The 72,089-nt window shown below is 36.1% G+C and overlaps 1 long non-coding RNA gene across 3 annotated transcripts; it reads right to left on the bottom strand.

The window, feature by feature from the left end:
• Positions 1 to 29,842: 29,842 nt before the first annotated feature.
• On the bottom strand, positions 29,843 to 62,717 carry LOC105733068 (uncharacterized). Of its 3 annotated transcripts, XR_001111174.2 has the most exons (4): positions 62,654 to 62,717; positions 50,017 to 50,172; positions 44,477 to 44,558; positions 29,843 to 30,453 (listed from the first exon to the last, which is right to left on the bottom strand). It is a non-coding gene; the product is annotated as an uncharacterized LOC105733068 (long non-coding RNA). The 3 variants fall into 3 exon arrangements; XR_001111173.2 differs by lacking the exon at positions 62,654 to 62,717 and having other exon boundaries at positions 50,017 to 52,131; XR_010342571.1 differs by lacking the exons at positions 29,843 to 30,453; positions 62,654 to 62,717 and adding an exon at positions 43,845 to 43,993 and having other exon boundaries at positions 50,017 to 52,131.
• Between the last annotated feature and the right edge of the window lie 9,372 nt (positions 62,718 to 72,089).

Raw genomic sequence — 72,089 nt, 5'->3', positions numbered from 1 at the left:
ACTTCTCACTTCTATTTCAAAGTTAATCCATAGTGATAACAGAATAAAGTATCAACTCTGCGTTAAAGCACCTCTAAGTAAAACGCCAGGAGAAAGTACTTTAAATTGTGCAATATCAACACCACGTCCTTATCAGCCTTGTTCATACTTATCCTAAAAATTTGCGAAATCTTTCAGCTTGAAAACTCTTCACCAATTAATCTAAGTAGCTTAACACTACAAAACATTACAAAAGATTAATTCTCTTGCACACATTATCTGATATAGGTGAGGTGATGTGATGGGTCAGTCCTTTTCTATGTATGGAATATCCATATATTGCTTGTGGAAATATATATGATACAGATGTTTAGGAAAACAGTTGACAGTTTCTTATAAAGATACTTTTTTCATGAGTTTAAGAAAGAAAACTCCTAGCAATGACTCAAGAAAATGTGCAACAAAAAGACTCGTCCACAAAAAGACGTTTTTTATATGATGTCCATAGAAGTTCTGTTTACAATGGTCAAATTTGGAGACAAACCAAATATTTATCAACCAATCAATGAATTATCCATACAGTGGAATACAGAACTCCACAATAAAGAGGAATATACTACAGACACGTATATTCCTATTTAGGAATGAATCACAAAAGAATTATGCTAAATAAATAAGAAAAGACAACTGCAAAAGACTTTATGGTTTTTGATTTTATTAAATTAAATTCTAGAAAAGGCAAAAGTGTAGCGACAGCTGATTAGTGCTGCCTGGGGCCCTGGAAAAGGGAAGAGACTGATTGCAAAGCAGAACATGGAAATTCTTTGGGTTGAAGCAAACATTCTATATCTTGACAGTTGTGATGGGTACAAGGGTGTTGATGTCGAATTTTACACTTAAAGTCTTTGAGGCTGAGGTACAGTGTCTCAAACCTGTAATCCCAGCACTTTTGGAGGCCACGGTGGACTAATCGCTTGAGCTTAGGAGCTTGAGATCAATCTGGGTAACACGGCAAAACTTCGTCTCTACAAAAAAATACAAAAATTAGCCAGGCATGGTGGTGCACATCTGTAGTCTAGCTACTCAGGAGGCTGAGGTGGGAGAATGGCCTAAGTTCAGGAGAGAGGTTGCAATGAACTGAAATCGTACCACTGCACTCTAGCCTGAGTGACAGAGCAAGACCCTGACAAGAAAAATAAAAACTAAAAAAAAAATCCTTGAATTTAGGGGTGGAAAGTCTCAAAGGATAGACAGATTTTATTTTATTTTTTTCCTTTCTAAAGGCTACACAACCCTACACATGTAGACTCAGGCAACAGGATGAACATAGAATTGAGTCTAAGCACTTTGTTCCCCAAACTAGCAAACAGATGAGAAATAGTTTCCAACTGTTTGGTGACAACAGCTGGGAAAGAAGTAGTTTATCTTGAGAGCATCTTGCAGTGGGGACACGCAGATACTGTTTCACTGGAGGCTCCTTCAGACCAATTTCTGAGCCTTCGAAAGAAGAGCAGAAAAATAAAAAAATTGAGAAAGTGATGAAGTTCTAGAGTTATAACTGGACAGGTAAAGAAAAGAGTGCTATGTTATTACAGAACCCTTTTCTTCCAGTCTGGTAGAAACAAAAATCTATTAAAGTGCATTCACTGATTTTTTATTTTTGAGATGGAGACGGAGTTTCATTCTGTTGCCCAGGATGGAGTGCAGTGGTACGATCTTGGCTCACTGCAACCTCCGACTCCTGGGTTCAAGCAATTCTTCTACCTCAGCCTCTCAAGTAGCTTGGAGTACAAGCACATGCCACCACATTTAGCTAATTTTTGCAGTTTTAGTCGAGAAGGGGTTTCATCACGTTGGCCAGGCTGGCCTTGAACTCTTGATCTCAGGTGATCCACCCCCATTTGGCTTCCCAGAGTGCTGGGATTACAGGCATGAGCCACCGTGCCCAGTCTAATGATTTTTTAAATTATGAAATGAGGATATTACTTTTAATGTCTTAAACACTAATTATATTAAAGTTTAATTACTGCAGTGACTACAACAGCAGAATGTAGTTATAGGCAAAAATTTTGCCCACTCAGCAGGTGTCGTTTTCCAGGGGAAAAAAAATCTCACACTTCAATTGCTCTGAATAAATACTTCAGGGGTGCTATAGTGTCATCTTTTAGTGATTGATGCAGTCAATGTTTCTTCCTAATGTTTCCAATTAAGGTAAGTTGTCATCCAGATGTCAGAGCTGTCTTTAGGGTACAATTCTGAATATGTTTTTCAAGCAACTTTAAAACCTTTAAGGTTTTTTATAAAGAAAGAAAAATGTGGCAATTATTTTTAAATTATGAAATAATGATATAAATAATTATATTCAGAGATGATATATAGAGAACATTTTTAAAACTTTTTTATTTCAATAGTTTTGGGGGAATAGGTGGTTTTTGGTTACATAAATAAGTCCTTCAGTGGTGATTTGTGAGATTTTGGTGCACCCATCAACTGAGTATTATATACTCTACCCAATGTGTCGTCTGTTATCACTCACCCTCCTCCCACCCTTTCCCTGGAGTCCCCAAAGTCCACCGTATCATTCTTATGCCTTTGTGTCCTTGTAGTTTAGCTCCTACTTATAAGTGAGAACATACGGTATTTGGTTTTCCATTCCTGAGTAACTTCACTTATGATAAGGGTCACCAACTCCATCCAGGTTACTGCGAATGCCATTATTTTGTTTCTTTTTATGGCCGAGTACCATTCCATGCGTATATATATTACATTTTCCTTATCCACTCATTGGCTGATGGCCATTTAGGCTGGTTCCATATTTTTGCAATTGTGAATTGTGCCACTACAAACGTGTGTGCAAGTGTCTTTTTCATATAAATGTCTTAGATAAGATAAATTTTCATTCTGCACATAAAATTACCTAATATTGGCCAGGTGTGGTGGCTCATGCCTGTAATCCAACAATTTGGGAGGCCGAGGCAGGCGGATCACGAGGTCAGGAGTTTGAGACCTGCCTGGCCAGCAGGGTGAAACCCTGTCTCTACTAAAAATATAAAAATCAGCCGAGCATGGTGGTGCACGCCTGTAATCCCAGCTACTCAGGAGGCTGAGATAGGAGAATTGCTTGACCCCAGGGGATAGAGGTTGCAGTGAGCCGAGATCGTGCCACTGCACTCCAGCCTGGGTGACAGAGTGAGACTCCATCTCAAAAAACAAACAAACAAAAAATTACCTAATATTTTCATTAGAATAATAACAAAATAAATCTAACCCTTAAAAGTTATTAATTTTTTCAACAAACTTTTATTTTAGCTTTAGAGGTACATGTGAAGGTTTGTTACATAGGTAAACTCACGTCATGGGGATTTGTTGTACAGATTATTTCATCACCCAGGTATAAAGCCCAGTACCCAGTAACTATTGGGTTATTTTCTGCTCTTCTCTCTCCTCTCACCCTCCACTCTCAAGTAGACCCCAGTGTCTATTGTTCCCTTCTTTGTGTTCATATGTTCTCATCAGTTAGCTCCCACTTATAAGTGAGAAAATACGGTATTTGGTTTTCTGTTCCTGTGTTATTTTGCTAAGGATAATAGCCTCCAGCTCCATTTATGTTCCCAAAAAAGACATAATCTTGTTCTTTTATTGGCTGCATAGTATTCCATGGTGTACATGTACCATATTTTCTTTGATGGGTATTTAGGTTGATTCCATGTCTTTGCTATTATAGTGCTGTAATGAACATTCACATGCATGTGCCTTTATGGTAGAATGACTTATATTCCTCTGTCTATATATCTAGTAATGGGATAGCTGGGTGGAATGGTAGTTCTGCTTTTAGCTTTTTGAGGAATTACCCTATTGCTTTCCACAATGGTTGAACTAACTTACACTCCCAGTAGGGTATAATAGTTTCCTTTTCTCTGCAACCTCACCAGCATCTGTTATTTTTTTACTTTTTAACAGCCATTCTGACTGGTGCGAGATGGTATCTTGCTGTGGTTTTGATTTGCATTTCTCTAATGATCAGTGATATTGAGCTTTTTTTACGTTTGTTGGCTACGTGTATGCCTTTTGAGAAGTGTCTATTCATGTCCTATGCCCACTTTTTAATGGGGTTGTTTTTCTCTTACAAATGTGTTTACGTTCTTTATAGATGCTGGATATTAGACCTTTATCAGATGCATAGTTTGCAAATATTTCCTCTCATTTTGTAGGTTGTCTATTTATTCTGTTGATAGTTTCCTTTGCTGTACAGAAGCTCTTAAGTTTAATTAGATCCCATTTGTCAAGTTTTCCTTTTGTTGTGACTGGTTTTGGTGTCTTTGTCATGAAACCTTTTTCAGTACCTGTGTCCAAAAGTATTAACTATGTAACAGTTTACTAATATGTTGTCCTTGAATCTCCTAAAACAGGTTGGAAAGCTATATATATGAATAGACTTTTCCCAGATGAAAGAATTTGAGCATTGAAGATGATATTTGAGTCTTGAAGGTGTCCATGACCTAAAGGACATCAGCACTTGCTGATAACAAAATGAGAAACTTTTATCTATATCAATCAACATTTTGTGTCTTGATGCTAAAATCATCTGGGACATTACCTAAAATGCAAGTGTGACTTTAAATTTAAACCTATTTATTGGTCCCAATAATAAAATATATAATAATAACAGCAAATATTTTACAGCAACCACCATCTGCCAGACAATGTCCTAAGTATTTCATACATAGACTCTCAGCTACCTGCTGCAGTAACCTTATGGACTAGGTGTATCATCATCACGCTTCACAGATGAGGACATTAGCATTTAAGTGGTTTGCCAAGATGAAGCAGCTAGCAGGTGTCACAGTGGTAGTGTTGGTGCCAGGATTCAAACTCCTGCTCGAGAGGCTGCTTTGAACCAGCACATACAGTTGTCTTTTAAACCATGTATGCTTTCAAAGCATTCCTTTCAAAAATTCACACTATGAAAAACTTACATCTATTTTTTTAATCAATTTGGTCATCAGAATGCAATCTACTTGGGTTAACATCGAAACAGGTATTATCACTTATACTGACAAGCATTCTCAGCTTCAATAATCAACTCTGATGTTGAAAAAACTTTTAAATATATATTTATATTGGTTTTTCAATGTACCTTCTGTTAGGAATAACAGAATGAAGCGATTCTTTATATGACTCTCCCACTGCTTTGCATTGTAGTATAGCCATAGGACAATCTGGAATGATCTTTTCCTTTGGTAGTAAGTTACACATTTGTGAACAAGGTAATCACTATGTAAAGTTCTTCTATAACTTTTTATATGTCTTTGTTAAATTGTTGTTATTTCTCATTTGTTCTGTAAGAGCCACATTATTTAATTTCCCTTAGATTTAGCTTGATAATGACTATATCCTTGAACTGATGATGATATCTTAAGGATAAGGCAGCTATTTCAGAGCTGCAAATGCCATCATGTGCAATGAGAAAAGCTTTGGCCAATATTTATCTTCATAGAGCTGGTATCTTTCTATAGTAGAAGCTGAAGTATCCCTTCCTCTATAAAATTGTTTCATATGTTAAGTATCTTCTTATACAACAGTAATATAGTATATAACTAAGGGATATTTTCTGCTTCCTACATAAAAAGATTTAAAAGATTTTTACTTTACGTTTTCATTGTCTGAAAGATAAGTTATAACATCTTGAGGCTTTCCGTGTGTTTAAGACACTATAGAGATTATTTCTTATCACTGAGCAAGATGCAGTACTTTATAGAGCTTGAATTGATAGAGAATTTAGAATTTTGGTCTCAATTTTTTGTCATCGTCATTTTATTTTATATTTTCAAACATTCCTCTTTTTTTTCTTTTTTTTTAAATTGTACTTTAAGTTCTGGGGCACATGTGCAGATCATGCAGGATTGTTACATAGGTACACACATGCCATGGTGGTTTGCTGCATCCATCCCCCCATCACCTACATTAGGTATTCCTTCTAACATTATCCCTCCCCATATTTCGTCCATAGTTGTTTGCTAAATTGGTTTCACATTTCTTGCCATTAACATGATACTGCACCAACCAAATGTTTTTTACTCTGTTATTTATATGCCAATCTTCCCGTTAGACCTAATTTAAGTTCAGAGACTGAAATGTGTTGTCTATTTCTTCCTGACCACATTCCAGGTTACAGGACGGTGACTGCCACACAGTAAGTGCTCATTAGTTAGACACTGAGTGTCTTAGGAAGACTATAGATAGAATTTTACCAGAATTCATACTATGAAAACATTACTTGGGTGAAGGGGTGAAAGAAGACAGGTTTTAGAAAATGAGAAAAAGCCTCGTTGTAGAAAATAGCATTTGTTTTATGCTTCAAATGGTGAACAGGACATTTGTGGGATAAAATGCTAGAAAATGGACTTGAGAGGAAATGTTGAATACAGATAGATAATCGAGAAAGAGTATGTAAGAAAGAAGAATTACTCCTATCCATCTAGAATAGCAGGAAGAAAGTGAAAGGCAAAAAGGGTCAAGACCATACTTTAAAACAATCTGGCATTTAACAGGTAGGATTTATTTTGTAGGTAATGTAGTAACTGTATTTGCATATTTCATAAGCATAAATGAAAAACCATTAAAGTATTAGTCTACTTTTTTTTTAATTTAAAAGGAGGATAATTAAAACAGCATCTAACAGAATGCCTTGCACACAGCAGGAACACAATGTATTTTTGTTGAACAATGAGTGAATTAATGAGCTGTATGTCAGAAAAATAATTTTTGTAGAATGTGGAGGTCAGAAGGAAAGTTGAGAGAGTATTAACAATAGTTTAAGCTGGATTCTGTCTTCATTCTAAAGGTGGTAATAGCAAAATGGGCTACACATTTTTAGTGATCAGCATGAGTCAAGTCCCATCAACATAAGGTGTTATGAACTAAATATCTGCTTACCCCCAAAATTCATATTGTTGAAGCCCTAACCCCCAAGGTGATTATATTAGAAAGGGGGGCGTTTGGCAGGTAATCAGGTTTAGATGAGGTCTTGAAGGTGTACCCCTCAGGATGTGATGAGAAGAAGAGGAAGAGACACCAGAACGTCTCTTTTAAACCACTTGAGGACACAGTGAGGAAGGGGCTATGCACAAGTCAGCAAGACCTCACCAGACCTCGACCATGCTGGCAGCCTGATCTCAAACTTCACAGCCTCCAGAACTGTCATTTAAGCCACCTTGTCTATTGTATTACAGCATCCTTCTATGGTCTGAATTTTGGTCACCTTCTCCTCAGATTCATATGTTGGAACCTAATACTCGTCGTGATACCATTAAGAGGTGGAGGCTTTGGGGAAGTGACTAAGTCATAAATGTTCCAACCTCATGAATGGGATTACTACCCTTACAAGAGATAAGTAAACAACCCTTTCTTGTGCAGTATGAGGCCTCAACAGCAAGGCACTATTTGTGGAGCACAGAGTGAGCTTTTACCAGACACAAAATCTGCTGCCTTGATCTTGAAATCCTCAGCTTCCAGAACTGTGAGTAATACATTTCTGTTGCTTATAAATTACCCTATCTAAGGCATTTTTTGTGGCAATCCAAATGAACTAAGACATAGCCTAAACTAACTAAGATGCAAGGATTACCCAATAAAAGTGTATGTTACTGAGCTTGCAAAATGATGGAACAGGTATTAACTGTGACCATGCATAAAAATGTTCAGCCCTGTCTGGCCCGTAAAATCTATATCACATATGATGAATGGGAATGTATTTGATTGACTTACTCCCTTTTCATCTTTTCAGACATGTAATGCTTATACATAAGAGGAATATAATTACTACATACTGTTTTTGTCTTTTTTAACTTTACTGAAAACATCTCTTCAATAGAATTTAGATACAATTTCAATATAATAATTGTGTGTGGATAGGATCGATCGGATAGAATAATTAGCCATTCTATCCTATCGATTTACCGGAAATAAGTTGCATTCATATTCTTTGTTATTTATATTTGACAGATTCCCAAGTTAGTTGGATTACGAAAGAATTCACTTATCACTTCTGAGTTAACAAACTGGAGAAACATTTTCCTCTTTATGGTTTAAGTCTTTCTGTCTAATTACTATTTTCTAATAAGTTAATTTTTATATGTGGCAACATAATGATTAGGACAATACCTTTCCGTATCTTTGTCCTTTATTTTTGCACAGAGGTCAATAATTCAGAAATATGATCTCTTTCTCAGAGCTTCGAACTTCTCCCATGATAGGAAGTTTTGCCATTATTATTCATGTTGCATCCATAGTCGGGGGTGAATAAATGAAAAAAGGTTGTATAGAGATTCCATATATCTATTCTACAGTTTCCTAGGACTTAGTTCTCCTCATTCTTTATCTGGATGTGTGTAAGTTTAATAGTCTTCCTCCTTGGCTCCCTGTGCTTATTAGCTTTCATAACTAAGGCACAAGAATCAAGTAGATTACAGAGAGCATTGCTTCTGAAGCCAAATATTCTGGCTACTATTTTGTTTCTGCTATTTTCTACTTCTGGAACCTTAAGCCATTTCTAGACCTCTTAGGATCTCAGTTTCTTTACCTCTAGAAAGTGGATTACAATAGTACCCTTCTCATAAGGTTTTCGTGCAATTAGATGAGTTTATACACATGAAGAGCCAACAACTGTGCTCTGTGCATACCATTAACAGTGACTCTGAGACTTATCTATCATCAATGTTTTATCTCCTTTTTGTTCGTTTTCTCAGATATTTCTTATACTTTCTTTCTTTCAGGTTTCACTTTCATGCTAATAATTCTCAAAGCATTTTTCTAACACCACCTCATAGATTTGCTACAATCCATATTTCTACCTAGAATATCTTGACTGAATTCCAGAATTTAGTATGCTTATAGTTGGCAAATTATTCCTAACCCAAGTTATGAACCTTCCCTATTTCACTGTTTGTGTTTCTACCACTAAGTGTTTGATTGTTGGTTTAGAAACCTCAAGTCATTCCCTCACACATTATATTAAATCTTATATTTATTCTTCCCTCAAAGATCCTATTTTCTATTTTTATATTTGCCTTTAATTAATCTTATCCTTTTCTATCCTTACACCATTTTATGACTAAATTTGTGAAATCGCCTTCTAAAGCTTACCTTGTTTTAAATTCTATTTCTACTTTTTGTTACGTTTCATTACATTATTAGGTAAATTATTCTATAAAATAATTATTTAATAACCTCCTTTGGTTGGCAATGTATAATAACTTATTACCATCTAATCCTAAAACTCAGTTTAGCATTAAAAGGCATTTCCTGATTGACCATGATTTATCTACCAGTTTTATTATCTTCTTTCACTGGTAAGATTGTTCCTTCATTGTTACATATGCTTTATGTTACCCAGAGAGCTTGTTATAATGCAGACCCTTGACCCTTCCTCAAAGATTCTTATCATTATATAGATCTAAGTATTCTTAGATCTTATCATTATATTCATTAGATTCTTATCATTATATAGATCTAAGAATGATAAATGATTCTTATCATTGTATAGATCTAATGATGTTTGCATTTCCAAACATCAAAACAATTCACTCCATAACAGGTTATCTGTGAACCACAATTTGAGAAATACTGTTTGGGATTCTGCTTTAAAGATTTTTTTAAATCCTGAAATATAGTATTGCCAGGGAAATTCCACAAGTTAATAAGAATTTACTCAAGATAACAAAACTCAACATGGAATGATATGTAAGTATTGTGAAATTATAAATAAAAATATGTTAAACATATAAAAACATTTGCCATGCTGAAAAGAGAATTAAAGTTGGAAGTCTTAATTGTGTCTTCATTAACTTTGTAAACATCACGAATCATTGAAACTCTCTAAGTTATAGTCTATTAGTTAACAAATAGTCTGCCTGCAACATATAATTGTTAAGAAGATCATATAAGAAAAAAATATATAAAATGTTATCAAAATCGCAATTCACAATAAAACGAATTGTTTTTATGATACTGGTGTTTTGAACCCCAAAGAATTTTTGAACATATGGAGTTTAGATTACTAAGAAGTTTATGTTGATTTTTATTCAAATACATATCATTATTTAAAAATACATAGTTAATAAGTCTAGCTTCTTGTTTACACACATGGAAACAAACTATAGGGAACATTAGAGCTGCAGGGATTTTCGTATTTCTAGGTATTATGAAGAATTATAAACTAAAGCAATAATTAAATATTCTCTTTTACATTCAGTCTTAGTGTCTATATTGAATTTTCCTTATAAGGATGCCTGTTTATTTAGCAAAAAGGACTATCTGGTAAAAACATCAGAAAATAACTTGGAATGCACAGATTTAATTGTTCTTGGATAATTTGATTTCCAGTACAAATAATTTGAATCAGGCTTCACTGAAAAGTAAGATTATCTTACATTTAGAAGAAAACATTGAAGAAAGCCAAATCTCCTCTCCAACTGGACATTGTTGTGGACTTTAAAAATCTGACTCTGTGCCTGGAAACTTTAATAGCGTCTTAGAGTGTTGTTAAACTGAAACCTGAAATAGTGATTATTTATTATGCAAGAGCCAGTTGTAAAAGCTGCACTCCATTACCAGGTAAGTCAATTACACTTTCAAAGTAAATTTCAGATTTCTCAACTGTTCCTCCTAAAATTAATTTTAAAATATAATCACTTTGTCACTGTGATTTTTAACTTTAATTAGTATGTCATTTTATCCTTAATAAAATAACCTATAAATTATTGATATTTATAATTAATTGCAAATAAAGAACTCCACAATAAGTTAAATTTAATTTCCAGTTATAAAATTAATCGTAAGCATTTTGTTATTTTTCTTATGCAATATTTATTTGTTTATTCAATATATAATGTATGATATATCCTTGGTACCAAGTATCATTTTGGGTAGTAACAAACATGTCCAAGCCTAGAAATTGTTATATTCAAATAGGAAATAATTAATACTAAAAATGCTTATATTCTAGTAAGATATTTAGTTTGAACAATACCAAATGCTATGAATATTTATAGCATTTTACTTACTTTAGCATCCTTGGAATAGTATTCTTAATAAAGTCTTCACTTACCCCCTATTTTTCGTCTTCAAAATATTTTTCTTCATTTGTCTTCCCCCAGCCTCAATACCACATGCAGTTAACAAAAAATCAGAAACGAAATGGTTAACAGTTTATCCCCACACACTGACAGGAATGTGTTTTTTGATGTTACACAGGAATTGTCATGCACTTAGAACATTCTACAAGCAAAATAGCAAGCTAGCCTAAGATTATAATCTATTCTTTCTGTATTATTTAAAAATATATTTATAAACATAAATATCAGCTATTTAAAACATATTTAAATTAAGGTACTTAAAACACTATTTAAAAAATAGTTGCACAGATAAAGAGGCAAGAATCATCAAAATCCAAATATTTATTTCATGAAAAGGAATAATCCATATAAGATCTAAATACTATAGGTTCTCTAGAGATATATATAAAAGTCTTAAATGTAATTCTGAGTGTCAAATATCCATTAAAGATTTGTCCCCAAGCATTTTATGAGATTGTGTAATTGAATGATACTGCGATAGTCCATAGCAATGAAAGAGAAATGAGTTATACTACAATTCACTTGAACTCTTTAGTTAGAAAGCATAACAATGTAAAATAATATTAGAAACTGAAACTAAAACTACAATGATTGAAACCAAACTGTCATCTACTTTAAAAGTTAGAAAACATGATATTTATTATGTAGTTTTCCAATGACCTGTGGTGTCCTATGTTTGATTAACCCTTGGCATTCTCTTCCTCATCGGCAGTACCTTCAAGTAACTACACAGATTTTGTATGCATGAAGAGGCAGATAAAAATTTAGTGTAAAAATCAAGTTTATGACTGTGATATGACCAAAGGAAGGACAAAAGAGAAAAAAAAAACAGGAAATTTTGAATTCCATTATTAATGTAGGACAGTTCTGATAAACATGGATTCTCTATAAATGTTTTCAAGAAACCTAATTTTTCATACTCCTAGTGACAGGAGAGTCTCAAACCATATTCAGGAAAGAGAGACACAGTAAAACTGTAATCCCATGCTTTGGAAATTAAAATGTTTAAATGTGAATTTTTGTCTGATAACTTACCTGTTGTGTGACCTTGAACAGTTTATGCAGCCTCAAAGTACTAAATCTTCTTCATGCAGAAGAAGAAAATGAGATATATTGTATTTTTAGTCACCTTTATATCCAATGCATCTTTAATCACCCTCCCTTTGGAAAAAACTATACATTCCCAGCATGTTGAACTCAGGCATGACCATGTGACCTGTTATGACCAATGAAATGTGTATGGAAATGGCATGTGTATCATTTTTAAATCAGAGGAGCAGTCCAAGGTTCTCAGGGGCTGTGTCCCTCTTCCACAATGTCTGCCCATGTCCTTCAAAAGACATAGAGTGGAACCTCAGTAAGTCCAACTTGGACACACAGCATAAGGGAGAAACCTTTGTTGATAAGCCACTGATATGTACCAGTTGTCTGTTAGCCTGGCTGCAGCTTAACCTAGTTTACCATGGTTGAGATGGTAGTATTCACTGGTGTTGATATCAAACCTTGATGAATGCAATACAGAACTGGAAGGGACAGACTATACAATAGAGATAACAGTGGAAAATAAATTGATGGAAAAATCTTATTTGAATAACAATAATATATTGTTTCCATGCAATCAAGCATTGCATTGGTAAAGTTTGCTTTTTTATCTCGATTTCTCCATATTGTCATTGTTCTTTTCTCATTATATATTTCCATCTTTTATGAGTAAAAGATGCCAAATCATTTTTAGAAAAGAGAGACAAAAATGACAAAACCATTCTAAATGTTCTTCATCCTGTTTTAATTTTTTTTAAGCTATTTTTAAAACATGGGAATGAATGTGATATTTCATATAGCCAAGAAATGCGATAGCCACTGAAGAATCAAAAGCAATTTGTTATTTTAATTAGTCATTAAAATCATAGTTGTTAACTACATTAAATTTTTTATAGATTCTTTATAGGGTTTAATAGGGATAGAGGGACAAATCATTGAATAAATAGTACTTTTGTCAAAGATATAATAGGTACTGAAATCATTTAAATGATAGATATTAATTTTATCTGTTCCTTAAAACTATACTTGTACAAATTTCTGAATTTTTGGATTCCTGTATAACAGTTCTACGAGGAATATATTCATTATCTATATTAACAACCAAGAAGTTTTGGGCAATGACTATCAGCCAGAATATTGGTACCATACAGATTCCAAACACCTCTTAAATAGGATTCAAAATCTTGACAGAAAAGAATAACAAATAGCCACTGACGTCCCAGATATCAGAGAAATTGGCTACAGAACATTTTTTATACCAGTAAGTAGAAAATCATATGTTTAAGAATGGTAAGTGTGAAGTAAAATGCCCGAGGATCTTCATGGATCTTCATGTTCATATTTCTTCCAGCATTTCAGATCAAGTCTTGCTAGCCCAGTGCTTACTTTTGCTCCTACTCATAATGTGTAATCCATTCAATTTCCCAAATACTGCTCCCCTTATATGCATGACTGGAGAGGAAAGGGAATAAATATAAAGCCTGTTAGAGAGACAATCAGAAATTCCAACTGGCTTGGAATAGGGAGGGCAAGTTTCTTACTGGAATTTGAACACAATGTCAAACTGGCAGAGCACAAATTGTAGAGATGAGCAGGGAACTGAAATCAGAATGTCTGAGAACGAAATCTGGATGGTTTGCCAATGGAGGTAATTGCAAATCAGGACCTAAGGTAAATAAACTAAACTTAGGGAATTAGCGTCAAAGGGATAAACACAGAGCACAGTGTGTTAGACTAGTCATGACTGATCAAAACTAGATTTCATCTGCCTACTTTAATATCTGAAACGAAAGAAAACTTCATATTAAAGGAGCCAGAGAGTGAAAATGTTATCATTCCCAGTATAAGCCTTCCCTAGATCCAGCAGAATACCATTTCATCTTATCTATCTGGCCTTTTACTCCTCTTTTTTACTTGCCCCTTTAAATCACATTGTAGATAAACTCAACTATTTCTTTCTCCTGTATTCTTGACCAAACTTAGGTCAGCCTGGAGGAGACAGTAGGCCATTTCCTCCAATGCTCTCCTAAGGAAGATCTGCTGTGTTGTTGGCTGCAGTGGCAGGAAGGTAGGTAGTACCACTACTTCCCAATGATAGCTCCCTCAATGCCGACCAATATGGTTAGATTTTGTGTCCTCACCCAAATTTCATTTTGAATTGTAATCACTAGATGTTGAAGGAGACCTGGAGGAAGTCATTGGATTATGGGGGTGGTTTCCTCTATGCTGTTCTTGTGATAGTGGGTGAATTCTCACAAGATCTGATGGTTTTATAAACGGCAGTTTTTCCTGTGTTCCCATACACTCAGTCTCTCCTGCCACCTTGTGAAGAAGGATGTGTTCGCTGACTCTTCTGCCATAATTATAAGTTTTCTGAGGCCTCCCCAGCCATGCAGAACTGTGTGTCAATTAAAACTCTTTCCTTTATAAATTACCCAGTCTCAGGTATTTCTTTATAGCAGTATGAAAATGGACTAATAAACCATTTGTTTCCTTCTTTTTCTGGTCCCAATCAATTCAAATAAGGCGTGTGTATTGGACATCATAAAAACTGTGATGATTTTGAAAAGAAAATGCAGAATGTTACTGGATCCTTTACCAGATATATTTTTACCCAATCTAGGAGATTTAAAAAGTTGACCCTGAATAGTGTCATGTCAGCTGGGAGATATAGGATGAGGAGGAGTTGGCTATGAGAATAGAAAAAAAAAAAAAAAGAAAGAAGAAAAATTAGAATAGCAGGAACAGCAGTGGTTTCTGATATCTTTGTAGTCTCTCACATTTGAAAATAATTATAAAATGAAGGATTTCCAACTATCTGAGAAAAGCCATTCAATAAATGATAATGCACAAACCTAACAAATGACCTATGAAGAGCCTTTTAACATGAAAGGTAGAGAACAAGACTAATGAGGAGGGTAAGGGACAAAGAGAAAACAGACTGTGCATGGAAAAGAAAAATTAAAAACTACAACAACAGTAAGAGATCACGAATACTCTTAGAGAGACAAGATACTCAAACCATTTTAAAAAGAAAAAGAAAAGCATTCCATGAAAAGGAACATTCAGACAACATGTGGTCACAGCAGTGGAAAAAAAAAAACTGCAGGTTTGGGAGGTATAATAGGAAATATAAAGGCCTCTAAAGATGTCCAAGTCCTAATCCCTGGAACCTAAGAATTTATTAAATTACATGGCAAAGAGGAATTAAAGCTGAAGATAGAATTAAAATTGCTGATCAATTGACCTTAAAGATAGGTAGAGCTGCTAGGATATCCAGGTGTGCCCAATGTAATGATGTTTTTAAACGTGGAAGAGGGAATTCCAACGTGCAATGTGAAAATGAGGCAATGAGTGATTGCTAGCTTTAAAGATGGAAGGAAGTCATAAACCAAGAATACAAGCAGGAAGCCTCTAGAAACTGGAAAAAGCAAAACGATGAATTCTCTTCTGGAACCTGCCCTAGGGCCTCCAGAAAGGAAGGCAGCTCTACTGATGACAGTAGTGGGAGGCAAACTGGTTCCTAGGAGAGGAGGTACAGGTCCCTGGTGAGGTCCAACATTCAAGCCAGGAATGGCTTGAAACTTGTGGGGTGGGCTGCCATTTCCAGGTGGAGTTCACAACCCAGAGTGAGAACTTCCTTGATGCCTCTTAGCCAATTGGATGGTTGTGACAGTTAATACTGAGTGTTAACTTGACTGGATTGAAGGATGCAAAGTATTGATCCTGGGTGTGTCTGTGAGGACTTTGCCAAAGGAGATTAACATTTGAGTTACTGGGCTAGGAAAGGCAGACCCATGCTTAATCTGGTTGGACACCATCTAATCAGCTGTCAGCATGGCCAGAATATAAAGCAGGCAGGAAAACATGAAAAGACTAGACTGGCCTAGCCTCCCAGCCTACATCTTTCTTTTGTGCTGAATTCTTCCTGCCCTCAAATCTTGGACTCCAGGTTCTTCAGTTTTGGGACTTGAACTGGCTTTCCTTGCTCCTCAGACTGCAGATGGCCTATTGTGGGACCTAGTGATTGTGTGAGTTAATACTTAATAAACTCCCCTTTATATATCTATGTGTCTATATGGATATATCTTATCATTTATGTCCCTGTAGAGAACCCTGACTAATACAATGGTGTTATTTTTCCAGGCCCACCCATAGCCACCCATAGATCAGTCAGCACATACTTCCTCCCAACCATGGACCAATCAACCTGCACTTCCTCCATTCTGAGTCCATAAAAACCTTAGACTCAGCGTGACTCAGACACTTATTGGGACTACATGCCTGTGGATAGGAGCTTTCCATTTCACATCTCCTCTTCACTGGGAGCTGTTTTGTTGCCCTATAAATCTCTTCTCCACCTTGCTCACCCTCTATTTGTCTGTGTAACTTCATTCTTCCTAGACTCAGGGCAAAAACTCAGGACCCATCAAGCAGTGAGAACGAAAGGAGCTGTAACTCTTCCCTGGCTGGCTCATCGAGCTGCAGGAGGGAGCTAAAGGGTCTGTAACACTATAGCCAGGCACCTGGCCCATGTGACAGGAAGCAGTGGCAGGTCCAGGCCAGCCCAGGAACCATGGGTTGGAGCTGAGTGGCAGGTGAAAGAGCTGTAGCACAAATGAGCTGAAATACGCTCCCCTCCCCCACTTCAGACATGCCTCCCTACTCACCAAGCTGCAGGCAATTGGGAGAAAAGACCTGCAGCCCTTTCGGGATCCCAGACCTCAGGGCTCCCCAAGTCAGGCCTCTGGCATTCTGTAACACCCTCTTTGGAGCTCTATGGTTTCTTGTATCTCCAACCTTTCAGGCACCGCTGCATTCCCCTCATTCAGATGTTAGTCTCCACAGCAGGAGCCACTTGACTGTGTCTAGTTCAGCTACAGCCTCTCATGGAGCCAGTCTTTGCTGGTACCTGGAGCTACCCACTCTGCTGCAGCAGCCAGCATGCCTGACTGTGTGCATTGCCTGGACCCTGCATTCACTCACTTATACATCCCTCATGGCTCCATGCCTGACTCACCCTCGGCAGGCATGGGATCTGGACAGGTAGTGGAAGCTGAGCACAGCCTGCTGGGCCGAGGTGGCAGAACAAGTCCAGCAGACACAAGCAAAACTCAAGCAGAGGTGCCACCAGCCACAGAGGTTTCTGGCTAGCAAAGCAACACCCTGAGGATCCTGTGACCCTGACAACTTGATTGAGCTCAGTGAGACCCATTTCAGACTTCCAGCCTCCAGAACTATAAGGTAATACATTTCTATTGTTTTCAGCTACAAGTGAGTGATAATTTGTTATAATAGCAATAGGAAACTTATATGGAAGGTAAATTTCAAAAAAGTCTCAGAAATTTGAAAAAAATAAATAAAAATTAATAGAGAAAAGGTAAGAAAATTAGATGATTCCAAGAGGGCCAATATCCAAAGAACAAAAAATGTAATTAGAAAATGAAGAAGAAATAGTCAAAAAAGTTTCAAGAACATTTCTGAGAATTAACAAACATGGGCTTCCATTTATTTCAATAGTGGAAGCCCATGGACGGAGAGGGCTCAACAGTCACAACTCACACATGCAGATGAGTGCACTTGAGAAAGTGCTGGCCAAAGTCATCTGTAAAAGTCAAATGTTGCCAGGAGGAAAGCCGCCCCATGCTGTTTCAGAGCTAGAAATCTAATGTGTCCTGGTCTTTCTTATTTTATATTTATAGACCAAGCAAAGATCCTGAAAAAGAACCCCAGGGAAATGCCCAGCAGAATCATACAGTCACTCATAAACTGATGCATAACAGTGATTTTCTATTACAGTTTGAGTGTCCAGAGCTCCTTCCTGAGACTAATAGTAAAGACAATATGAAAAAAGCACTCTTTACATCATGGTGGTGTCAGAATACAATGGACTGTTATGCTGCCATTAAAAAGATTCATCTCTAATAAGAAACAATTTGCAAAACATTTATGCATATACAATTAGAGAACAAGTTACTTGTTATGGAACAAGATACTGGGTCTTTGTGTAAAAATGAATGGAGGCATTGAGTGGATATGAAAAAAATATATATATATAATAATATATATATTTTTTCATCTGCAAGGATTGATGAGAGACTGCTAAAAGTAGTTTCTTCTTGAAAGCAGACCCAGGGAAACAGAGAGCAGGAGTTACAGAGGTAAACTTTTATTGCTCTGCATATTCTTTTTCATCTATCCATTGCCTTCTCATCAAGAAATAAAAAAATTTAAAGTGTTCTCAAAATTTAAAAACAAAAGGCAAGGAGTAACAAAGAGTCAACACTTATTAAAGAATCAAATAATAAAAGAGTTGAAAATAACACATTGGATTTAGTGACACAAAGGTCAGCAGTCACCACAGAAAAAAAACAGATTTATTGAAGTCTGAGGGAGCAAAGCAGACAGGAGTAGACAGGGTAGTAAGTGGGAGGTGAAGAAGTAAATACAGTAGATATAGAAGATTTTATCTAGATATTTGGTTGTGTAGGATAGATAAATTTGGGACAATGGGGGAGGAGTTAAAGATGTTTTTGGAAAAATAAAAGAGAGTGTTTTAAAATAGAAAGCCATGGGGAAAAGGAAATTGAAAATACAAAAACAGAAGTATAGAATTCATGGCAGAAGCACATACCCCACTCTTTTGAAACTTGGTGAGACTCAGGTAAAGCCTTCAAGGGAAAAAAAGGTGCAAGAGCTGCAATGCCAGGTTGAGTATAACTTACAAGATAAGTAGGGAGAGGAGGATGGCTACAGTAAAGAAAGACATTAGGAGTCAATGTTCAGAGAGAGAGAGAGAGAAAGTGAGAGAGAGAGAGAGAAGGTCAGAATGGCAAAAGAAAAGGATACAGAAGGAAAAGAGAGATAAATCACTAAGAAAATTATAAAGCATGAAATAGGATAAAACAATGCTATTATCTTAATGTAAGTATTCCACTTAAGGCAGAAACTGTCTTGGTTCATGATATGGTTTGACTGTGTCCCTACCTAAAATCTCATCTGGAATTGTAATTTCTATAATCCCCACATGTCAAGAGAGAGACTGAGTAGAGGAAGGCGGTTTCCTCCATGCCGTTTACAGGATCGTGAGTGAGTACTCATGAGACCTGATGGTTTTTGTATTTGGTAGTTCCTCCTGCGTTCATTCTCCTTCCTGTCACCTTGTGAACAAGGTGCCTTGCTTCCCCTTGACCTTCCACCATAATTGTAAGTTTCCTGAGGCCTCACCAGCCATGCTGAACTGCAAATTAATCCAACCTCTTTCCTTTATACATTACCCAATATTGGGCAGTTCTTTATAGCAGTGTGAAACGAACTAATACAGTTTGGGTCAATAATACGGGAACTTATAGAAATAAAAGGTGAGCCCTGAGGAAAGGAGTTAGCAAGCAACAAAAAAGATTAAACTCAACTGCATTGGGAATATAACAGAAATAATGGAATAAAAAGAAAGAGAATTGACCTGTCTAGAGGGAGAAGAGTGACTCAGCAATGTGCTGAAGTAGCTAAAATGAGTTTGAGAGTTAAGAATGCCTCATCTCAAATCAAATCTCGGGAAAGAAAGAAGGAGGTGACTTAAATTAGATGTACATAAAATGCCAAACACAGTGCTTGGCACATGGAAAGCTATCAACAAATGTAGCTATTATTATGGGGATCTAAATGTAATGAAATGATAGGGTTTAATTTCGAGGTTTTTTTTTTCTTTTTGTATTTACAGCTTGGATTTAAGCTAGTAAAGACAAGGAAATTTCTTCAGGTTAATAAAAAACAAGGAACTGTTGAATAACAAATAATAAATATTTCATCTTCAATTTTAAACCTGTTTTGCCATAGGGCTAAGTGCTAATGTCTTTGGTATCATCAAATATCCAGTCTATTGACCATATGATCAATCCTTAGCAATTACTTTCAACCTGTCATTCAAACAAAGTAGCCAAGTCTTATGCTTAGTTCTAGACCTAGCACAAAACAAGAACATCATCATCCAACCTTAAAACAAACCACTTCCATAAAACAGATGCTTAAGAGCCAGAGTTGATCATGAGAAACTAAATTTTCTGGTAATACACTGACATTTTGAGACAATATTAGGCTTTTAACAAGTCATGGGAGAGCATTTTGGAAACAAATTTCTGTATTTTAAGGAGCAGAGAAATCACAGAAGACATAAATGGCATTAATAAATTTAGACATTATTCTGCAGTTAATGATAGTTTGTTAGAACAGAGTAACAATAAATTTTAGTAGTTATTTGTTTGAAGGATGTGTCTTCAATGTTGTAAATAGATTTCTCAGATCCAAGTCTATAGATAAGGAAACTGATTGAGAGACTATAGCAACACAGATGAAAGCAATAATAAACATTTGAAAATGTGAAAGATGGAATCAATAGATGTGGGACTGAATGAGCATAAGAAGTGAGAGTGGGAGAAGAAAAATAGATTTATTACGAGATTTCTAGGCATTGGACTGCATAGCAGGGGCTGCTAATGCCTAGTGTCCCTTCTATGGCACTAGAAACATCTGTTCAGTTGGGTTCAGAGCTGCCTGAAATAATGCTACATTAACCAGCTTCCTCTGAAGCTTGCTTTGGACATGGGACTGAGTTCAGAGCTCTAAGCAGTATTAACATGTGCCACTTAATAGAAGCGTTCTTAAATTGAATCATAGTGGTTTTTTCCTACTATCTTATGTGATGACGATGATGATGTTAGTCGAAGCTCTGCCGGGTATCTGTGACAATGCCAAACAGGAGAGAAGTGTAGGGGTGGCAGAGGAATAATCTAGAAGAAAATGATTTCTAAAAATGCATGGAACTGTCATACAAGCCCAGAACTGCTGACTTCTGGCCTTTTTTACATAACAGAATAAAATCTAGGATGGTTAAGCCAACATCAATTTGGGTTTTCTGTCACATTCATCATCTTAACCAATATAGCTGTCTCTATTTATGTTGATATCACTCAGTGCTAAAAAATACAAAAAGAAGGAGTTTGTCAGGGACGGAAAAGGAGTTCAATTTTGCATACATGGAATTTAAGTTGCTTATGAAACATTCAGATGGAGATGGCAGTGAGATGAGAAGAGGGCCAAAGACAGAGGCCATTGTAAAGTGAAAAATTAAGAATCTGATACAGAAATAAAAGCCAGAAAGTTTCAACATCGCAAGAACCAAGAGTGAAGTTTGTTTCAGGAAGAATCAAGTGGTCAACAAGGACAGACGTTCAAATGTAAGATAAGTAAGCAGGGAAGTGTGTCTCTTGAATTAAAGGATAACAAAGTCACTGGCTTCCTGGGTGAAAGCAGTTTCAGTAGAGAGGAGGCAGGAGAAGGCAGATGGCCAATAAGTTGAGGTCTGAATGACAAATAGAGACAGGCAACGCAGTGACATGGTCCCAGCCTCATCTTGCCCACTCTGAGGCCCAAACCTTCCTCCTACACAGTGAACTTGGTGTCCACCCTGTACAGCCACAGCACAATACGTGTCTTCTTGCTTATTGTTTTGTAATTCAGTTGAATTTTGTCTACTACCTTACTTCTTGAACACACTAAATTTTGTAGCCATACAGATTTTTGGCCAATCTTTGTCCATATCTCACCATCCTGAGCATTTCCACCATTCTGCTGAACAGCTATTCTAAATTCAGTCTATTCTTTTAAAGTTCCTATCTAATCTTCAAATCCCTAATTCTGCAAATAACATCATTTACTACTTCATAAAGCAGAATTTTCAACCTAGGGTACCACGGAAATATTGGGCTGAATAATTTTTTTATGTGGGGGGTGCAAAGTAGGTTCACTGTGCACTAGTTACCCCTCTGAGTCTGGCCATACATCTGCACACACAGCAAGTTACATGAAGTGGGTTTATTATTTACAGATAGGCAGCAAAGGACACCAGAAGCCTAGTATTTATTACTCAGGAAAGCTGCCTGGGGCAGACAGAATCTGAACTGTGTCCGTCCCACTTGCACCACAGCTGAGGGCCCCTGGAAAGCAGCTTGCCCTGGGTTTTATACCCTGGGGGTCACATGCATGCTGGGCAGAAATGTTCAAAGACATCTTGCTTTGGGGTGTCAGGGCTAAAACAGATCTAGGCCTGTTTCAGCCACCTCCCCTTTATCCCAAGATATGGTATTCCCAGCACATTCTACAGTTATTCTTGAAAACTATAAAGGAGAGAAACCTGGGCTGATGCAAGACCATCCATAGACCTGCCCTGCAGGGGATTCTGCTGTGTTTTTGCAGAATGTTTAGCAGCCACCCTGGCCTCCATGCCTTAGATGCCAATAGCAGTGCCTCTATCAGTTTTGACAATCAAGAGTATCTCCAAACATTGTCCAATATTGAAATTTACTAGTGAGGAAAAATTGACCCCAGTTGAGAACCACATTCCTCTGGTAAAAAAAAGACAATCTGTCAAGAACTTTGCCAATCTCCCTTCCCACAGCTGCAAACTCAATATCACTTCACTTTCTTCACCTACACATTTGAAAGATAGGACTCTAGTCATTTTGAGAATGAACTTTTCACACTTTTGTGTCTTTCAGCTTCTCCTCCTCAGGGGGAGTTGAGCTACTCCCCGTGAGCCTATATGTAGGTTACTTGGTTCTGACAAAATGTCTTTATTCTGAATCTCCTTTAGCAATAGTCCTTCCTCTCACCTTTTCTAAAAAGGCAATCTGCACCCTCTCTATATATCCACCTAATTTCTAACTTCACAGCCACCCAATCCCTACACATCGGCCATCCTGAACCATATACTCACAGTTTTCATTCCTGCCTTGGTTTCTCAAACCTTCTTCCTTTTTCCCTTCTCTTCCTTCTACATAAAATGCTCTTTCCCTCTTTCCTTTTCATTCATTTGTCTAACACTGATGCATCTTTAAAATCTCAATACGAGAAGTCTTCCTGGCTCTAATGTTATGGGCAAGGTTCCTTGCTAGTATACTTCCAGACACCCTGGGTTGACTGTTTTCACTATACATGTCACACTCCTATGTTTACTTTCCCTTCCTTCTGTTTTCTCAGCTGAAAACCCCTTGAGGGCAGGGTCTGTATCTCCTTTTCCTTTGTGCTTAGCTTTTTTAATCCAAAATGAGCATGAATGGTGCCATACTGTCACACTTAAGCAGTTTTTGTTCCCTTGACTTAGTTTTGCTCTACTATGTTCAGATACAATGGAAGCTATTAGGAATTTCATTTACACCTTGGTGCCCTGCAAATACATTATCTTCCGCTCTGTCTATTTTGTTCAACTCATTTTTTTCTATCAATTTATCTGCTCATCAGGAGAGATGAAAGTAATGGAAATAACACATTCTGCTGAGGGACGAGTTAATAACTGTTCCTATCTGACAATGCAGCAGCAGCTCTCCAACTGGAACCAAGCTGCTTATTCATTGATCAATGGTCCGAACGGAAATGGTTTGCTTTCCTCACTTAGAAAGATTAGCTGCCATTCTAAAAGAGGCTTTTTAAGACCTCTTCCTGAACACTTTACATGAAGTTAATCAAAGATAGTGGACAAAACTTTATTTTATGACACTACCAAATGACCTAAATAACCCATTTCCATTTTTGTTTAGTTGAGACCATACTAAGTGATCTAAAATTATAACAGCCTCAGATAAGCCTAGAACCACAAGACATCATGCACTGTGCTATTATTGGGTTCACAATAAAACATTGTTCTAGTTTTTATTTAAATCCAATAGCACAGAAGATTTGAATGATTAACACTTTTTTACAAAAACCTCTGCCTCCTGGTTCAAGCAATTCTCCTGCCTCAGTCGCCCAAGCAGCTGGGATTACAGGTGCCCACCAACACACCCAGCTAATTTTTGTATTTTTACTAGAGACAGGATTTCACCATGTTAGCCAGGCTGATCGCAAACTCCTGACCTCAGGTGATCCACCTGCCTCAGCCTCCCAATAAAGTTACCTTTATATAATTAAAGTGATTTAGGATGTTACTATTTCTTCTCATAAGGAAAAAATATATACCTTGTACAAAGATAGCAGTTTTGTCCTAGAGTTATCAAAACTTTGTTATAATAATTTAATCGTATTTTTAAAACAAATGTATCCTAAATTGTTATGGGTTTATCTAGTCGAGAAATTTATTACTCTGCTTCTTTGCTTGATATCAGAATAAAAATAGGTAAATAACAAGAAAATCTTTATATCCAGACTTGCAATTTTGCATCCGCTGTTCTACTTGTTTGAAATTAGAGAAATTCATTTAAAGATATATTTAGAGAATGTTTTACTAATTAGGTAGATAGAAAGGAGAGGATACTGTTCAAAACATCTATGCCTAAAAATTTATGTCAAAATTGTGCAATTAAGTGAAGAGTGAAGGAAGTCATTGGTATACTTACAATTGTTTCCCCAAAATTTCAGTATAAAGAAATCAATTGCAAACATATGCATGCATATGAAATCCAGATTTTAACTAAGGATATTCTTCCCTGATGAGACTGAGATGAGTAGCTCTTCATCATGAGACCCTAGTAAGGTTCTCTGAGGCAAAGCCTATGAAAAGATGGAAGACCCTTAAGATTGGGACCTACAGGAGATCCTCACACTCACACTAGTCCATGTTCAGCTTTCAGCAATTGGTCAAAATTACTATTTTCATGTTTCTATGAGTTTGTGGCTCCAACAAAATTTGTTCCAGGTTGGTCAAACTCAGCAGTGCATCTCTGGATGCACCTGTCTTTCCAGATTTTGGAGTGCTGGTTTGGATTACAATTTCAATTCTTTGGTGGATCTTAAAAAGTCATTGATTTTTAGTCTTTCTGGGTTTTTCTTGTTTTAATGATAAAGTGAAGACTTTTACTCTCTTTACCTCTGAGAGATGAAGCCAAAAATCCTTCCTGGTAAGTGTTTTAGCAACATATTTTTATTTTTCCATGTCAGGTTTTGATAAATTGAACCACTATACTTCTTTTTATAAAAACCTAATGAAACTACCGCTATCATGCCATAAGATGAAACTATTGCTCTCATCTTGGTACTTGTAAGAGTCAATAAAATATAAAGGTGCCCCCTAACTGGAGCGTAAATGCAATGATTTTCTCATCAGCTTTATAGAAAACAAAGGAAACTTGGGAAACTAAATATTGTGATATTTATCAAGGTAAAAAATGATCTAGCAATAATTCAAATTTCAGGTACAATGAAAGTCAGTGTCAATTTAATGATAAGGCTTACTTCCCTAGACTTTCAAATTAGGAAGGACTTTAGAATTCATTTAAACAAGTGATTTGATAACAAATCACTTGTTTAATTGCAATTCCCCAAGGGTGGAAATCCAAATGACAGCCTGTGAGCATGATGGTGCAGTGTGTGCTTCTCAAGAGTACTGACTGTTTTGCACCTGCATGAACCAGACACAGGCTCTGGTGGGGAAGGCAGTGCTGGGTTGTTTGTATCCAGTGAGATGCCATGGCTTTTCCACAGTGTCATTTCTGCTGCATCTTCAGGTGATATATTCATCAGTCCCCATCTGCATGTGAATTCAAGTCATCTTTTCTACCTCAGTGGTTACCATAAGCACACATCAAACTCTTGTCCACCTTTGTACCATTTTCTAGTGTGTGTGTGTGTGCATATATATATTTACTGTATACAATGTGTGTGTACATACATACATATATACACACACATATACGTATATATACACACACACATTATATACAGTAAATATGTATATAAAATCTCTTTGGGGACTTGTACTATATTCTGAAACTGTATTCTCAACTAATTTCTCCAAAATACTACTACTCATATGTTGATCAGCATGTGACTCTGTAGATATCATTAGCTCCACCCCATCTCAAACACAAACAGCTATAAGTGTGTATCATATATCCAGAGTTTTTATGGATGGGTAGATAAGGCTGGATAGAGGTAAAGTTCACATTGCCCTTAGGACTGGAACTAGGGTCACCCTGATTCTTCCAAGAAACTCTTTCTTCTCTACACAGTAGCATCATTTCTACATGGGAAATGTGGACTTGGAAGCAGGCACAATTTCCCTTTTCGGAGGGAGCTCCCAATGGACTCCCATTAACTGGTGGGGAGCCATGTTCTAGCTGTATTCCCAACCACTTCCTCCTCACCAGAGTCATTTTTCTGTCTCTGAATATAGGAAACCTGAAATACTAGAGAAAAATTAAAGTCTACTGCTTAGATTCTCAAGAAATAAATATGTCTATACTCTTGGCAGACTTTCCATAACCTCCTAAGCCTCATTTTCACTATGCATATAATTATTATAGTGTGTTTAGTTTTCCTATTGGAAGTTTGACTTTTGGTTTCATTTAATCCATAGTGGTTACCTTGGAAATATAATCTCTCCTGGGATGATCACTGTGTTTTCTAGGGTTACTTTGTATCTTAGTATCCTAGTGTCCAAAGGATATTGAAAGGGATGACATTATACTTGTGCTCAATTGATTACACTTAACGATATTAAGGGACATGCTAGCTTGGTTGCTTTTACTTACTTGGTGAATAATGCTAGTATTTTTTAAATCTCTCCAGAAAAAGATTCAGTTATTTTAGAAATTCCTATTTCTAGATACAGACTTAAAAATCACTTCCCACATTCCTCCTTGTTTAAGTGTTCTCAGAACTGTCATTTGAAAATTGAATTTCATGATTTTCTGATACTCTTTTCCTTCTGAAAAATCACCCTTTTTCTTCCCACGGCACTCATAACATTCTATGGAATTACTTCAAATTTCTTCTTATATAGGACCAGGAAAATTCCAACTTAGCCATACATTCCGAAAATCTGCCTAATCAATTGGTATTTATATTAGGCTGCTTTGCATTGCTATAAGGGAATACGTGAAGCTGGGTAATTTATAAAGAAAAGATGTTTTGGCTCAAAGTTCTGCAGACTATACAGGAAGCACTGTGCCAATGTCTCCTTCTGGTGATAGCCTCAAGAAGTTTACAATCATGATAGAAGGTGAAGGGGAAGCAGGTGTGTCACCTGGTAAGAGAGGGAACAAGAGAGATGCTAGGCTGTCTTAAACAACCAGCACTTGCCTGAACTAACAGAGTGAGAACTCATTATTAAGGGGAAGGCACCAACCCATTCATGATGGATCCACCCCCATGGCCCAAACACCTTCTAGGAGGTCCCACCTCCAACACTGGGGATCACATTTCAACATGAGATTTGGAGGGAACACACATCCAAACCATATCGCAATTCTCCCATAAGAGAATAGACCATGATTCAAGAGTCAATGATTCAAGATACCCTTGCATTCATTCTAGTTGACTGTTGTTTATAAGTTACAATTCACATAAAATAAAATGCATCCTTTTAAAATATACACTTTAGTGCTCTTTAGTACATTCCCAAAGGTGTTAAAACTCTAATTTTAGAAGATTTCACGATTTCCAAAAAATTTCTACACCCTTTTGCAGTAGCTCCACATTCCTCTCTCTTTCAGCCCCTAACAGTCACTAGTCTGTTTTCTGTCTCTATAAATTGCCTGTACTGTTTATATAACTGAAATCATACTATATGTGGTCTTTTGCAATTTGCCTCTTTCATCTAGCATAACACTTTTTTAAGTGTTTTTCTTTTTCATCTCTCCTTCATTTCTAATTATCTTTTTTAAAGCTTTTTTCTAGCATAACATTTTTTAAGGTTCAACCCTATTGTAATATGACTCAGTATTTTATTTCTTTTTATTGTCAGATAATATTGCATTGTACGGATATACCATATTTTATTTAGCCATTGCATCAGTTGATGAACACTTTAGTTTCTCCCATCTTTTGATCGTTATGAATAATCCCACTGTGATCATTCATGTCCAAGGGTTTGTATGCATATAAATTTTCATTTCTTTTGGGTATAGACTTAGGAGTGAAATTGCTAGGTCATGTGGTAACTCTACATTTAACATTCTGAAGTACTACCAAAAATGCTTTCCAAAGGGGCTGCACCATTCTAAAAGTTCCTCAGCTATGTATGAGCTTCATTTTCTCCACAACATTGTCAGCTTTTTTTATTTTTTCTGTCTTTTATATTTTAGACAGCCTAGTGAGTATAAAGTGGTATTTCTTGATCACTAATGATGTAAAGTATCTTTTTATGTATCTGTTGTCTGTTTATAGATCTTCTACAGAAAAAAAGTGTATTCAAGTCCCTTGCTACTTTTTTTCGGTTGGGTTGTTCTTTTGTTGTGTAGAACTCCGAAGCTGTACACAGAGTAGGAGGACCCTTTCAAGAGACACATTGGCTTTTCAGATATCTTCATTTCTCCTTTGACTCTGTTCCTTCTCCTCCACCAACCTAGGAAAACTTCGTGTAGACTTATTCGGATTCATCGTGTTTTCTTTATATCCCAAGTCCCATGAGTATATTTTTATATCCCAAGTCCCATAGGGCCCTAGATTTCCAGTGCTTAAAATCTTCTGTTTTTCTATAAGATTTCCGTTTCCCTGAGGCATACTGTTTTATAATGCAAGTAATCGAGAGGAAGAAAAGAGGAAATAAAATGAAGAAGAGAAAACACGTTTAACATTTCAATATCTTATTTGAACACAGAGCATTCTAACAAGACACCTAGTTGTGTGTCAAGAAAAGGATGCTGCAAAAAATAGCTAAAATATGTAAGTCTTATGCATTGGAATTTTTTAACTTTTATGGATACATAATAGTTGTAGATACTATGGGGCACATGTGACATTTTGATACAATCATACAACATGTAAGGATCAAGTCAAGGTAATCGGGATAACCATCACCTAGAATATGTGTCATTTATTTTTGCTAGGAAATTCTAATTTTACTCTTTTCATTATTTTGAAAAATACAATAAATTATTTTTAACTATAGTCTCCCTATTGTGCCATTTGAACACTAGATTTTATTCCTTCTATCTAACTGTTGTCAAATTAAAAAAAGAACATAGTAGTTTTCTTTGCCTAATTACCAGCTTTATTCTGAAATTTGTGACAGCCCAACTGTCTCATAGAATAGGAGATATCAATATTGGTCCTCTTATAATGGGCACTTTTCTTCATAGGTCTATTGATGTTGGGGTTAAAATCAGCTGTTGTATTTGTTTGTTAAATGTTACAGAAGAGTTATTCTGTGAATTACTGCAATTAGTTTAGTGCCCTCTATTGTAAGAAATTTCTTATAGAATTATATGGTAAAACTAAATCTTATCAATCAGTTCTATTAATGAGGCACCCATAAAAAATAAATTAAAATGTGTTGCCCACTTAAAGAAATATTCACATAACAGAATCACATAATATATGCTGTACCGTTATTTTATGCACTTGCTGCGAAGTTTTTCCTACAAATTCAAATGTTTCCTAGACCACTGTTGTTAGCGCAGTAAATTTACTTGAAGCTACACAAAATCACCTGTTCTGCAGTTACGAAGAAATTGATAGTGAGTACACTTCATTTGCTATAAAAAAGAGAGTTGCCTTCCACAAATTTATCTGAATTTCAAAAAGTATGAAGATATATTTGTCCTTTTGCAACTAAAGAAATAATTTATGTCATGATTTTAAAAAGAGAATTTGTTCTCAGCTAACAGAGAGAATAGACATATCAGAATACAACATGATAATGACTAGAATTTCAGAGTTTTATTAGAAAATTTTCATCTTGTGTAAAGCAATTCAATAAGGGAAACTGTATTATTCAATTTCATAATAAAACATTTTTAAAAATAATATGCAAATGCAGAGAAAATAACTTGCAACAATTCAGTGTCTCCTGTGAGTAAAATTCCTTTAACAATATTGATGAAATAGAAATAAATAGATATTAAATTAATTTATTTTACAATAGATTGCAGTGACAATGGTGATTTAATGAAAGACCATTTCTCAATTACAAGGCAATGGCCACATGTGAGTGGAATTTGAAAGGACACAGTTTGAGAATTTCTGATATGCTCAATCCTCATTTTTTTCATAAATTATGATGTCACAGAAGTTTATTCTGACATTTGCTTCTACTATGTGCTGATAATATACAGTATAAAATTTTTAACATTTTTACATCTGAACAAAGGTCAGCAATCACTTTAAAATACAAATGTTGACAGACACAGGGTTATTTTATCAAAAGTTTCCCTTTGCTTAAACCTCACTGAAGAAAAGCTAAAGAAGAAGACCAGTATGTGGAGACTCACATCCTGAAGTTTTGCTCCAGGAACTACCACAAGAACATATCAGGAACACCAAGAGAATTATCCGACCCTTTGAAGGAAGCAGATTTCTCCTGCAGGCCCTAGGAGAGAGATGAAAAACTTTGAGTGGCCCAAGTGTGAAAGGGGGATTGATCATCTGCCCTAGAACACACACCCTCACTGGGGAACCTGAAGGTCCAGATCATGGGAGAATTTGACCTTACCTGCAGATTAAAAAAATGTAGAGAGCCAAGCAAAATACAGGAGTTGAAAATGCAAGGAAAAGAGCCCTGTGGACTATCTCAGTCCCAGGGAAGCCATTTCTGACTTTGTCTTGTAGAGGCACTTGGGGAGGGCTCAACGATTCCAGCCAACTAATCTTTGACAAAGCGAACAAAAACATAAAGTGAGGAAGGGACACCCTACTCAACAAATGATGCTAACAAGTCACATGTAGAAAAATGAAACTGGACCCTCATCTCTCACCTTATACAAAACTCAAGATGGATTAACGACTTAAATCAAAAACCTGAAACCCTAAAAGTTCTAGAAGATAACATCAGAAAAACACATTGGCTTAGGCAAAGACTTCATGAGCAAAACTCAATAGTAAATTTGAGAAAAACAAAGATAAACAGATGGGACTTAATTAAATTAAAAAGCTTCTGCACAGCAAAAGAAACAATTAGCAAAGTAAACAAAAAACCCACAAAATGGGAGAAAAATCTTTGCAATCTGTACATCTGAAAAAGAATTAATATCCAGAATCTACAAGGAACTCAAACAAATTAGCAAGAAAAAATTAAACAATCCCATCAAAAAGTAGGCTAAGGTCATGAATAGACAATTCTCAAAAGAAGATATACAAATGACCAACAAACAAACGTGAAAAAATGCCCAACATGACTAAGGATCAAGGAAAAGCAAACCAAAACCATGATTCAATGCTATCATACTTCTGCAAGAGTAGCCATATTCAAAAAAATCTAAAAAAGTATAGATGTTGGCATGGATGTAGGGAAAAGGGACACTTTTATACTGCTAGTGGGAATGTTAACCAGTACAACCACTATGAAAAACAGTGTGGAGATTCCTTAAAGAACTAAAATTAGAGCTACCATTTGATCCAGCAATCCCACCACTGGGTATCTATCCAGAGAGGAAAAAGTCATTATATCAAAAAGATGGTTGCACATACATGTTTACAGTCGCCCAATTTGCAATTGCAAAAATATGGAGCCAGCCCAGCTGTCCACCAATCAACAAGTGGATAAAGAAATTGTGGTATATATACCATAGAATACTACTCAACCATAAAAAGGAATGAAATAATGGCAATTCACATCAGCCTGGATGGAATTGGAGACAATTCTAAGTGAAGTAACTCAAGAACAGAAAACCAAAGAGTGTATGTTCTCACTTGTAAGTGGGAGCTAAGCTATGAGGATACAAAGGCATAAGAATGGTACAGTGAACTCTGGAGACTCAGGGGAAGGGGTGAGAGAGGGATGAGACATAAAAGACAGCACATAGGGTACAGTATATACAACTTGAGTGATGGTTGCACTGAAATCTCAGAAAACATCACTAAAGAACTTGGTAATGTAACCAAACCCCACCTGATCCCCAAAAACCTACCGAAATAAAAAACAAATAAATAAACCTCAAAATAAACTCCACATCAAAGTATCACAGAAAAGCATATAACGTATGTGGTCATAGCATTTGTGATATATAGAAAAATATCACAAAATACTCAAAATAGACATGCAATAGATTTCTTAGAGGAGAATTTTCTGAAGGACAAAGAATAGAGGAAGAAGAACAAGGTAAAGTAATAATATAAGAAATGAAATAAATCTATATTAATTATCATATACTTAAGGGAAGATACATTTAAAAGATAGTAAAAAAATATGTTCTGACACCTGTAATCCCAGCACTTTGGGAGGCTGAGGCGGGTGGATCACGAGGTCAAGAGATCGAGACCATCCTGGTCAACATGGTGAAACCCCGTCTCTACTAAAAAAACAAAAAATTAGCTGGGCATGGTGGTGCATGCCTGTAATCCCAGCTACTCAGGAGGCTGAGGCAGGAGAATTGCCTGAACCCAGGAGGTGGAGGTTGCGGTGAGCCGAGATCGCACCATTGCACTCCAGCCTGAGTAACAAGAGCGAAACTCCGTCTCAAAAAAAAAAAAAAATATGTTCTGAATTTGGTGCAAATGTTTACCACATATGTATTTGTGAAATTACTAGTTTAAATGCTTTTTATATTGACCAATGTTGGACATGTAATAATGAAGTACAAGTGTAACAACTTAAAATATATTTTCCAATTTAAAAAAAGAACATGATACAAGAAAGCACTACTTAAAAAAGAAGAAAATCAATTAGTATCAGCGAGCTTTACATTTAATGGACTATAAGTTTTAACAATTTATATGGCACTCTGGTGACAAAAAGAAAGAGGTGATCTTTACATGATATTATTTACAACTAAAAAAAGAAAAGCTAAAGAACAAGAATCACTCTGTAAATTTTATTTATGTGTAATATTGTTGTAAAATTAAAGTCAATTTATAACTTCAGGTTACAACTTAGTGTAAATGATTACATCTACTTTAAGAACGGAACAACAGACCAAATTTACACATGCAGAAACTAAAGACCTGAAAATGATGCAATTTCTCAAGGTGACAGCTTGGTAGAGTAAGAAAGAAATTCCAGATTTTTCTGACTCTAAATGCCATATTTCTTTCATCATAAAATAATGCCAAGTCAAGCAGCTATGATAAATGAAGAATGGCATCCCCCAGTATTCCTTACACAGCAATGTAAAACACCTAGAGGCTCATGCAGTTTCTCTATTGGATGGATGACCTGGTCACAAAAAACAGTAACTTTTCCCTGAAAAGTAGGCAAAACTAGGTCTACAGCTGGTCCTGTTAAGAAATTCCAAAGGTCAAAGCTGAACTGCTTCATAGTTTCAAATTTACTCCAAACGAAATAGACTCCAAAATAATGATTATCCTGATTATTCATGCTCCTAAATTCCACAAGGCATGATGATGATTCAACAAATAAGAAAGCTCAGGACAGTAGCCTAATTCTCTGTAAAACATGAGATTAAACCACAGCAAGTTTTCTGAAGGGAGCTACATTTTCCTATCACCAAATAACTGTGTTGATTATCAAGTATTATAAAATTCTTAATGCTTATAACCCTCTAACATGCATACTTTACCCCTATGTGGTTGTGGGCATTGTAAAATATCACTAGTATATTAACTGTGTTTCCGTTTACAAGAGAAATTTGGACACAAAAATTGCTCAACGTAAGAACATGGCAATGAAGCTCTCAATGCTCCCATGAAGCAGGCACTTAGTGCCCTAGGAACTGTGTTGGAGGGTGGGCCACCATTTACTCCTGGCCGCAGGTGCCACTGGGGGTAATTTGAGAAGCTGCACATGTTGCAGTGCTTGTCCAAAGAACGGCAGACTGTCCAAATAGGTAATCAATCTGTTGGGGCCAGGCAGAAAGAAAGCTTCCAAGTAATCATGCCAATGGCAGAGAAATCTGGGACACCAGACTGGAGAGAAGGTCCAAAGCAGATGGTGAGAGTTGTAGCCACCTGGAGTAATTCTCTGGGTCAATTAGCAAGCACCAGTGGTGGCTTTTCGGGTAATTCTTCAAGCCGTGGAAGGAAAAATGGCTGCCTTAAAAGTATAGTTTGGAGTCTAAGGTAAGAGGAGGATTTTTTTTTTAATTTACCTTTCCTTTTATCATGTCTACCAGCTCCATTTCTGTCATCACCTCATTCTCCACTAAGCCTGGATCCCACTGATGTTGACCTTAATTTCTATCCACAAGAAACATTATCTAACTTGCTAGTGTTACCTTACATTAGGACCATAGACGAACAGTACAGTGCTGGCTCTGCTCCTGAATTTAGGCTACCAAATACAATACAGAAAAAGAAAAGCGTGTATTATTGTTAGACAAATTCCAATCTTCAGAGAAGATTGGGCTCTTTTGAGAAACAGGACCAACATGTCTGTGCGTGTGTGTGTGTTATATAGTATGTGCCACATAATGATATTTTGGGCAACAATTGAATATAAAACAGAAACCCCATAAGATTATAATGGAACTAAAAAATTCCTATTGCCTAGCGATTATATAAATCTGTAGGCACGATACACTATCTTTTCTATGTTTAAATATGTTTAGATACATGAAAACTTACTGTTGTGTTAAATTTTCTGTAGTATTCAGTACAGTGCCATGTGTATAAGAGCAATACATACACATATGGGGCATACCCTCTAGAATTATGTAAGTTCACTCTGCTGTTCACACAATGAACACTGTATTAGCCTGTTTTCACACTACTTTATACCTGAGACTGGGAAGAAAAAGAGGTTTAATGGATTTACAGTTCCAAGTGGGTCGAGAGGCCTCACAATCATGGCGGAAAGCAAGGAGGAGCAAGTCACTCTTTACATGGATGGCACCAGGAGAAAGAGAGCGCTTGTGCAGGGGAACTCCTCTTTGTAAAACCATCAGATCTCATGAGACTTATTCACTATCATGAGAACAGCACGGGAAGGGCTTGCCCCCATGATTCAACTACCTCCCACTGGGCCCTTCTCACAACCCATGGAAATTTAAGATGAGATTTGGGTGGTGATACAGACAAAACATATCAAAACCATTTCTCAGAAATGATTAACTAAAACTATTTCTCAGAATTTATCCACAGTTTTAAGCCACTCATGACTCTGTGTGTGTATATTTAAATACATACTTCTTTCTCTATCTCTCCTCCTCCTCCTCCTCTCTCTCCTCTCCCTCTCTTTCTCCTCTCCCCATCCATCTCTCTCAGGGTACATACCATATTTATTAGGGTCCTATATGTATAAATATACTGAGAGAGAGAGAGAGAGAGAGATGGAAATTAAGTAATCAGTTCATGTATTTGTGCAGGTGCAGGTTCAAAATCTGCAGGGTAGGCCAGTAATCTGGAAATGCAAGAAGACTCAGTCTGAGCCTGAAGGCAGACAGGTGGCAAAATTCCATCTTGACCAGGTGATAGTTTTTCTTTTCTTTTTTTTCTTTCTTTCTTTTTTTTTTTTTTTTTTGAGAAGGAGTTTCACTCTTGTTACCAGGCTGGAGTGCAAGGGCACAATCTTGGCTCACCATAACCTCCGACTCCTGGGTTCAAGCAGTTCTCCTGCCTCAGCCTCCCAAGTAGCTGGGACTACAGGCTTGCGCCACCATGTCCAGCTAATTTTTTTTGTATTTTTAGTAGAGATGGGGTTTCACCATGTTGGCCAGGATGGTCTCAATCTCTTGACCTCATGATCCACCCTCCTCGGCCTCCCAAAGTGCTGGGATTATAGGTGTGAGCCACTGCGCCCGGCCAATATCAGTTTTTCTTCTATTAAGACCCTCAATGGAGTAGATGAGACCACTCACATTAAAGATGGTAGTCTGCTTAAAGCAAAGTCCACTGATTTAAACAATCATCTCAGAGGTCCCCAACCCTGAGGCATGGATCAGTACTGGACCATGGCCTGTTAGGAGCCAGGCTGCACAGCAGGAGGTGACCTCTGGATAAGTGAGCATTTCCACCTGAGCTCCACCTCCTTTCAGATCAGCTACAGCACTAGATTCTCCAAGGAGCACAAACTCTATTGTGAACTGCATATATGTGGAATTTAGGTTATAGCTCATTGCAAGAATCTAATGCCTGATCTCTAAACCATCACCCATGCCAGCCGTGGAAAAACTGTCTTCCATAAAACTGGTCCCTGGTGCCAAAACGTTTGGGGACCACTGGTAAATCTCATCTAAAAGACACCTTCCCAGAAACATCCATAATAATGTTTAACCAAATATCTGGGCACTGTGGCCCAACCAACTAGGTACATAAAATTAACCATCACACTATGGAACCTGGACCTTCCACCTATTCCTCTTTACTGAGTTCCAAAAATATGTAACATTGAGCATTCCCATATAAATGTAGCATAGGCACCTTAAACTCCAGGGATGCAAAACTGAGTTTTTCTACCCTAGAAAACAGGCTCTTTATCCTGCATTTTCTGTCCATCCAAAGCATCACCAGTTACCTAGTCTCCAAGGCAGGAAGCTCCTTTATCTTTCTGTCTCTCCCTTATAACCAATCACAAACTCCTCTCACAGTTGTAGCTTAGATATTTCTTGACTCTGCTTTTCATCTTGGCCCCTGACACCACTGCCCTGATTCACCCTTTTAACACAGTTTTGGCTGAGCATAATAAAAAGCCATGTGCTCAAGCCAGCCAAGAATCTCAGCCAGATACTCCCTAAGAACACCACTGCTGGACTGAAACTGCCTCGAGTCTTTGAGGCTTCAATCCTCTAAGCCACATAATCATAGTCATAAAATAGCCAGGACCTCATACTCCCTTGCTTCATTGTGCTGATCGCTGATACAACAACTACAGATGCCAGCTTTAAACACCGAAGGGCATGCCTAAGGAACACACTTATCAGACAATTAACCATTCAAGCCACAGGTAATTCTGTGTGGTTCAAAGATCCATGGAGTTCCAAGGAACTGTTAGAACCCAGATTCTCCATGTCCATCATATTTGTTTAACAGCTAAGTACTAGCACCTATGCTCATAAACACATCACACACACACACACACACATCACACACACACACACCCCCCTCTAAGGACCCTATAAGAATGCACCATCAAGAAAATCACCCACAGCATTTGTTAAAAGTTCAAATTTCTTGTTCTGGGGATCATACCTGGGGTGAAAACTGGAGAAATGTATTTTCACCTGGGTGCAGTTCAATCTTATGCATAAGAAAGTCTGGGAAACACTGCTCTACCAATGTCATCCCACAACTCAGTGTGTGCTCTTTGCCTACAACAAATTCATCTCCTCTCTCTTTTTTTCTTGCTTACTTTCTTCCCTTCCTACAATACCCCACCATTGCACTTGCTAAAATATCTCTGGCAAGATAATAAAGCTCCAGTAAATTCTGAGCTTTTTTGCTAAATGATAACCCCATATTTTGGCCTAACTGAAATCAGGATCTCTGCTAAGGATACTCCCCTTGACGTGTTTTCAATGAGTCTGCTCATACCCATGTACATTTGGATTAGAAAGTTGAGGCTATATCTTTATTCCTTTCTTCCAATATTTGCATCTCTTGCCTTTTTAAAGACTTCTTTAGACACTTGTAACTGTGAACAGAATGACAGACGGGATGTAGATAGCATAGCCTGAGGATAACATTGAATCCAGGAAAGGATTCTTGGTTATAAGAGTTATTAAAGCAGGGCCTGAGAGAGGAAAAGTAGGGAATATATGAAAGAGAATGTATTCCTTCTATTTAACTGCATATTTGTACCCATTAACTAACCTGTCTTCATCCCCCCTGCCCCACTCACACACCCTTCCTAGCCTCTGATATCTATTATTCTACTCTCTACCTTTATGGGATCCATTTTTTAGCCTCCACATATAAGTAAGAACATGTAATATTTGTCTTTCTACAGCTGGCTTATTTCATGTAACACAATGACTTCGAGTTCCATCTATGTTGCTGCAAATGACAGAATTTCATTTCTTTTTATGGCTGAATAGTATTCTGCTGTGTTTCTATTTCACATTTTCTTCATCCATTAGTTCACTGATGGACACTAAGGTTGATTTCACGTCTTTGGTATTGTGAATAGTGCTGCAATAATCATGGAAGTGCATGCACCTTTTTAAAACACTGATTTCTTTTCCTTTAGACAAATGCCCAGTAGTGGGATTGCTGGAGTGTACAACAGTGTTATTTTTATTTTTTTGAGAAATCTGCATACTATTTTTCATAATAGTAGTACTAACTTACATTCCCAAGAACAGTATCTGAGTCCCATTTTCTCCACATTCTCACCAGCATCTCTTACTTTTGTTTTTTTAGTAATAGCCACTCTAACTGGGCTAAGATGATATCTCACTGTGGTTTCAATTTGCATGCTCCTGATGATTAGTGGGGCTGAGCATATTTTTTAAATATATACATTGTCATTTGTATGTCTTCTTTTGAAAAACATCTATTCATGTCCTTTGCCCACTTTTAAATGGGATTATTATGTTTTTTACTATTGAGTTGAATTTCTTGTTTATTTGTATATTAGTGCCTTGTTGGATCAAGAGTTTGCAAACATTTTCTTCCATTCAACAGGCTGTCTGTTCATTCTACTGATTTTTTTTTTTGCTGTGCAGAAGCTTTTCCATTTTGTATAGTCCCATTTATTTATCTTTGTTTTTGTTGCCTGTGCTTTTGAGGCCTTATCCCTAAAGTCTTTGCCTGTACAATTTGTCCTGAAGTGTTTTTCCTGTTTTCCTCTATTGGTTTTATAGTTTCGGGCCTTATGTTAAGTCTTAAATCCATCATCAGTTGATTTCTGTATATAGCAAGAAATAAGGGCCAGTTTCATTCTTCTGCCTTTGACAATCCCAGAACCATCTATTGAAAAGATTGTTCCATCTCCAATGGATATTTTTGGTGCCTTTGTTGAAAATAAGTTAGCTATAAATGCATGGATTTATTTGGGTTTATTTCTGTGATTATTTCTGTGATTTTCATTCTGTTTCTTTGTTTATACCAATAACATGCTGTTTTGGATATTATGGCCTTTTGATATATTTTGAAGTCAGGTAGTGTGATATCTCCAGGTTATTTTTTCCTCTTCAAGATTGCTTTTGTCCTTCAGGATTGCTCTTTCTTGTTTCCATACAAGTTTTAGGTTTTCCTACATCTGTAAAAAAATGACATTGGGATTTTGATAGAGATTGCACTGAATCTGTAGATTGATTTGGGTAGTGTGGTCATTTCAACTATGTGAATTCTTTCAATCCATGAGCACATGATATCTTTCCATTTGTTTTTGTCCTCTTCAATGCTGTTCATTGAAGTTTTATAGTTTTCCTTACAGAGATCTTTCACCTCCTTGGTTAAATTTATTGCTAGGTATTATTTTGGTTGCTATTGTTAATGTGACTGCCTTCTTGATTTCTTTCTCATCTAGTTCATTGTTGGTGAACAGAAATGCTATTGATTTTTGTATGTTGATTTTGTATCTTGTAACTTTACTGAATTTATTTATCAGATCCAAGAGTGTTTTGGTGACACCTTTAGGTATTTTTAGATATAAGATCATATGATCAGCAGAAAAGTACAATTTGACTTCCTCTTTTCCAATTTAGATGCCTTTTATTTCTTTCTCTTGTTTGATTAGTCTGGCTAGGACTTCCAGTACTACATTGAATAGAAGTGGTGAAAATAGGCATATGCATCCTCGACTTGTTCCAGTTTCTAGAGAAAAGGCTTTCAGCTTTTCTCCTTTCAGTGTAATGTTAGCTGTGGGTTGATCAAATGGTTACATCAAATAGCCCTCATTTGATGTATGTTCTTTCTATGCCTTGTTTGTTGAGAGTTTTTATCATGAAAGGATATTGAATTTTATCAAATGTTTTTTCTACATCTATTGAGATGATCATATGGTTTTTGTTCTTCATTCTGTTGATGTGAGAGATTACATGTATACCTTTACATATATTGAATCATCCTTGCATTCCTCAGATAAATCACAATTGATCATGGCGTAATTTGCTAGTATTTTGTTGATGATTTTTGCATCTATTTTAATCAGGAACATTGGTCTGCAGTTTGCCTATTTATTTATTTTTTTTGTTCTACTCTAGTCTGGCTTTGGTACCAAATCCTTGTCTAGATTTGGTAATGCTGGCCTTGCAGAATGGGTTAGAAAGAAATAGTTCTTTTTCAACTTCTTGAGTAGTTTGAAGATAATTCATGTTAGTTCTTCTTTATAATTTAAGTAGAAGTCAGCAATGAAGTCATCTGGGCTTGGACTTTAATTTCTTGGGAGACTTTTTATTGCTATCCTATCTCAATATTTGTTATTGTTCTGCTCAGGTTTTCTGCATCGTTCTGATTCAATCTTAGTAGTCGACATGCATCCAGGAATTTATGTATTTCCTCTTGGGTTTCTAGTTAATTTTTATATAGTTGTTCATAACAGTCCCTGCTTATCTTTTATATTTTGGTGGGATTAATTGTCATAATCACATTTTTCATTTCTAATTTTGTTTATTTGGGTCTTCTTCTTTCCTTGGTTAGTTTAGCTGGGAGTTTTGTCTTTTCAAAGAACTGATTTTTCATTCTGGTGACACTTTGTTTTCATTTTGTTTTGTTGTTTTTTTACTTTAGTCTCTATTTCATTTGGCCCTTCTCTGATCTTCATTATTTCTTTTCTTCTACTAAAAGTACATTGTCAGATTATTTGAATTCTTTCCACCTTTATAAACTTGCCTCTTAGCCCTGCTTTTGCTGTATCTCATAGGTTTTAGTGTATCGTATTTCAATTTTCATGTTTCAATAAATTTAAAAAATTCTCTCAATTTTTTCCTCCTAATGGTCATTCAGGAGCTTGTTTAATTTTCATGAATTTTTATAGTTTCCAAAGTTCCTATTGTTATTGATTTCTAGTTCTGTTCCATTGGATAGGAGAAGACACTTGGTATGGTTTTGATTTTTTTTTTTTAATTTGTTGAGACTTATTTTGTGTCCTAACATATGGTCTGTCCTATAGCGTATTTCATGTGCTATGAGAGGAATGTAAATTCTGTAGCTATTAAATGAAATGTTCTGTAAATGTCTGTTGGCTTCATTTGGTCTAAAATACAGTTTAAATTTACTGTTTCTTTGTTAACTTTCCACTTGAATGATCTGTCTAATGCTGACAGTGGGACATTGAAATACCCGACTATTATTGTGTTTGCTTCTGTCTCTCCCTTTAGATCTAATATTTGCTTAATATCTTTGTGCTCTGGTATAGGGACCATATATGTTTACAATTTTTAAAAACTTCTTGCTGGATTGATCTTTTTATCATCACATAATAATATTTTTGTCTCTTTTCACTGTTTTTGACTTAAATCCTGTTTCATTTGATATAAATATAGTTGTTCCTGCTCCTTTTTGGTTTCTATTTGCATGCAATACCCTTTTTCATCCCTTTAGTTTTAGCCTAAATGTGTCAATACAGGTGAGATGAGTTTCTTGTAAGCAACTTATAGTTGGGTCATTTTGGTTTTTGCTTTAATTCATTCAGCTAGTCTATGTCATTTAAGTGGAAAGTGTAATTCTTTTTATGTGAGGTCTTATTCTGTCCTTTTATTAATTGATTCTGGCTGTTTTATATATCTTTTGTCCCTTTATTGATCTCTTACTGTTTATCATTGTGGTTCGGTAGTTTTCTGTAGTAGTAACACTTGAATCCGTTATCTTCCTCATTTGTATATTTGCTCTAGTTTTACGCTTTCGTGTGTTCCTATGACGGTACATATTGTTCCTTCACTTCCACCTGTAGGACTCTCTGGATCATTTCTTGTAGAACTGGTCTAGTAGTGATGAATTCCTGCAGCTTTTATCTGAGAAAGACATTACTTCTCATTTATAAAGAAAAAAACTTGGAGAGGTTTACAAGAGTCTGTGGTAGAAATATAGACCATTGGGGGTTATGGACTTACTCTTTCCCTGCTTTGGGAAGCCTCTCCAGGCTCTCAGCTGATCCTAGATGAGCAGATTACCTCACTTTCCTCTCCTTTCTTGCCTTAGGTGTTTCCTGTCACTTCTCTGTTTAACTCCAGCATTCTCTCTTAGATGTTCTATTTGAAGTTTGATTATCTCCTCTCATTCTTGGTTTTTGTGAGGGAGGCAAGTACTGGATGCCTCTACTCAGCCATCATGAAGCCCCTTTTCAGGAAACCAAGTTGGTTTTTCTTTCTTCAAAATGTCTATGTCTATGACCACCCTGATCTTTTATCTGATACTGGGAGAAGATGCATATAATCTTGATCATGTTTACTCAAGTCAGATCTCTATTCGTAAAAGTTGGAATTCCTGTATTTGAACAACTGAAATAATCCTAGATATTTTACTACCAATTAGCCAATGTGAAAGAATTCAGCATATCCTACAAACTGCAGAAATGTGATGTGATAGTGACAGTCCTATCCTCTGTTTTAAACATCACATTCACTTAGCTATTGAAGATAAATGTGCTCCAATCCAGTCTCTGCACACTGTGATTGCTTCATCCCCATTGACCGTAGTGTGTTCATATGAGTCTTCAGATTTGTCTCAACCTCAGGGCTATTGACCACCACCACCCACACCTGGCCACAATAGAAGTGGCTCAGTCTGTATGGGCTCTTCATGTCAGTGTAACCCAGTAGTGCATTCCCTTATGCCATTGCCCCACATATGCTTCATTTCACACCCAGGTCTTCCCTGCTGGATTTTAAGATGCCAAACCAAGTAGATAGTGTTGGTGACACACAATGGAAGAGTACAATAGAGGCTGTAGTTGATGAATAAATTCTTCTTTCATCCTCCAAGATGTGCCGTCCTGGAATATAGTTGACAGGACACTCCCACAAGATCCAGCTGTCAGTTTTACTTGATACCAAACAGCTACCGACTTGTTATTAACATTCAGGTATTTGTTCTCCCTCCTTCTCTGTCTCACCCCTGCTTTCCTGGTTTGCATTCCCTAATAACAGCCTCCATCTTAGGCTTATCTCTTTGTTAAAAACCAAGGTTATGACCCGTTTTATTTGTATTGTTTGCCACCAGCATTTCTACCTTAGAGAAAACAATGAGTAAATCACTATTATAAAAAAACCATGTGATTTCCTCAACACTGTATTTCTCAAATCCTTAGTGAAGGGTGGTTTCACTGGATTTCTTTCAGGAATACAGGGCTTGAGTGAATGGAATGGGATACATGCGGAGAATTGAATCTTGACTTTGAACATCTCTTTCTATGTTTGCCAAATTATTTCTGAACTCTCAATTTTGTTAGTGTGAATCAGTTTTGGTTTGAATTGTAAATTACTGCTACTCAGTACTTATAAACTCTAAATGGCACATTATTCTTCACTTAAACAGTCCTTGCAAGAGCATCTCACTGTCTTTGAGGTGAAATGCATGCACTTTAGCCTTCTACACAGGACCCTCCCACACTGGGCATCTGTGCATCTCTATGTCTTTATCACTTACTATGCCCAACCCTATCATTTACAAGTTGATTTCAGTTTTCCACATATTACATGATGATATTCTGCATCTGTACTTTTATTCATGATGTTCTTGATTCCAGAAACTCTAGTCCTATACTTGTCCTTCTTTTCAACTTTTCACTCATAAAGACTGCACAAAAACTTCAGCTTCCTCCAAGAAAGTTTCTGGTGTTTCCTCCCCCAACCACAGACATCCCAAGAAATTACGTTATTATAAAATCACCTGGTTCTCTTAAGATTATTTCCTTGATGTCTTTCCAAATAGATCAACTTTTTTGAGAACAGAGATCAAGTTTTATTTATGTATGTATTTTTAGGACGTTGAATAATGTTGGTGATACAGAAAGTGTCAAATAAATAGCTGTTAAATTGTTGTTAAAATTTCCAGTAGGGGATATTCAATGAAAGTCCATTGGATAAAAGCACAATTGATTGTAGACTAGTACTCAAGGAAAAAATATTTAAGTTTAGCTACAAGAAAAAGACACAAGAAATGGTATAGGAAGTCAGGTAACAGGGGTCAGAAAGAAACACAAAAATCGAAGAAGACACCAGACATATAACTACTTCCTAACTATAGACACTTTTCCTAACAAACGGTATCTACTTATTAACATTTATCTATGAGTAAACTTCTTAGTTTCATTATTGCTATGGTCTGAATGTTTATGTTCCTCTAAAATTTATATGTTGAAATCTCACCCCCAAGGTGATGGTATTAGGAGGCAACTTTGGGAGATGGTTAAATCATGAGGCCATGTGATATGATTATGTTATTCTCAAATATCTTTGTTTCTAACAACTTTGGACACTTAAACTTAAAAACTCTGTTTAGAAGTATTTACACCAAATGTAATAGAAACAGTTGATACCTTGAAGATTAAAACAAATTATCATAATAATGCTAATATCAGATATAATCATCATGATTGCTCCCATATGTTAAGTGCTTACCACATATGATAGGTCCCGTATCAGGCACTTTATCTTTAACCTTCATAAATAAAATGCAAGTCGCGTTTTTTCCACTTTAAAGCTAAGGAAAAAGAAAACGGCACAGATAAATTAAAGAATTTGATCTGCGCTCAGGTCTATTTGAGGCCAAACTTGTGCTCTTAAGAATACAAATTGACATAATATAACAAAACTAATTTAATATAAATGGATAACTTTGAGATGGTAAACCTTGAAAAATAAGGATAAGAGTTAAATTTGCCATATTTAGTCCCAAGAGATAGGATTTCTGAGGAACACACTGAACTGGATTTCTTCTTGCCATTTACTGCTGGCATTCATTTCCGTTTCATTTGCTTTAAGTGTTGTATTTCATTTCAAATTGCTTCCACTGTTACTAAAAATGAATTTAGAGCACAGAGGAAAAAATACAGACAAGTTATTTCCAGTTCCTTAGATGAGATTTTCAGGGCTTCTGTCATTTGAAAGCAGAATCTTTTCTTTTGCTACTCTTAGAAGTAATTATATAAGTAATGATGAAAGTGACTGTGGCTTTTCTTACTGGTTAGGAAATTGCCTTCATGATCTTGTACCTCTCTAACCCACCAGTCTCTAAAAATCTTCTCAATGGAATCCAGTAGATAAAAATACTGAAGAGTAATCATTTGTCATCTATGCTTTAAAAATTAGACTTATAAATGGAAAACTCAGTTTCCGTAAAGAGCTGAGGTTTTGTTTTTGTTCCTGAACCAAGACCAGGATTTAATAGTATACAGTTGAAAAGGAGAACATCCTCTGGTAGACTGAGGTTTCCCCGACCAAGTAGCAGAAAAGAACATCAAGGCCCCCCAAAGGGAATTTTAACAGAAGGGAGGGAAGGTCAGAGCTGGTGACTCAAACAGCACACTAGAGCTGGTTCTGGGAAAATGACCAGTTGTGGCTGGAAGCCCAGGCTGGCCCAGCCATCCTGGATTAGCAACCATGCTTTGGGGAAAATGTCTGAACATGTAATCATTAACCAATGAGCCTGACCTCAGAAGTCCAAGTATGAGCCTCTCCATGTTCAGGCAGGGACTGTGCCAATGTGGGGTGTGTGTGTGTGTTAACCACCCACTGGATAACATGGAGCAACTTGCAAGAGAGACATGTTATGGCAGCAAGAAGAACAAAAACAGGCAAAAACCTGATTTCACTTGTGCACCGAGTGAATTCTCCAGTTTGTCTTTAAATAAAATTGAGACGCTGGAATGGGTAATTGATTTTGAATAAATCTCTGCGGTATCTTAACAAGTCAGGCAGTGAGGGATTTCTTTAGAAAGATGCTGGACTTCCTCCTAATCTGAAAAATGGGGTTCCTACCAGTTTTAATTTTGAAATAAGAGAGATACGTTCATATTTGCACTCCAATCTGTTAATGTGTATCACCAGTTGTATATACATTTCTGCTAATGGAGTAAGCTGAATCTAACTTCTCTATTACATTATATGCAAGCAATTCTAATTTATGATTTGCATGTATTGCGTTCGAGGGAGTAGGTCTCCCTTAACCACTGAGATCAAGATTGCAGATTCCAGAATTGGCAAAATGAAGCAGAAGTACCCTTAGAGAAATCTGCTTTAATAAGGCTTATTTTAGTCTGATTGTGTTACCCATTACAAAATCACAATTTTCATAACACAGAGGAGTTCTTATTTCAAGTTGACCACATGTTGATGATCTTAAACAAAATTTTATTTCCCTCAGTTAACCAAGATGAAATCCTCACATCAGCACTCTCAGAGTATTGTAAGCTGAATGATTGTGATATATATTATATTTCAGGTTCATAATGCAATATTTTTTATAAACATAGGTTTATGACTTTGTATTTGGAGAACTGTAGTATTTTTTGTAAAGTCTAACTGCATCATTCTTTTAGGAATGTAAAACAGTGTAACTGTATATTTCAAAAGGTAAAAACACTAATTAGAGCTTTAAATGTAAGTTGAATATCTAGACCTTATTGAGGATTGTGCTGCCTCCTTAATTCTATGTAATATTTATGTACTACATTATATAGTTTCAAACCACTGTTCTCATTGATGACTTATTCAATCTCATTATCAGTTAACATTGAGGAAGGTGGGCATAAAAACCCCATTTGAGAGATTATAGAAAATAGTAGCCTCTCCAAAATCAATAGGTGTGAATATACATCTTAATCTTTTTGGAGGTTGCTACTTAGGAAGAATAATCTTCACAATTTCCCTGGCTTAACATCTAGACTTTCATAAGCTCCAAGAGTTCAGAGGGACTGGGGTCTCCATCACACTGACTAGTTCATTATCCAACAGTCCCAAAGTCCTACTAAAATTAGTCCTTTGGCAAAGGTACATCCCAACCCCATTGCTACCAGACAACAAAGCGTTAGGTAGGTAAGTTATCATGCATGGCACCCCTTCCTGATAGACCTAGAACACTGTATTGATCTCTGCTTGTTGAATGGAACGACAAATATATTTATTCCTCAATGAAGCCAAAAAATCTAGCTTTGTGCCTAGACACCAGGTTTCCAATATTTAGAAAAATTAAGACCATTTGCTCAGCTGCCCAGCCAAATTTGAAACACGGAATAACAAGGAACACGTTCTTGACTTTGTGTTCCTCTACATTAACTAGTTAATGCATTCATTAATTTTAAGTCCATATTGGCCTTTCTGAGCAAATAAGGTTAAGCATTTGTGAAAATTCTCAGGGATCTCCAAGGCTGAAGCACAAGTGTGAGCAGGTTTTCATCCTGATGTTTTTGGGTGCTTGCCAGCCAATAGCACTTCTGTTAACTCTGTCAGCTGATATGTGAGTGCTGTAAACCAGACACATGACATTGCACCTTCCATCCCACAGTGTGGCCTTGGCTGCAAGACATGGAGTTTGGCCACTGCCTCCTCTCAAGAGTTCTGGTAATAAAAAAAATAATAATTCATCAAAAAAGCAAAATCCAGGATAGCCTGATTTAATCTGAGATGGATTTCAGTTGCTACAGAGGTAAGACAATATGACTCTGTACCTACTAATCATATCTTTAATAGATTACACTTTGAAAATGTATATTTGTTAATTTGAAATGAACAATATATTTTTCCCCTTCTTCCTCTATCAGGGGTACATTCAAACCTGTGCCTCTTTAAATTTGTCATATTAGCATTTTCCAAAGCAGTGAGCATACATTCAAATTTATCTCTTTTTGTAATAGAAAGAGATTTGTAAGGTCAAATGTCCCACTAACACTGATTCAATCTGAAATAGTAGTCAGAGTCTAGTGTTTCTATCAGGAAATTTAAAAAAAATAATTCCTCTTCAGTTGCAGATTTCCATAACCTCTAACACAACCATATACACTTATTTATATCTAGTAAAGCACATGGGAATTGCTGTCTTGGAGAATAGGAAAATAATAAAATTTTATTTTTGTAATACATAAAGAGAAAGAAAAAATGCAAAATGCAAAACAGGAGTGAAATTTCGGCAAAGGAACCAAAGGTGAGAAAAAGATAGTGCTGGGAGATGATTCATGGATCTGCCGTCTTTGCACATCTGAGCAAAAGGCACTGGCAACTTGTTCAAGGAAACTTGTCCAAGGTGTTAGCAAAGATGTTTCTGGACAGGAAGCATATTTCCTTAGATTCCAAAGTTCTAAAGTTGGAGTCCTCCTCCCATCTCCTGACATGTTCCAGGCTGATAAAAGTAACATCTCTGTCCAAAGGCAGATTTGTTTTCTGACCTGACAACTTGTCTCTGATTAAAATTATAAAGATAATGTCTCTCTCTCTCCAGAGTGAAAGATAGGCAAATGAGCTTGTGGTCCCCTCACAAGATTGGAGAGCTTCCTAAGCTCAGCATTCTTCAGGCATAGCCACGACCCACACTGTGTGAGCAGCATTCACCTGGGCCTGCTTTGGAACTGTGGGGACGAGAGGAAGTGATGCAAGCATAAGGCTCATGCTGTCTATCATGCGGTGGGCAAGAAACTGTCTAACTCCACTTGGGCTGTCTTCTCGCTGTGGCAGTGTGACAGGCCCACCCGGCAGCTCCACCCGGCAGCTCCAGTAGTAACTGTTGCTTAGGAATTGCCTGATGGGCAGGTAGATTTAGAAATGTAAACTTCGATCTTAGAAATGTAAACTTCCATTCTGTGCTCTGTTAAAAAGGAGGAAGCTAGAAAACGTGTAAGAGGCCTGATGACACATGGTGTGGAAAGAAGTTTTCACAGGAAAATATCTGTCAGTAAAGGATTGAGAAATACCCCACTTCTGCTGAGAAGGTCGATTATAGGCTAACCAACGTGTGTGTGTGTGTGTGTGTGTGTGTGTGTGTGTGTGTATTTTCATCTCAAGCATTCAAGCTATCTGAGTCTGGGATTGAAATGAGAATTGAGAGACAGCAAATCTGAGATGTTCCATATGTAAATATAAGATAAAACAGACTTTTACCACACACACCATCAGAAACAGACATATTTGTAAGTTCTAGGGGAGAACGATTCTGAAAGAACTTGTTGACCAAGAGAAGATTTAAAATTAGTAGCATATTTCCTATTAATATTAATTTATTATATATAAAATAGTGTTAAAATTTCCTTAAATTTTTTGTCTCTTTATTTCAGTGAAAATAAAAATACTGTTAATGCTGTCGTAAAATTAGCTATTTCGTAGAAACAGCTTATTTTTCTAAACACTAATCAAAAAATAACTAGACAAAGCACCAAAAATTTACCATTAGTGTGAAAGTTTTGATTTCTGTAAGATGTAAATATTCCTAGAAGGAACAAAATTAACAATAATTATCAAAACTGATAATAGTGAGTCAATTTCAAATTATCTGGAAAGAGATCTTTGGTTTAAAAAGGAGCAAAAAAGAGAACAATGAAATTATTCATGACCAACTAAAGTTCCAAATGGGTGGATTAATTGAAGATTGTTAATCAGGAATCTTGCTTTCTATAGTGTTGTATCTGACAAAACCTGTGTCGAAGAGGATATTTTCTATCTACACTAATTTGATCAAAGACTTTATAAAAGCCAGTGCTTTCAAAGTAATGAAATACTGGTGTTTGCTTGCTGAATATTAGCACTCCCCTTTTCCTTTATAAATCTCATCTGTCATTTCTTTTTGTATATACAAGTTGTTAATGAAAATAAGCTTTATTACATCAAGTAATAAACATCTACACAGAGGCAGTTTTAGTCATTTTCTTCCAGATGTTTTGACCAACTTACAATAAACGCTGAACTGAGATCTACTTACAATCTTAACGTGAAAATGTTCGGGGTTCTTGTTAGGTTTGGTGCGTTGATCTTTCTTCTGTATTTATAACTTGTGCATTTTAAAACAGTGACTTTGAAGCACTAACAGTCATATAAATGCTTAGGCAAAAAAGAAGTTACATTAGGCAGGATCTATACAAATGGAAACTAGCTACTAAGTAAAGCGTGCTGTCAATATGCATTAAAAACAAAATCCCTAGAGTGGTATTAGTTTATGAAAAGGAACAAATATTTACCTTCAGTTTCCCTTCCATGTTTTCTTATGTTCTTCCAACTGTATCCAGCCCTTAGAGTAATGGAAAGTCAGATTCTCTAGATCAGTCACTCACCCAAGAAGCATACTGAGCAAAGCACTCACAAAAAACACAGAACAGAGTGGGCAAGTATTCTTTCTACAAAGAAAGTGAAAGCTAGAAATTAGAATTAAACATCAGACCACCCACTATATCCACAGGTTCGTGCACAACTGATTCCAACCAACCAAGGCTCTAAACTATTCAAAAAAAGCATAACAATACAATAATAAAAATAACACTACAACAATAAAAATACAGCATAACAACTACTTACATAGCATTTGCATTGTACTAAGTATTATACGTAATCTAGAAATCATTTAAAGATTCCGTGAGAAAACTGTGCCATTTCATATCAGGGACTTGAGCATCCCATATGGGTCTTGGAATCAATTACCCATGAACACCAATGGACAACTGTACTAAATAGATATATGCATTTATTTGCTAAACTGCTATTAAAATATTTATTTGGTACTATTAGTACTTATTATCTTTAAAATCCATTTTGCTCAACATTCGTTATTGAAAGAATAAAAATTTCATTTTAAGGTCAAATGATTGTGCACAGTATTTACACACCTTAATGCTGATTATGTGACAACTGGCCATGAGAATATTTTTGATGCATACACATTTTTCAGTGTGGTCTGCCTCACATTGTAAAACTTCATATAAAAAGAAAACTTTATTAAAAATTCCTCTTTTTTTTTTTAATGTAAACTTACTAATGCATTCTGGTAAATATATACATAAAAGAAAAAATGGGACTGTTAATAATACTTCTTGTTTGGTATCTGTAAGGAACATTTTTTAAATAAAATAATTCTGTTTACTTTCTCTTCAAAGAAAAAAAAAAACAGAAGAACCATTTCAGGAAATCACTAAGTTTTGGAACGTTGACAAATTGCTGGCTTAAAATTGAAGAATAAATATTTGAAGGATATAAATGAAAATTAACTTATTGCAAATTAAATTCTAGTTTGGGGATTATAAAACTTCCTAGTGTTCATTCATTATTGAGAGATTTATGTTTTATTTATACTTTTGCAAAGTTAAATAACTTCAAATCATAAAATCTTGTTACGCTTATGCTAATTCTTATCTAATGATACGGTTGTTTCATTACTGCATTTCTTAGTTTTAGCATCTTTTTCTGCTGTTTTATGTTAATAACTTACTGCTAATATATCAAAAATCTCATGTCTTTGTTATCACTGACCAATAGTGCTTGTGATAAACGTTGTAGCTCAAGAAAAGTTCCTGTCTCAGTAGCAAGCACATGTAGCAGGTGGCATCTTGTCTTTGCAGTAACAGCCCTTTAAGTGGCCAAGGTGGGCTGACCAGTTTCTCAGTTAAAAAGAGTGCAAAAGATTCCTCAACAATCTAGCCAGGTTTTAGAGAGTAAATGCTTTCCAGTACCTTACCTATGTGGTGGTTAAAGCTATAAAAATTAGGGACAATTTCTGAGATCCCTCCAGAATAAGAATTGGTCTGTCACTGAAACAAGGCACAGATACCAAAGAATTTCTTTAGGTTAAATCTGCTCATAAAATGGCATTAGGTCAGTTTCACTTATCCCCAGTTTCACTTCACTTTGAAGACTATTGATCCCTTCTTCCCAATAAACAAGAAGCACATAGACAATTTTGAGTGTTTTGGGAGGCCTTCACATTTGTACCAAGAGGAGGGGCTTAATGTCAAACCAAATAAAAGATTGTAATGGCCTCAATATCTTGTTTCTTATCTGTGATCTGCCAGGTTTGCATTTAAAAAAATCCCACAAAATCTCCTCACTATTTTCTACCATTTTTCTTAACTGAGGAAAAAAACAAACAAATTTTTCTTAAGTAGGCAGAAGAAAAAAATAGTGCTTTTGTAGTGCTCCATCTTACAAATGTATTGCCAGCACCTGACAGGAGTGCACAAGGAACTCCGAGGGACAACCAGACTTGTGAGTACAGATTCAAACTCCTAAATGAAAAGTAGCAAATCAAATCAGATGTGCATGTATTCCATTCCAACACATCAAATAATATTTACATCAGAATTATAACATTGATATAACATCAATAGATCATTTTAATATTTAATTGGATTTTTACATTTTAAATATTTATTTAGTTGTAAAAACTCTCATATGATGAAATGAGAAATACCACTTTCATCCCTCCCAAACTCCCCTGCCCCTTTCATTTTCAGATGCAGTGATGCATTCTTCCTTTTAATGGCTGGGATATTAATTCATTGTTTAAATTGATCATAATATATCTAATTAGAATCCCTTTAGTGAGATTAAAATCACTTCTAAGTTATTAAAAAGCTGCACAAAACATTAGGTAAGTGTTTGAGTAATTTTGTTGTTTAAATTTCTAGAATTAGAGCTGCCTTATAAAAGCTATTTTAATTTTTCTAAAAATTTTAAAATAAGTTTCTAAACCGAATATACCAATGTTAACGCGTGAAAGTGCCTATTACTTTAGACCATCTAGACGAAAAAGCCTATCTCAATATTGTTTAATTTATGTTTGTTGTTTAAAGTTATTCTTGAGATTTAGTTTCTTTTAATGTACGTATTGGTTCCTTGTATTTCTTTTTGAACTCTGTGTTCATATCTTTGCTTGGCTTTCTCTTGAACTGTTAACAATCTTGTTCGTTTATAAGAATTAAAGAAGAATTATAAACTGAATAGAAAATAAAAATTCTATGAAAATTCAACTACTCTCTGAAAATATATTTCTACTCAATATTTGAAATTTATATCATGTGCTAAGAACTTATTACTATTATTAAACATGAACCCATTTAGAGAGCAGCGATTGGTTTTAATCAACAATGTGGGAAAATACAAAAGAATGCGGAAGGCTCAGTAATGAGCAGGACAGATGCCTGGAGGTAGAGTGCTACAACAGTTACCAACCAGTCATCAGCTTGAATGATAAATTACCTTAGTGAAAGCATCAAAATAGGAGATGGGTGCCAAAAACAAACATTTAACCTTGTTGCTTACTTCTGTTTTTTTTAAAATATTTCATCTGTGTATGAAATGAAAGGGCCTTTTCCAGTGTTTGATGGAGAGAGTGTGTGCCTGTGTTTGCTCGCCGAGTGTGTGTGTGTGTGTGTGTGTGTGGTTTCATGTCATTATTTCTGAAAATTCTGAGCCATTTTACATTTGAACATGGACAATTTGCCTTTCTTTCTATTTTTTTCCCTTCTGCACCTTCTTTTAGTCCTCTGTTAGGGCTTCTCATTCTGTTCTCTAGGTCCTGTAACTTCTATTTATGTATCTGGTTCTATTTTGGAACAATTCCTCGTATCTATCTATAATCTCTCATGGAAAGCAAAGAAAAAGTTTTTTTATTTTTACTTTGTTGCATAATTGTATTCTTTTTTTCATGAGTATTATTTACTTACATCTCTTTTTAAGAATTTTTGTTATACTTATTTTGAGATCCACTTCCAAGAGTGTCCTACCAACTCTATTTCAACTTTGATGTAAATTCTTTTACTGTTAGGTTTAAGACTGTCTCTTAGTTTTAGATTTTCTTATCTGTTTTCTTTTAATTCTTTTTTAAAAGTTTTATTTTATTTTAAGTTCCGGGATACATGTGCAGGACGTGCAGGTTCGTTAACGTAGGTAAACATCTTCTGTTTTTAATTCTTCTTTGTGAGTTAATTTTGTGCAGCTCTTAGATGTAGCCGGTTCCTCCTATGCATCCCCTGGGGAGTAGAAGCCTCTTTATGTAGTAACTCCACAACTGTTGTGATCTTTTTCCTGAGTTCCACTGAAAGAAACAATTCTAAACAAGGTTCGAGGTAAAAATCCCACTTCAGGAGTCTCACATCACAAGATTAGAGTGAATGTAGGGAAAGTAAACCCTACATTTGTATATGAACTATCTTATGATTCCAGTATGACATGGGTGAGTCAGAGAGAGCAGCTCACTTCCAGCTCAGACCCTGAGCCAACCATTGTAAGTATCCAGATCTTTTCAAGCAGAGAGCTCAAGTAAAGTAAGATCTTAGGCTGCAACTCTAACCCCATGCTGGCATTGAAGCAGGAAGTCTCACAGCCAGGGTACATTCCCGGTCATGTCATGTGCTCCCCATGGAAAGTGTGTGATTTTTTTTTCTGTTTTACTGTGAATAAAAGCAAAATAATATTGCTTTATTTATTTTATATTAATCTCAATTAGCTACTATTTATCTAAAGAACGTTCCTGTGCATTGTACTTTGTCATCCTTTAAAAGCCATTACCTTGTTATAACTTGGCACAGTGATTATTATGACATCTTCTAAATAACATCATATGATTGATGGAATCAACATTAAAAACAACAGAAAGAGAAAGATCCAAGATGGCTGATCACTAGCAGCTCGGGATTGTAGCTCCCAGTGAAAGTGCAGAGAACCAGGGGACGCCACACTTTCAGACGAATTTTTGTTGCTCACGGACCAGGAGATTCCCAGCAGAGGAGCCCCATGGGTTGCCAGCGCAACTCTTGTGCCCGGCGTGGCAGTTTTGCCGGTGCCTCGGCATGGCAGTTCTTGTTGCAGAGTGAGCGGGACTGGGTCCCCTTTTGGCCGATTCCTGGGCAGAAAAGCACCATCAATCTTAACACTGCTGTTTTGGATGGCACAGTGGATTGCTCAGATTTCAGTACTGGGAATCAACAAGTTGGACGTCCACTCAGAGACCTAATTTGAAAGCTGGAAATCACAAAGATGACAGGTGGATAAATTTACAATGATGGGAAGAAACCAGCGTAAAAAGGCTGAGAATACCCAAAATCAGAATGCCTCTCCCTCTACAGGGGATCACAGTTCCTCATCAGCAACGGAACAAGCCCTGATGGAGAACGAGTGCATTCCATTAACAGAAGTAGGCTTCAGAAGGTGGATGATAAGAAACTTCTGTGAATTAAAAGAACTTGTTATAACCCAATGCAAAGAAACTAAGAACTTTGAAAAAAGGTTTGATGAAATGCTAATGAGAATAGACAATTTGGAGAGGAATATAGGTGAATTAATGGAGCTAAAAAACACAACACGAGAACTTCGTGAAGTAAGCACAAGTTTTAACAGTCGAATTGATCAAACAGAAGAAAGGATATCAGAGGTCGAAGACCAACTTAACGAAATAAAATGAGAAGTCAAGATTAGAGAAAAAAGGATAAAAAAGAATGAGCAAAGTCTCCAAGAAATATGGGACTATGTGAAAAGACCTAATCTACGTTTGATAGGTGTACCTGAATGTGATGAAGAGAATGAATCCAAGTTGGAAAATACTCTTTAGGAGATTATTCTGGAAAACTTTCCCAACCTAGTAAGACAGGATAATATTCAACTCCAAGTAATACAGAGAACACCACAAAGATATTCCTCAAGAAGACCAACCCCAAGGCACATAATTGTCATATTCATTAGGGTTGAAACGAAGGAGAAAATACTAAGAGCAGCCAGAGAAAAAGGTCAGGTTACCCACAAAGGGAAGCCTATCAGACTTACAGCAGATCTCTCAGCAGAAACCCTACAAGCCAGAAAAGAGTGGGGGCCAATATTCAACATCCTTAAAGAAAATAACTTTCAACCCAGAATTTCATATCCAGTCAAACTGAGCTTCACAAGCAAAGGAAAATAAAATCTTTTGCAAACAAGCAAGTACTTAGAGATTTCACCATCACCAGGCCTGCTTTGCAGGAGCTTCTGAAAGAAGCGCTATACATATAAAGGAGCAACCACTATCCACCTTTCCAAAAATATATCCAGCTAGCACCAAATGGCAGTATTAAACTCATATATATTATTAACTGGATAAAAAGCCAAAACCCATTGGTACGCTATATCCAGACCGATCTCACATGCAACGATACACAAAGACTCAAAACAAAGGGACGGAGGAAGATTTACCAACCAAATGGAGAGAAAAATAAATAAATAAATAAAAAACAGGAGTTGCAATTCTCACCTCTGATAAAATAGACTTTAAAGCAACAAAGATCAAAAGAGGCAAAGAAGGACATTACATAATGGTAAAAGGATCAATGCAACAAGAAGAGCTAACGATCCTACATATACACGTACCCAATACAGGAGCACCCAGATACATAAGACAAGTTCTTAATGACTTATAAAGAGACTTAGCCTCCCACACAATAATAGTAGGAGACTGTTACATCACATTGCCAATACTAGACTGATCAACGAGATAGAAAATTAGCAAGGATATCCAGGACTTGAACTCAGACCCAAAACAAGTAAACTTAATAAACATTTATAGAACTCTCCACTTCAAATACACAAAACATACATTCTTATCAGTACCATATCATACCTATTTCAAAAGTGACTACATAATTGGAAGTAAATTACTCCTCAATAATTTCATAGCATTTCATAGGTTTAAATGAAATATTGATTGACTGCTTGTTATTTTCTTCCCTTTGTCTCCAGTGTTAAGCACAATTATTGGCATAAAAGAGGTTTTCAGTTCCCATTTTTAGACTGCATTCTAGCCTGGGCAATAAAGCAATACTCCCGTTCTCTCTCCCTCTTTCTCTTCCTTTTCCTTCCTCTTCTTCATTCTTTTTTTTCTTCAAAAAAAAAAAGTAAAGAAAAGAAACAAAGAAAACCAGCACAAAACAAAGATGTCCTCACTCACCACTCCTATTTATCATAGTTTTGGAAGTCCTAGCCAGAGCAATCAGGCAAAAGAAAGCATTAAGGACCTTCAAAGAGGGAAAATAAATTAAAATAAAAATAAATAAAAATAAAAATAGGTCATGCAGCACTGTGGTGGCCACCTGGCTAGCTCAGTCGGTAGGGCATGAGACTCTTAAATATAGGCTGTGTACATAACTGAGGCCCCAGCTGGCAACTAGCACTGAGGTCCCAGTCATGTGATGAAATTATCTTGCATCCTCCAGTACCGTTTCAGCTTCCCCAGGCATCACATGGAGTAAAAAAAAAAAAAAAAACTACAGAAATATTTAATTTTATTTTGGCTATTCAGGCCTTTTTACAAAACCTATGGCCAGTTCTGAGTTCCCAACATAAAGGTCAACTGGAATAACTTGATTTCATTTTTTTGCATGTCATCTTTCTTTTGCTCACAAATGCCAATAATTCTTTATCTTTGGTAGTATTATTCTCTAGCTCTAGAATGATACAGAGATATTTCAGTTTATTTGCTATGCTTACATTTGTCAAATGATTCCCCAAACAAATGTACGTCTTTCTAGTCTCTGTCCTTTCAAAATTTCAGGATAACATTTCAAGAGAAAATTTATTTTGTTATACTGGGTCTTATAATAAGATAAGAAGAGAAAAATAACTAGTAATATTTAAGAGTATGAGTGTTTCACTTATAAAAGACTTTCCATTTTGAAACATCTCCTTTCAAACATTTAATCTATCCCTGAGAAATAGAAAAAAAATTAAACTTCATGGTTAGTTTCATGTGTATGTGTGGGTTTCATGTCATTCTTCATTTCCAAAAATTCTGGACCATTTTATATGTGAATATGGACAATTTGTCTTTCTGTTTTCTCCCTTCTGCACCTACTTTTAGTTCTCTATGATTATGCAATATTTTATGAGGTTAAAGAAAACCTTTGAATTTTTAAATTTCTTTTAAATTATTCTTGGAGAATTAGAAATTAACTTCCATAAACTAAATTCCCTAAAGGACTGTTTTAAAAGCATAAAATTTCAGTTAGTTTAAACTTGGCAAATGTAGCTTCCAAAGCATTGTGTTTGATTCAACAATTTCATGACAGTTGGTTGGAGTGTGTGTGTGTGTGTGTATGTGCATGTGTGTGCATGTGCGTGTGTGTGTGTGTACGAGTGCATGCCTGTGTTGTTGTATATGTATGTTCATGTGTGTGTACTTACTAGAAAATTCTTTCTTATTCTTTTTCCAAATGTGTAAAATTGAATTTATTTGCATGGCTCCATATTCAAAAGTTTATAGTAATGGAAGACTAAAATATGTTATTATAGATATTGCTTAAATGTATTTTTATCAAATTATGTCATAATTACATAGATATGCTGGGGTGATGGGGAAAGAATTGCATTTAATTAGCACAGCAATACGAAGGATGTATACATTAACTATAACCATAAAGAAAAGTCTATTTAAAAATAAACTAGCATATATGTATTTAGGAAATATATTTTGGAATCAACTTTATTTTATCTAGCTAATGTACATGACACCAAACATTGAAATGACATATGCTCCTCTGGAATGAACTTTTATTTTTTTGGTCTTATTCCTTATGCTAATCCATATGCTATAATTTACATAAATCAACCTGTGGCCAAAACTCCATTGTGAGGATTTAAATACTCTATTTACATAAGATTAAAAATAGCTAACAAAGAGTATCTTTAAAATGGACTCAACAATAAAATAATTACCTAAAATAAACAGCCTGGAATCGAGACAAATGAGAGATATTTCTCACATCTCACATGTAAAATGACAATATGCATTTATAATACAGATTAGGTAAATGAGAGAGATGAAATGCTATTGTTCTGTGTAAAAGCATTATGTATAAAAACAACATAATGGAATATCATTCATTCGTTTGTTTATTTGTTTTGTTTTGTTTTAGTATCACACAGTTCTATTTCATATTTATCATTTGCTTCTATTTTTAGAACCAAACCCTACTGTCAAAATCAGACCTTCTTAAATTAAACATTAAAATATATCATATCAACCACGTACCACACAATTCCCCATATGGCGCTGTCCTCACATTCCACACGCTACTCTATCGACTTTTGCACGCATTCTGTTGCTATGGCCAAAAATGAGTAAATTTAGCCTATGTGAAAATAAAGAAGGCGCATCACCAGACACATGCATCCACCCAACCAAGAGGTTTCCTTCCTTTTTCCATCTCAAAGACAAATTTACAGAAGAAATTCTGCATCCCCTTGAATTTGCAACCAGAAAAAATCTGATAGAAAGTTTACAACTAAAATTCTCCTGACCATCATAAGAGTAAACTTTGTTGAGGAAGAGGATTTTCATTCAATTAAACATTCAATTAACCAATTTTGATTGACTACCTAGTATATGTCATGCACTATGGTAGGCACAAAGAATACAATTATGAACAAAATAGACACAGTACCTGCTCTCAAAAAACTTTTACTATATGTGTGATATAAGATATTAATTAAGTTACAGTGATAGTATTATAATTAGATGGCATACTAGTTGGCTGGCTGACATAACAAAGTACCACAAATTGAGTGGCTTTAACAAAGAAATTAATTACCTCATAGTCCTGGAGGCAAAGATTCAGAGATTCAAGTATTAACATAGTTGGTTCTTTTTGTAGGTTATGAGGAAAAATCTGTTCCATGCCTCTATCCTAGCTTCTTGTGATTTTCTGGAAATCTTTGGCATTCTTTGGCTTGTAGACTCATCAACCTCACCTCTGCCTTCATGTCCACAGGGCAGGGTGTGTGTGTGTGTGTGTGTGTGTGTGTGTGTGTGTGTCCAAATTTCCACATTTTATAAGGACACTGGCCATTTTGGTTCATGTGCCCACCTTACTGTAGTATGACCTCATCTTAGCTAATTAAATCTGAAATGATCCTATTTTCACATAAGGTCACATTCTGGGATAGTAGGGATTAGGACTTCAACATAGGACTTTGGAATAGGGGGAAGAGGACAAAATTTAGGCTATAACAGATGATAATTGCTTTTAAAGGAAAGACCACCATTTTGCTAGAGTTTTAACAATATTCTGCAACCTGGACAAGGATATGAGGGCTGAATTTTGGTGAAGGATTACCTGCCTAACAGTATGACTCGATGAAGAAAATAGAAAAAGAGAAATTGAACATAGATGCAGAAAAAGGGAAAAAGATCACCCTAGACTCTCCCAAGTTTCCAGGTGATTTTGTTCCATTATGTTCAAAACTAGGGGATGCTAAGCCATTGAAACATTGAATGAGCCTATCACTTTCTCTTCTACTGCACTTGAGAAAAATGCCTATGAATGACTGTAGTATAGACAACACCTACAAACAGAAAACCTTTTTTCAGTCATGAGTCCCATCCAGAGACTAGAGAGATTACACTCACTAGAGAGATAAAAAACAGAAGTATATAAGACAAAATTCAGTAATGAGACCAAAATGTGTAGAACTTCAGTATGTACAGTAAATTCATACCACATGCAATAATGTCACAGAAAAGGATCAGAGAAGATAAATCCAGAGACCAATGTGAATTCTACAAGATAAAAATTGGCTAAATTATTGCAAGATAAATATTGTATGATAAGTAGATACAGGAAGGCTAATATAGAGTAATTTTGTAAAGATACGATAAAATGTGGGACAAGGACAGTAGTGAGAACAGAGAAGAGACCAATTTTAGAAATACCAATGTATAGTAACACTTTCTGACAAGGCCTAAAGCATATTTATGTCAGATTTTGGTACCCATTGACCTTAAAAGGCAGCGCCTGGAAACTAATTTGGAAAATCTTGTAAGAAAGAAATTTTGGCAAATGTTTGATGATAGTTCGCTTTCTGAAAAACAAGTGTATATGAACAATATATGTATAGACAGAGATATACAAACATTAAGTCCATTATAAATTTAACTGATATAAAGGATATGCAGCATATAATTTACAAATGAGATATATATTACTCTTTATTGTAAATTTCTTATGGTAAATTTATTCACACAAAATGGCTCATTTATTTTTTGCCAAATTCTTATATAGTTAACCTAGTTTTGCAATTAACAAATGAGCATGATTCCAACTGAATTTTGGCTAATATGAATGTTAATTTATTAATGAATAAGATGATGCTGAAACAATAGAGATATGTGTTGTAACTTCACTCATACATCAGGGGCCTGAATGACTTCTTTGCTGGTTGGATACTAGTCTTTAGATACCAGAATATTTTTACCACGTGTTCTATTCACAACGTAACAGCTACAGACACAAGATACTTTTAAGTTTAATCAGCATTATTGTATTTTATCAATTACTTTATACAGTCTATACAGTTAAAAAATTATCAGGCTCTGACAGTATCTGCAATGTATAGACTTTCACCATGGCTGATTTCAAGCTACCAATCTGACGTCATTGAACACAAATTTGACAAGAGATGCACGGAAGTACCACATCATATGACACTTTAACCGTTGTGATATAATATGCGTAACCTCAAGAACTTAGATAATAGTAAAATAATTTAAAAGTAGTGTGGGCTGAATATTTACCACTGTTGTTATAAAATGAATTGTCACATTTTATAACTTAATTTTTTAGAATGACCGCATTTAACAATTGGCTCCAAAATTACTGCAGATTTAACAATCAGCCCTCGAGCTTGTGAGAGCCAGCTCCAGTGCTCCACCGAAACGAACTCACCCTGAAAGTGGAGAGTTTTTAGTCATCTAAATTTGGTGTAAGAGTAAGAGAGAAGAGAAATTGCTGGCAAAGATAATGTCTGCCACTCCAGTCAGCATCGGGACACACCACTGGGTATTTTAGGATGAGGGGACTACAATAATAGAGACTAAAAGAGTCGTCATGTTAAAAATAAGAAAGGCATTTGGTTATTAGAAGTTTAAATCCAAAAAGAACCAGGAGTGAGACGTGTAGAAAGGTTTTAGTATTTCTCAAGGCAAATACCTAGGCTAAGTGAGAGTCAGAAAAGTTAATAGAACTGTCATTCGAACCCCCAAGAAACAGTGAGACAGCCATCACTCAAAAACTAAGAGTGACTAAGAGCGTATTGAATTTTGAGAACTGGTTCCAGGTGGCATCTGAAGCTGACATCTGAAAAGCTACTCTTGTTAATGTCACCAGTGACCTTGAAATTGCCACATGGAGTTAACAATTTTAGTCTTCAATTGACGTAACTTATCTGTATTTGTCATTGATGTCTATTTCCTTCTTGTCTCATCTCACGCCCTGTCCTCGATGGTACCACTTATTTTTTCTTATTTGTTTTACATCCACCTGCCTGGATTTCTCCCATGCACCATCATTGACACATTTCAATGCCAGAGTTCCCCAGGGATCCATAATCATCTTTTTTCCCTTCTCACATCACATAGTCCAATGGTTATCAACCAGGGAAACTTTTGCCTGAGGAGACACTCGGCAATATCTAAAGGCATTTTTTGTTATTACAGTGTGGATAAAACCACTGACTTCCAGCGGGCAGAAACCAGGGTGCTGCTAACCATCCCACAGAGCACAGGAAAAGTCTCCACAACAATGACATATCCACAACAATGTCAACAATGACACAGTCTCCTCTTCCACTTCTACACTAATAACTCTCAAATCTGTATCTCTGGGCCAGAATTAGGCTTGAAATCTGCTTCTCTCTCTGTCCGTTGTACTTTTCAATTTTGAGTCCTATAGGCAGCTTTCCTGAACTATGTCTAAAAAAAAAATTTATCATCTCTTTCCCAAACCTGCTTCTCTCCCAACAGTCTCTAATTTTGGCACTGACACCAAGGATGGAACTGAGATTTAACCTAGTCTACCTGACTTGTTTTACCCTTCAGGTCTCATCAGTCTCTAAGTCCTGAAGCTTCTGTCTCCAATGCTTCTCTCAAAGGTGCTTCCTTTGCCTCAGTACTGATATTTATCATATCATATTAAAAGCCTCTTAACGGATTATCCTGTTTCCAGATTTAGCTTCATTTAAGCCAGGCTCCTGCAATGCATTCATAGAGATCTTTCTAAAGTGAAAATCTGAATATGGTCTTCCCTTTATAAAGACTGTATCGTCTCTAACTTTTCAAGGTTCATCCCTTTAGGAGGGATGCAAACATTTCATGATGATAGCAGCCAACTCTATGATGTTGATTCTCAGTGCTATGATAAATTCCAGCTTTTCTGAAAAACACCATATTGTGAGAACATCATTTCCTCTGTGCCACCGTGCATTTGCTCATGATTTTATCTTATCCATTATTTCACAAATTCCCATTTGCCTAGCTAGCATTCATTCACCCATCACAACTCAATTGAAATACCAACTGCTTTCTAATAGAATGCAATATTTTTAAATGATAATATCCACTTTAAAAAGAACATGAGAAAAAAGGCATTCTCATATAATATTGGTAGGTTTATAAACTCCAACAACCATTTGAAAAAGAATTTTTCCTCTTCCTTTTTGGCAATTTTAAACATTTATTTCATGTTAAAATGTTAATATTTTTATTTTTTGTCAATTTTAAACAAGTATATATTTGTAAAGATGCTTTTTGCAGTTATCTATGGAGATAACAGAATGACTTTGAGATATGTAAATTAGCTTCATGGAATAACTTACAGACATTTTTAAAGAAAGATAGATTCACATGTATTGATCTGAAAGCGAACTCTATATAGTTGGGGGTGAAGATAGAACAGTATGTTATTATGATCTGTCAGTGAAAGAAAAAAACTATTGTTTACTTATTTTAAACAAGCTTTTTATTTTGGAATAATTTTAAATTTATAGAAAATTTACAAAGACAGTACAGAGCATTTATAAATACTTCCTCGCCTATTTTCTCCCATTGTTAATATCTTACATTTCCACAATACATTTCACAAAACTAAAAAAACCAACATGGGTAGATTACTATTAACCAAATCCAAACTTTATAGTTTCCATCTGTTTTTCCACTAATATCCTTTTTCATTGTTGGCTTTATACCCTTCTGTATTACTTGTATTTTTTTCCAGTGTGCATATATAGTTCTAGCAGTGTTAATCAAAGGCTCAAGTGTTGCTTCCTGGAACTCTTCCCTGAGCTGAATGCTTCTCCTCATTTCCCAGGGAATCTTGACATCCTTCCATGATTACATGTATTACATCCTGCTATAATCATTAATTTTATTTTCTGTCTTTAAACTGGTTTTAATTAGGCAACCCTGAAATAAGAGAGCTTTCAGTATATTAGCTTATTTTGTTTCTTCAAGTCATGATACTCCTGGAGCCAATATGCAAGTACATTAATGTAAAAACCACAGTAAACTAAATAAATAATAAATATCAAACGACGTAATAGCAGACCCAAGGGATAAAACTACGTAAAGTATTTATACCTACATCTTTATACATGGTAATGAAATCAGTGAGCTCTGAGAGGAAAGGTACAAATCTTACCAGCAAAAACTTAGAATCAGCTAACAAAATTTTCATTTGAAATTAATTGGGTCATTAAATGATTTCATAATGACATCTTAATGTCAGATAGGGCATCAATAAAGTCTTATTGTAGAGTCTGATAGCCAGAGATAACATATGCATAGCATGCAAATAATGCTTATTAGTTTTCAGTGGGTGACAAACGTTAACATTGATCATTGAAAGGTTTTGTAGAGAATTCTAAATTATTCTTTCAAAGAACCCTTCAGGGACCATTTGATTGATTAGAGATTAAAAAAAAAAATCCTTCCCGAGCAACACCCATCTGACCACTGAAGGAATTTCAAATGCCCTAAGGAATATAATAGCCTCTGCTTTTAGAATTTTGATAAGTTTTATAAAATACATTTCAACTAGGTCTTCTGTTTTAGCACAAAATATTCCTAATCTATTGTAAACATTGCTTGGAATAATCAGATTAGTAGTAAAAAGGAGGTAAGTGAGATGAAAAGTTGGTGGACTTTGAGGAGAGCAAACACTTTAAGGTATTTATAACAAAGGTATTAAAATGTTCAAAGTAGCTAGTATTTCATTCCATTTAAAATTAAAGAAAATCTTTTATAGCAAGTTAGTAAAAACAGTCACCTTTTCTTACACAATTTGAAAGCAACAGATTATGAGACAATGCAAGGAAATTCTTTTTAAGGTTTGATATCTTATGAGTCATCATGTAAGTGAAGAAAATTGGTAAATATTCCTCAAAGTCAAGGTCTCAGAAGAAGGAAGTTAGTCATAAGATCAAAAGAATTGAAAATGGACACCATCTTTAAGTAAACATTTAGAAACTTCCATAAACGCACTCTGTCCAAGATAATTCCACTGTAATGTAAATAGATAAATAGTGTAACTGCTTCAAAGTCTATGCAGACCCTCTAACCAACCCAAACAAGGCAAAATCATCCAATTTATAAAGATAGCCTCAGGTAGAGTTTATAAACAAAGTGGAATTTTTATTGGTTGTGTAAAATAATTGTTTAAAGAAAAGCAATCGCATAAAATAAGGAAAACCAACAATTTATCAGAAGCCAAATAAAAACCTTGATATGGATGAATCAAGGCATATTCCCATATTACAGAGCCAAACCAGATCCACCTTTTGTCTGTCTTAGTATGTGACACCAATGACAGAATTCTTTTTAAACAAACTGATGAAAATTATTTATCAGTAAACTTAGTCCCCAGCCTATATTATCTGGTAAGCTCTTGGCAACATATGAGTCAACATGTATGTACTTACATGGTATGTATATATGCATATATAATATGGAGATAGACAGAGACTGAGAGATTAGTTTATTTTTGATAAAGCAAAATATTAATGACTAGAGCGGTGAGACCTTGGCTGATTTTTCTTTTCTTGATATTGCTTATCTGTAAATCCAAAATTTTCTACTCTAATTATTACTTCTGTAATAAGGAAAATGGCATTAAAATTGTTTTTACAAACCCAGATTCCACTATTATCTACACATATAAAAAATGAGTATGGGACATGACGAATATGTTAAAAATATGTATAAGAGGGAACATATCCAATAACTGGAGGCTTCATTTTAACATTTATAGATAATAATACACAATCACTTCGAGTTCTATGTAATTTTAAATTTACCAACTTGCACTTACATTTTCTACTAATGCCTCAAGGGGAAGATTATAAAGTCCATTCATAATATAAAATAAAAAGGAAACAGCTCCAAGTCTACCCTTGCAGGCACTATGCATTTATTTATAATAGCCTTTATAATTCCAGTTTTGCAAATGAGAAAAAATGACTTGAGGAATTAATTTTCTATGCCTCCAAAGTCACAAATTAAGAATCCAAATTTAATTTTAAATCTTCTCAGGGTATCAAAGAGTCTCCACACAGCACATACTAGTTCAGCCCGAGTAGCAACTGATGTGACCCATTATGAGAAGGGTACTTTGGTTCTTACCCATTTCATTCCATGATTTATGGACAGTCCAAAAAGCTCCACGATTTCTGCAAATTCTCGGCCACTCTCCTCATTATAACAAGGAATTGACTCACCTTCTATGTCATTATTGGCATCAAATTTCTCTTTGATCTAGTTGCTGAATGACTTTAGTTTATGGATTGTATACATGCTGTCCCTGTTTGACAGCTCATCCAATCACAAATAGAAGAACATCTTTTTATCTGTCTCAATTGCTTTCACTAAGGTATTTATAGACGGTAGAGAGATTAACTAAATTTTTGGAAAGTCAAAGTGGGGTTAGATTCCAATACTGCAAATGACTTTGTTCTAGATTAGATGCTCCCCTTGCTACAGGTCTGCAGCAAGCTGAATAATGGCCCAATAGAGAGTCTGTCCTGAGTCCAGGAATCTGTGAATATGGTAAAGCCTCACATGGGAAAAGGGACTTTACAAATGGGGTTAGCTTAAGGATCTTAAGATAGGGTGGTCCTCCTGAGTTATCTGGGTTGGTCCAATGTTAATGCAAAAGTCCTTAAAAGAGGGAGGCAGGAGCATCAGCCCCAGAAGGGAGGACGTATGGCAGCAGAAGCAGAGGTTGCCTTGAAGGTGGAGGAATGGGTAGCCAACGAATTCAAGCAGTTTCTAAAAGCTGGCTAAGGCAAGGAATAGATTCTCCCTTCAAGCATTCAGAAGGAAAGCAATTCTACTGACACCTTGACTTTAACCCCAATTGAGACTGATTTGAAATCTCTGATCTCCAGAAGCCTAAGATAATAAATCTGGATTGCTTTTAACCACTTAGTTTGGGGTAATTTATACAGTAGCAACAGGAATCCAATACAAGATTCTTCTGTCTTCCTCTTTGAGGAGCAGGGGCTGCAATCTTCTGGTGGGCAGACACACAACATGCTAATCTTTAGTCACTTTTTCTTGATTCTACAGTTGTTCTCCGTCTTTCTTGCCCTTTTCTGATTAGTGGCAGGGCTAGCGATTAGGGCAAAAGTCCTCCTCCTTTTAAATCGGAAAAAAATCATTTTTCCCCTGGTCTTATTTCCCAGTCACAAACTTGGTAGTCTTTTGTACACCAAAGACTCACAAGAATCTTCTAAATTAAAAAAATAAATAAATAAAACAACTAATTAGTAGAGAGGCAATGATTTATCCTCATTTTGACTTTGCAGAGGGACTTCTTAACATTTGGTTAATATTACATTTCTACGTTCATCTGAAAAGTGAGAATATAATTTTACATGAAATCAAAGAAAAAGTGATAAAAGGATTATTATGTATGAATTAGAAATCTTAATCCTAAGATTTCAAATTTCATATTCTATAGTTATTTACATTATACAAAGTGGTAATGAGGAAGAGGAGGGTGAGAACGAGAGCTAACTTTTCATAACCCGCTAGGGACTTGGCATACATTCTCAGGCTTCATTCTCACAATGAGGAGCTAGATGCAGGTACTTTTCTGTACTCTACTATATAAATGAGAAAAGGAAAACTCGCAGAGGCTGCAAACCTTGCTCAAGGTTACATAGTTAGTGGTGGAGAAGCACTTTATCAAAATTTATTTGTGTCATGTCCTCCACTCTAACTAATAAAAACTGAGACTCAGTTTAATTTCACTAAATGCAAGATCATGGAATAAATCAAATCAATATTAGAGAAAGTTTGTGGAGCAAAAGGCTTGTTTTACATATAAGGGTTTTGTTTGTGTCTGGTACAGATAGGAACAGGCAAATGTTCAAATGCCATTTATTTTTGTAGGCTTTTTTTAAAAGTCTTGAGAGACACAGAAATCTAGCCTTTATCTGAATTGTGACAAAGACTAAACTGGTTAGATGCTTTGTGGTGGATTTTGAAGTATGTCAGTGTAGCTAAGCTGGACATCTTTTCTCCAGGATTTCTTCCTCTGCACTTTTGTACCGTTCCAGGTTGGTATGAACCAAACATGCAGTTGCATGAGATTTAGAAGTTGGAAGTGAAACAGTAACCATGTTCTTTCACTCAGAGGTCAGTGCAGGGTGTGAGGGGCTGCAGTAGCTCAGTGACATTCTCACGCACCTGTGGCACACCTGGTTCATGCCAGGCCACCTTTGGGCCCATAGCTTCTTCAGCTCTTGCTAGGAAACCTGAGTCAGCTTCTCCAACACTTGGGCCAGGTGGGCACTCGGCACTGCAAGGGGGACACAAGCTTGTCCTGCAGGAAGCTCTGTCATTGAAGCTTCAATCTGGGAAGCAATGAGAGACACGTGTGGGTGCCTCTCTATTCTCACAGGTTCCAGATCAGCCTCTCTGATTCCAGTTTGTCTGTAAGTCTCCGCATTGTATCCATTTTTCCTTCCAAACTACTTGCTCTGTGGACTTTGGCTACTAAAGTCAGATAGAAAAACAATAGCCTCACAGAGACTATGTCTGTAGCCCCCACATTTGTGTAAAGTCAAATCTCTGTAATATATCTCTATGGTATGCCTATACTGTAAGTCCTCTTTTTCTGATCAAACCCTGAATGACCCACAGAAATTCTTGGGGTTTGCAAACAAAAAAGAGAAAGATAGATTAAAACACACACACACACACACACACACACACACACACACACACTTGATATTCCTAATTGGAGTCAAAACTTGACCAACTCTTGATCATTGTAACAGCAGGACCTCCAGTGATGACATATTGGTCTCAATGATTCTAAAACAACCAAAAATAGTTTTAAACAATCCAAGTATTAAAGCATATTCAAATATCATCAAAAAGGGAATTTGTCAACAGTGGTATCCAGGACCATTCTATTTTTTAAGGGTTGTCTAACTTTTATGCTGGGTTTGGTTTTCCTTTAGATTATAATTTCTAAATTACTCCTCTTTAATTGTAACTTTTAATTTTGTAGAGTACCACTAATTTTGCTTTAAATGCAGCTTAAGAAGGAAATATATTGGAATATTTCTTGTCCGGATGGGTATTAGAGAAACTGGGCAAGCTATGCGCCCATTTGTTGATGGTCCAACTTTTTCAGAATGACAGACCAGAGGAGATCCCTCTGGCTAGTGTAACCTGTTTACAGTGGAGCTTGAGTCTGTTGATGTATTTTACTAAGTATTTTTGAATTTTCAAGTTGTTAGATACCCAAGTGTCTAAACTTTAGATACCTATCTAATCCACTAGCTATAACACAGATTTCCTTTAGGCATATTAAGTCACCTGATGGATTCTGGTTATTTGGAGACTCTGTGATAAGTAAAAAAGAGAATGAGTGACTGTGACTTTTTAGTCACACAAGGAAACATAAAAGTTATAGGTTGACTAGCTGCTTTATCTGATATGTCAAATTGACAAGTTGTCTTTAATAAAAACTCTAAGTTTTTTCTACCTTGCAGATGAATAAAGGGTGGAATAAAGTTCAGTAAAGAGGAATTATTGAGGAATAATTAAGCCAAATTTGAAAGAAGAAACAAATAAAAAAATCACCTCTTGATTTTATAGAAAAATATATCAAATGCACTGTTGGTTGCTATGTAAAAATAAATCACTAATAAAACTTATATTTGCTCTCTATTAAAAAAGAGGGGACTGAGGAGAATAAATTATGAATGAGGTATTTACTGAGCAAAAGCCTATGTTTCTTTCTATTAGGAATCATACATTTTTGCCATTCTATCTGACGGCTGGAGCTGCACACTTGGAAGCTGGCCCCACCTTCTTCCATACCTTATCCAAACACTCTCTTTTTTTATTTACCTGGCACTCCTTAAGAACAAATTTTCTTGGCCATTTTAAAAACAAGAAACACACCAAAAAACGAGTATATAGGGTATTTAATTACAAAGAAGTAGATTAAGGCAACTTTGTCATAGGCCCCTTCAGCTTCCTTTTTCCTTAGCAAATGTCAACTTGCATGGTTCTGCTTAACCCATCAAAAGTTTGTCAAGAATTTTGAAGGGCCTGAGATTTGACCTTATGTGCAATGTAACAAGTTTGCATGCCACAGTTTCATGGAGACTGACCAAAGACACAAGACTCCTGGGATAGGAACAAAGGCCTTTATTACTCATAGCACAGCAGGAAGCAAGAGTCTCATGGTTGTGTTGGTTCCTCTTGCTCTCTAAGTCTCAGAGGGGTGACAGAGAGGCACCCAAGAGGATGCTGTGCATGCACTGGTTTTGCATCCCAGCTAAATGACCCCCAAGCTTAGGAGGAGATATTACCTCAACTTTCCAATGTTGCTTGCTATGCCAACATCTGTGGAAAAAAAAATAGCCCAAAACAAAGACTGTTGGTGACTCTACTCACAAGATGTGCAGAATTGTGAGAAATCCATGGAGAATTATCTCCCAACAAGTGTTATGCTGGACTTAGTTCCAAATCTTCATTATTATAAAGAGCTGATATTTCCCTACTCAACAACATTGAAATAGTAAAGGGAAAGCATATTCCCTATAGCAGGTAAAATTATTTCAAAGTAATTTATTGGACTTCCAATTACATGTGGCATTCATTGTACTAGGACTATATCAAGCAAATTACCTGTTAAAAGAAAACAGTTCATTCCTTAACTACTTCACCTTACATATATTAAGAGTAATGCTCTAGGAATGTGTCTTAGTCTGTTTGGGCCATTTAAAAAATGCATAATTTATCTCTCACAGTTCTGGAGGCTGGGGAATCCATGATCAAAGCACCTGCAGGTCCAGTGTCTAGTGAGGACAGTCTCTCTGGTTCTGTGTCTTCACCTGGTGGAAGGAATAAATGAGTTTTTGGAAGGAATAAATGAGTTTTCTTTGGCCTATTTTTATAAGGAACTAATACATTTATGATGATGTAATCACTTCCCAAAAGGCCTTCGTCTTCTAATACCATCACATTGGGTGTTCGGATGTGAACATAAGAATTTAGAGGTCACAAACAAACATTCATACTATAACATAATGCATTTATTCACATGCTATGAGAATAAAATTCTGCCTCAAAAACTAGGAGTGTCAATTAGAGGAAAAAGGGTGGATAGGAGGCAGGACTAACTTGCAGCTCCCATTCAGGACAGAGCAGTGTGTGGAGACCCATATCATGAACTTTTGCTCCGAGAACTACCATAGAAATACACCAGGTAAGCCCAGAGAATCCACAGACTCTGAAAGAGGTGGATTGCTGTTGCAAGATCCATGGAACAGCAAGCTTTTTTTCTCAGCTGGGATGCCAGTAGCCTAAAGCAAGTTCTTAGCCCTGCTCACCAGCTGCCTGGAAATAAACTTGGTGCTGCTGGAGGGGTGCAGTAGGAGTAAGATTGGCTTTTTGGGCTGTGGGCTGCACGGGAGCTGGATGAGGCTTGTGGCTGCTGGCATTCCCCTACTTCCCTGGTTATCTGTGTGATGCAGCAGAGTTGGCCATAATCCCCTGGGAACATTACTCCACTGGCCTGGGAACCACACCACCATACCCCACAGCAGCCACAGCAAGCTCTGCCCAAAAAGAGTCTGAGCTCAGAAGTGCCTAACCCTGCCCCAATCTGATGATCTTTCCCTACCTAGACTGTAACTGAAGACAAAGGACATAATATCTTGGGAGCTTTATGGCCCTGCCCACCATCTAATGTTCCCTATATTACCACAGCTGATGTGCTGGTAAAAGTGCTACTTCCTGGCTGGAGGTCATCAAATAAAAAGCCAGTGCACTTAACAAAAATACCACCAAGGATCTTCACAGAGTCCACTTCACTCTCCTGCAACTTCCACAGGAACAGGCACTGGTATTCATGGCTGAAAGACCTGAGGATGGATCATATCACAAGAATGTTTGCAGACACTCTGCAGTTCTGTCCTGGAGCCTGGTAGCTCCACTAGGTGGCTA

This window comes from Aotus nancymaae, unplaced genomic scaffold (genome assembly GCF_030222135.1).
Source record: "Aotus nancymaae isolate 86718 unplaced genomic scaffold, 86718_ANA_hifiasm-v0.15.2.pri h1tg000014l, whole genome shotgun sequence".
Classification (NCBI taxonomy): domain Eukaryota; kingdom Metazoa; phylum Chordata; class Mammalia; order Primates; family Aotidae; genus Aotus; species Aotus nancymaae.
Note: the sequence above shows the minus strand (reverse complement) of the source record. Positions and strands in the feature narration are given on the sequence as shown.